This window comes from Triticum aestivum, chromosome 2B (assembly GCF_018294505.1).
Source record: "Triticum aestivum cultivar Chinese Spring chromosome 2B, IWGSC CS RefSeq v2.1, whole genome shotgun sequence".
NCBI lineage: Eukaryota > Viridiplantae > Streptophyta > Magnoliopsida > Poales > Poaceae > Triticum > Triticum aestivum.
Window position 1 is genome coordinate 268,015,646 of NC_057798.1, and position 72,089 is coordinate 268,087,734.

Genomic DNA, 72,089 nt, shown 5'->3' on the forward strand with positions numbered 1-72,089 from the left:
CCTTCGGCAACAAGTTACCAAAAAGTTCATAGAAAATGCATAGTGCTAGATCGACTCTCAGGCTTGATCTTCTGGTGGTGGTGTAGAGATGGCTCCCTGGACGAAGGCTTCAGTTGAAGTGGATGGAGCTGGAGGAGTTGGTGCTGGAGCTGGTTGCACTGGAACTGTAGGGGCAGTGGCTGGTGCTAAAGTTGTTGCTCGAGTGTCTGTCACTGGCACTGAAACTGACCTCTAGGGTCTGGGCACTCTGGCAAACACATTGGTGGTTGTATTGCCCTTCCTCTCCTGCATGTCATCCTGCAGCTGCTCCACAACTGACTGAATCTCAGTTACTTTGACATCTAGATCATAGAATTTTTGTTCCATGATTCTTTCAAGGCTCTCCTGATTCTGAGTGAGGGTGGCCAATCCTTCTCAATCCTCAGAGTTGATGCTATCAAGTAACCAAGCTGCTCCTGTTTGGTTTTCAAGAAATATTCAGATGCCTCCTCTTGAGTTGGCATCTTGGCAGCCTTCTATTTCTTAGCCTTCTCCTTCTTCTCCTGAGCTTGAACTGATTGTGGATCATCTTCATTCATGACAACCTCATTGTCCTCAAAGTCTGAATAAAGTGGAAAATGTTCCTTATCCAACTGATATTTTCCTGTGCCCATCTTTGAGTTGATCAATTCCTAAATCTGAGGTGCATATCCACAGCTCCTCTTCTGATCTGCTGCAGTCCTCTTGATTATTTCAATGATTAGGTTCATAACTTTGAACTTCTGAGGTACATCAAACACATGCAGCATGTTGATGGCATGCCCTCTGATCATGTTATGGTCACCAGACTTGGGCAACAAAGTGTGCCTCAGAATCCAATTGATGGTTGGCAACCCTGACAGCAGAAAGTGAACTGATCCAAACTTGTGAGTCTCTACTGCCTTGTTTGGGATCTCCTTGTACATGTGAGCCATTGAATTGTGACCCAACTTCTTCTTTGCATAAATGTCCAGGTCATCCTCATTTTCCTTGGGGGCATTTATCAGACTTGCCCATTCTTCAACAGTGGACTGGTACCTTGTACCTTCAGACATCCAAACAATTCTACCATCTGGGTAAAAATGTGTTGTGGAGTAGAACTGCATGATAAGCTCATCATTCCAGTTGGTGAACTTCTGTCCAACAAAATCAGCAACTCCACAAGCAACAAAGCTGTCTTGCACTCCAGGGTAGTGCTCTTCATTGTCCTTGATGTAGGTCCAGTTGACCCACCTCATGTCACAGACTATAGGCTTTTTATCCAACAGAATTGTTTCATAAAAGTCCTGTTGTTCCTTTGTATGGAACATGTAGTCAACAGCAGTTCTTCTTCTTGAAGCATATGGATCTTCCATCCTCCACAGTCTCAGCCATGAATCCTTCCTGATTCTCATGTCCTCAGCCACAGGATGGGCATCATTGTGGTCTGGTATCTTGGGCTTGGGCTTTCTTAAGACCTGTCCTTCTTCATCCTCATCTTCAGCAACATTGGGCACTGGGGCCTTGTTCTTCTCAGCAGCTGGAATACTCCTAGTATTCCTCTTTGGAACTTGCTTGGCCTTGGAGACAGCTTTGGGTGCTTCCTTGGGCTTGGATGTAGCAGCCCCTGATCTGATTGCATCACCCATAAGCTTAGGTGCCTTAGGTACTGGTGCAGCATCCTCTTCCTCTTCATCAGAATCCCTTCTCATTGAGGGCTTTCCAAGGACCTTGGCAGTTGTGGTTCTTGCTCTCTTCTTTTTCTTGTCCTGATCACCATCATCCTCTGATTCAATTGTGAACTTCATAGTTGCACCAGTGGGGACTTTCTGAGGTTTGGATGATGTATCTTTCCCTGCAGGTGCCTCTTTGGGTTGAGCCTGAGCTGGCACTTGAGTGGACTTTCTGGCCTTTGGCATTGGTGTCCTCTTGGCAGGAACTTTCCTTTTCAGACCTGGTTTTGTGCTCTGTGCAGAGCCATATTCTTTCTTGAGCACCACTTTCTTGGAAGTGGCCTCATCTTCCTCAGCTTTGTAATCTTCATCCTCAGAATCTGAATTTCTTTTCCTCCTTTGCCTAGTTGCAGCCTTAGGCAAATTGCTAGGAGTACTTTTGCTCCCTTCATCTGTAGTTGAGGGACTAGTGCCCTCACTCAAGTTCATCTGCTCTTCTGACCTGTTCTGGCTGTCACTCTGATCTGACATACTGCAAAAGCTGACTGCTGACCCTGTGAAGAGTTATAGATGAGATGGAAAAGATGAGCATCACAAAATGCAGAGATTTTTCCAAAAGAATGATTCAAAAGTTCAGTTTTAGTTTTCCACAGAAAGCATTTTGGATCAACCAATTTTCAAACTCGGTGATACCGAAGCAGTTTTGGAACCTAAACTGATGATCTCGGTTGGACCGAGTCACAGTTCGATGGCACCGAGACTGCTAGGGTTTCACAGAATCTTCAAATCGGTTGCACCGATTAGTAATTCTCGGTCAGACCGAGAGTCACTAGTGCAATGGCATAAGCCAAATCGGTGAGACCGAGTTTTTCAACTCGGTGGGTCCGAGATGGTTTCGGCGGAAACCTAACCCTAAAAATTTGAATCTCATCTAATCTATGGACTACTTTGGCTGGATAGAAGAGTTTCAATCGTGGCAAGAATCAATATGAATACAATGTGCTAGGAATCAGACGTGGATAGCACAAAGATCAAGTCCATACCCTAACTTGGCGGTGGACTTGCTACGGCGGCAACGGCGGGGACAAAATCCGTTGACAGCGGCGGAGACCAGCGACAGGAGGCTGCTGGCGACGAGGAGACGATCCGGAGACCACGATGGCAGAGCGAGCTGTTGCCAGGGCGAAGGGTTTCGGAGAAATTTCCAAAATTTTGCCCGTGGCTATATATAGCCCGACCATGTCGGTGTGACCGAGTGGAACAACTCGGTGGCACCGAGATGCATAACTGTGTTCAGTTACAGCAAATCGGTGAGACCGAAAAGTTCAAATCGGTTGCACCGAGATTGAAAACTCAGATCAACTTGATGATCTCGGTAGGACCGAAATGGAGGAATCGGTCAGACCGAGAATCACAAAGAGGTTTTGGAAGTTTAAGTCTATGACGAATCGGGGACTCCGAGTGCTCCTCACACAGAGTGGTTCGAATCTGACTTGATCAAATTTTGTGATGTAGCATGAATAGAGTTTGAGATGAGAAAAGCATAGATAGCTAAAGAAGGTTCTTAGGCATTCTTGTCCATCCACTTGGCAAAAAGAAAAGAACCAAACAATCAAAACAACAAGTGGATGTCCTTGAATGAGTAAAATATGCACCAACATGCTCACACAATAAGATGGCAAATGAAATATGTGGCAAAGCATGCACAACCAATTCTAGCATCTATCAAACAATTGGCGATGACTAGGTCATCTATATATGAGTATATTGACTTAGGAGTCAAATGAGAACATTTGATCATAGGTCATACTCATCGTTTAAGCTCAAGTGGGGTTACCACTTTTACATAATGCATTGATGTGTTCACACCATTAGAGTTGCTTTGACTCAATTCTTAGAGTTAAGCTCCCCCTAGATGTGAGATCCCCCCTTAGAGGGATGAACTAACCTTGGGTTTTGTCGATGATGACTTCATGTAGGTGTTGAAGATGTAGATGCTCAATGTTGATGTAGATCATTTGGAGCAATCCTTTGGAGTGAGTTGCACTTTCAACTTACCTACATGGGTTAGTCCCACAAGGAACAAACAAGAATATCCATAGACATAGAGTGATGCACACACAAGATGATGTCCATGAAATCATTAGGTTACCTTGTCCCTTGCCTTACCAACATGAGGGTTTGTGACTCCTTGAACTAGTGCAAGATGTGGAAGTTGATTGCACTTGTTCTTGCCAAAATGATATGAGTGAAGAATGTTGGCGGAGTCACCCTCAAGAACTCTCTAGTTCTTCTTCTTCGGGATCCACATCATCTTGATGGGAATCCTTGGAGTTGTAGTTGTACTTGATGAAGTAGAACTTGACGTAGTCTTGGGGACCCACTTGAACGAGGCTTTAGGTGCTTCTTCAAATGCATCAATCTCTTCTTGAAGCTTGTCCTTGCCTTTGTTCTTGTGGTCTTGTGGTGGAAGATCATCTTGAGCTTGTGTTCCCTTGAAGGAAGTAGGATCATACTTCTCTTGTTGAGGAACAAACTTCGTCTTGGGGTATTGATCTTCTTCCCACTCAACTCCATTGGCATTGAACTTTCGTTCAAAACCAACACCTTGATTCTTCCGGTGCCTTCCTTGCTTGCGTACAATTTCCTCGAATTGCTTACTCCCGGCAAGGCTCTTGTAAACACCTTTCTCTATAATTCCCTTCAATAAGCTATTTTCTTGCTCAAGTGTAACTTGGCTAAGAGAATCATTAGTGGAATCAAGAGAACTACTAGAAGCAACAATATTGGATTTGACATTATTATTGTTACTACTAGAGGAAGTATCTTTCTTGTACTTGTTACTAGACTTGACTTGAGGCATGTAAGTAGATAAGAGTAAACGCTTGGCAATGTAAGAAGAACTTTTCTTGCGAAGATCATCATTGATTGCTTTTAAGAACTCATGCTCTTGCTCAAGATTGAGCTTTTCAAAGCGTAACTTCTCATGAGCCCTTAAAAGTTCTCGATGATCTTCGTAGATAGTTTCATGAGCTAACTTAAGAGAGTTTAGTTCTTTAGTTAGAAGCTCAATCTTCTCCTTATCATTGTCATTCGTTTTATCTTGATTAGCATGATTAATTGACGTTTCATCATAGTATTCATCACTAGAGTTGTCAACAAGTAAATCATCATCCACAAGCAAGTCATCTTCATCACTATTGAAATCAACATACTCAGGATGTGTTACCTTTGGACCTTTGGCCATGAAGCATCTTCCAACACCTTCATTTGGTGAGTCAAATATGTCGTAGGAGTTGGTTGACACAAGTGCTAGACCGGCAACACCTTCATCTTGAGTATATTCGGAGTCGGAGTGATAGCTTCTCTCGGAGTGATTGTCGGAGTCGGAGCCGGATACCCATTCACCAACATGAGCTTGATGTCTTCGTTTTGTGTAGCTCCTTGATGACTTGTCCTTCCTTTCCGAATCCTTGCTTCTCCGTGAGGGTCTTCGTTCATAACGATCATCTCTACTCCTCCTCTCTCTTGGTGGTGATTCTTCTCTTTTGCTCCTTCTTCTTGGAGAATCTTCTCTTCTTTTGTAGGGTGCCGTACACTCATTGGAGTAGTGTCCGGGTCTCCCACAATTGTAGCAATTGCGCTCTCGACTAGAAGATCTTTTGTCATTGTAAGACCTTGACTTGGAGCTTCTTTCTTTGCTTCTACTCTTGTAGAATTTGTTGAAGTTCTTCACCATTAAGCTCAATTCTTCATTGAAGGTTGGTTTCTCACTTGATGATGTGGGGGCTTCACTTGAGGCTTTGTAAGCACCACTTGACTTGTTGTGAAGTTCCTCCTTATCCTTGAGTGACATCTCATGAGCAACAATTCTTCCAATGACTTCCGTTGGCTTGAGATCTTTGTAGTTTGGCATCATTTGAATCAATGTGCACACGGTATCATACTTTCCATCCAATGCTCTTAGGATTTCTTGATGATGAATTTGTCGGTCATCTCTTCACTCCCTAAGCCGGCAATCTCATTTGTGATAAGAGCAAGCCTAGAGTACATTTCAGCGACACCTTCACCATCCTTCATTTTGAACTTGTCAAGCTGACTTTGGAGCACATCCAACTTGGATTCCTTGACGGACTCGGTACCTTCATGCATATCAATCAAAGTATCCCAAATTTCCTTTGCATTCTCAAGACGGCTGATTTTGTTGAATTCTTCGGGGCACAATCCGTTGAAGATGATATCACAAGCTTGAGCGTTGTATTGCAGCATCTTCAATTCTTCCGCATTAGCTTCACGGTTCGGTTCTCTCCCATCGAAAAATTCACCTTGCAAGCCAATACAAATAATTGCCCAAACGGCGGGGTTATGTCCAAGAATATGCATTTTCATCTTATGCTTCCAACTAGCAAAATTAGTACCATCAAAGTAAGGACCTCTACGGTGATAATTTCCCTCGCTAGACGCCATACTCTCCTAGGTTGTGAAACCAAGGCTATGACCACCAAAAGCTATGGAAATCAAAGCAAATGGAGACCAAAGCTCTGATACCACTTGTAGGACCTTGAAGTATGTCTAGAGGGGGGTGATTAGACTACTTGACCAATAAAAACTTAACCTTTTCCCAATTTTAGAGTTTGGCAGATTTTAGCTACTTTAGGACAAGTCAAGCAATCATCACACAATTCAAGCAAGCATGCAAAGAGTATATAGGCAGCGGAAATTAAAGCATGCAACTTGCAAGAAAGTAAAGGGAAGGGTTTGGAGGATTCAAACGCAATTGGAGACACGGATGTTTTTGGCGTGGTTCCGATAGGTGGTGCTATCGTACATCCACGTTGATGGAGACTTCAACCCACGAAGGGTAACGGCTGCGCGAGTCCACGGAGGGCTCCACCCACGAAGGGTCCACGAAGAAGCAACCTTGTCTATCCCACCATGGCCGTCGCCCACGAAGGACTTGCCTCACTAGCGGTAGATCTTCACGAAGTAGGCGATCTCCTTGCCCTTACAAACTCCTTGGTTCAACTCCACAATCTTGTCGGAGGCTCCCAAGTGACACCTAGCCAATCTAGGAGACACCACTCTCCAAGAAGTAACAAATGGTGCGTTGATGATGAACTCCTTGCTCTTGTGCTTCAAATGATAGTCTCCCCAACACTCAACTCTCTCTCATAGGTTTTGGATCTGGTGGAAAGAAGATTTGAGTGGAAAGCAACTTGGGGAAGGCTAGAGATCAAGATTCATATGGTAGGAATGGAATATCTTGGCCTCAACACATGAGTAGGTGGTTCTCTCTCAGAAATGGTAAGTTGGAAGTGTAGGTTCGTTCTGATGGCTCTCTCCACGAATGAAGAGGAGGTGGAGGGGTATATATAGCCTCCACACAAAATCTAACCGTTACACACAATTTACCAAACTCGGTGGGACCGAATCGTTAAACTCGGTCGGACCGATTTAGTAAACCTAGTGACCGTTAGTGATTTTCGGTGGGACTGACATGCATCTCGGTGAGACCGATTCGGTTAGGGTTAGGGCATAACGTAATCTCGGTAAGACCGATTACACAAACTCGGTGAGACCGATTTGGTAATAAGCTTTCCAGAGAGTTGGTCAGGTAAACTCGGTGGGACCGATTTGCTCTTTTCGGTGAGACCGAAATGTTACAAAAAGGAAACAGAGAGTTTACATTGCAATCTCGGTGGGACCGATCGCTCACTTCGGTTAGACCGAAACGTTACGAAGGGAAACAGAGAGATTGCAACCCCATCTCGGTTTGACCGAGATCCCTATCGGTAAGACTGATTTGCTTAGGGTTTGTGGCAGTGGCTATGACTTTTGGAATCGGTGGCGCCGGATAGGAAGAATCGGTGTGACCGATTTTGGCTTTGGGTTTAGGTCATTTGTGGATGTGGGAAAGTAGTTGAGGGTTTTGGAGCATATCACTAAGCGCATGAAGCAAGAGGCTCATTAAGCAACACCTCATCCCTCCTTGATAGTATTGGCTTTTCCTATAGACTCAATATGATCTTGGATCACTAAAATATAAAATGAAGAGTCTTGAGCTTTTGAGCTTGAGTCAATCCTTTGTCCTTAGTATTTTGAGGGATCCACTTCCATCATCCATGCCATGCCATTCATTGAGCTTTCCTGAAATAATAGTCTTGGAATAGCATTAGCTCAATGAGCTATATGTTGTTATGAATTACCAAAACCACCTAGGGATAGTTGCACTTTCAAATATATTTGCTGCAATTAATGTTTGTCCCAAGCTTGGGGATGCTATGTTTAATGAAGATGATATTTTTAGCCTCCCAAGTTTTGATGAGCAAATTTATTATGATGATAGCATGCCTCCTATTTATGATGATTATTGTGATGACACTTATGCTATCAAAAGTAGTGATGATTATATTTATAAAAATTGTCATGATTATGATTATCCTTTTTCTGAACATTACTCTTTTAATGTGGAAATAATTTATAGTATTCGAGTCTCTTATGATACTCCCACTATTCCGAATGAGAAGAATTTTGCTTATGTGGAGAGTAATAAAAATTCTATGCTTGTAGATCATGAAAAGAATGCTTTATGTGATGGTTATATTGTTTAATTCATTTATGATGCTACTGAAAATTATTATGAGGGAGGAACATATGCTTGTAGGAATTGCAATAATATCAAGTTTCCTCTCTATGTGCTTAAAGTTTTGAAGTTATGCTTGTTTAGCCTTCCTATGCTAGTTGATTATTGTTCTCATAAATTGTTTGCTCACAAAATCCCTATTCATAGGAAGTGGGTTAGGCTTAAATGTGTTAGTCATATGCTTCATGATGCTCCCGTTATGTCTCAATTCTTATCTTTTATCTGAGCATCATTGTCATCATCATGCCTAGCTAGAAAGACATTAAAGAAAAGCGCTTGTTGGGAGACAAACCAATATTTACCCTTACTGTTTTTGTGTGTCCAGATTATTATGCTACTGTACTAATAATGTTTTACAGCTTTTTTTTCAATAGAGTTCCAAGTAAGACCTTTAGGATAGCTTACGGTGATAGTTGTGTTGATCCTGCTGAAAATCAGAAACTTTTGCGCCCAGTAAATTAGTTTTGATAATTCACAGAAACGTTCTTTTGATCTGATTATTTTTTCTATGGATTGGTACACAAATGTATCAGGTTTTACTAATTTGGTAGGATTGTTTGAGTTACATAAGTATTCGAGAGTTACAGATTACTACAGACTGTTCTGTTTATGACAGATTCTGTTTTCTATGTGTTGTTTGCTTATTTTGATGAATCTATGAGTAATATCGGAGGGTATGAACCATAGAGAAGTTGGAATACAGTATATATTACACCAATATGAATTTATAATGAGTTCACAACAGTACCTAAGTGATGATTTATTTTCTTATACTAACGGAGCTTATGAGTTTTCTGTTGAGTTTTGTGTTGTGAAGTTTTCAAGTTTTGGGTAAAGATTCGATGGACTATGGAATAAGGAGTGTAAAGAGCCTAAGCTTGGGGATGCCCAAGGAACACCAAGGTAATATTCAAGGACAACCAAGAGCCTAATCTTGGGGATGCCCCGGATGGCATCCCCTCTTTCGTCTTCGTTCATCGGTAACTTTACTTGGAGCTATATTTTTATTCACCACATGATATGAGGTTTGCTTGGAGCGTCATTTTCTTTTGTAAGTATTTGATTGCTTCTATTTAGAATAATGTTTTGCATCTATATTTTCAATAAAAATGTCAAGGATAGCCTTTACCATGCTTATTTTGCAAGTATACAGGTTTCTGTTTCAAAACAGAATGTTTACTGCTGTTGCAAAAATTCCCTAGAAATGTCAGAATATGATAAATTGTTGAATTTTTTGCAAAATAAGCTCTGATAAATTTTCTACAGTGTAATATTTTTCTCATAATTTTTGGAGTTAGGGAAGTATGATGAATCTTGCATTCTTTACAGACTATACTGTTTTGGCAGATTGCTGTTATGTTTGCATTGTTTGCATATGTTTGCTTGTTTTATGATTCTATTTGAGGATAGGAGTATTAAATATGCAGAGGCATTTAGTATGCAATGTTGAGTAATAATTTTAGTGATTTGTTACAGTAGAGAATGATAAGGTTATTGCGTTGATTTATAATAACTTATCTCACGAGTTCTTGTTGAGTTTGGTGTGGATGAAGCTTTCGAGATTTAGGAAACCGAGATATAAAAGGAATTAAGGAGACACAAAAGTTCAAGCTTGGGGATGCCCAAGGCACCCCAAGATAATATTTCAAGAAGTCTCAAGCATCCAAGCTTGGGGATGCCCCGGTAGGCATCCCACCTTTCTTCTTCAACAATTATCGGTTAGTATCGGTTGAACCTAAGTTTTTGCTTCTTGACATGATGTGTTCTATCCTTGAAATGTCAGTTTGTTTTGTTTTGATTGCTGTTTGAATAAAATACCAAGATCTAAAATTCTTAAATGTTAGAGAGTCTTCACATAGTTGCATGATTATTCAACTACTCATTGATCTTCACTTATATCTTTCGGAGTAGTTTCTGATTCGCTCTAGTGCATCACTTATATCTTTTAGAGCACGACAGTGGTTTTATTTTGAAGAAATAGATGAACTCTCATGCTTCACTTATATTATTTTGAGAGTCTTTAGAACAGCATGGTAATTTGCTTTGAACTTTCATACAAAGTGCATTGAATACTATGATAAATTTGATACTTGACAATTGTTTTGAGATATAAAGGTGGTAATGTTAGAGTCATGCTCGTTGGGTAATTATGAAATTGAGAAATACTTGTGTTAAAGTTGGCAAGTACCGTAGCATGCACGTATGGTAAAAGTTGTGTGACAAATTTGAAGCATGGGGTGTTCTTTGATTGCCTTCCTTATGAGTGGAGGTCGGGGGCGCGTGATGGTTAACTCCTACCAACCTCCCCCCTAGGAGCATGCATAGTAGTACTTTGCTTCGAGGGATAATAAACTTTTACAATAAGTATATGAGTTCTTTATGACTAATGTGAGTCCATGGATTACACGCACTCTCACACTTCCATCATTTCTAGCCTCTTCGGTACCGTGCATTGCCCTTTCTCACCTTGAGAGTTGGTGCAAACTTCGCCGGTGCATCCAAACCCCGTGATACGATACGCTCTATCACACATAAACCTCCTTGTATCTTCCTCAAAACAGCCACCATACCTACCTATTATGGCATTTCCATAGCCATTCCGAGATATATTGCCATGCAACTTTCCACCGTTCTGTTTTATTATGACACGCTCCATCATTGTCATATTGCTTTTGCATGATCATGTAGTTGACATCGTATTTGTGGCAAAGCCACCTTTATAATTCTTTCATACATATCGCTCTTGATTCATTGCATATCCCGGTACACCGCCGGAGGCATTCACATATAGTCATATTTTGTTCTAAGTATTGAGTTGTAATTCTTGAGTTGTAAATAAATAGAAGTGTGATGATCTTCATTATTAGAGCATTGTCCCATGTGAGAAAAGGATGATGGAGACTATGATTCCCCCACAAGTCGGGATGAGACTCCGGACTTTATGAAAAAAAAGAGGCCAAAGAAGCCAAAAATAAAAAAAAGGCCAAAGAATCCCACCAAAATAAAAAAAATAAAAAAATAAAAAAATGAGAGAAAAAGAGAGAAGGGACAATCTTACTATCCTTTTACCACACTTGTGCTTCAAAGTAGCACCATGATCTTCATGATAGAGAGTCTCCTATGTTGTCACTTTCATATACTAGTGGATATTTTTCATTATAGAACTTGGCTTGCATATTCCAATGATGGGCTTCCTCAAAGTGCCCTAGGTCTTCGTGAGATGCAAGTTGGATGCACACCCACTTAGTTTCCTTTTGAGCTTTCATACATTTATAGCTCTAGTGCATCTGTTGCATGGCAATCCCTACTCCTCGCATTGACATCAATTGATGGGCATCTCCATAGCCCGTTGATTAGCCGCGTCAATGTGAGACTTTCTCTTTTTTGTCTTCTCCACACAACCTCCATCATCATATTCTATTCCACCCATAGTGTTATATCCATGGCTTACGCTCATGTATTGCGTGACGGTTGAAAAAGCTGAAGCGCGTTAAAAAGTATGAACCAATTGCTTGGCTAAAACTGGGGTTGTGCATGATGGGAGTATTTTGTGTGAAGAAAATGAAGCATAGCCTAACTATATGATTTGTGGGGATAAGCTTTCTTTGGCTATGTTATTTTGATAAGACATGATTACTTTGTTAGTATGCTTGAAGTATTACTATTTTTATGTTAATATGAACTTTTATCTTGAATCATTTGGATCTGAACATTCATGCCACAATAAAGAAAATTACATTGAGAAATATGCTAGGTAGCATTCCACATCAAAAATTCTATTTTTATCATTTACCTACTCGAGGACAAGTAAGAATTAAGCTTGGGGGTGCTTGATACGTCTCCAGCGTATCTATAATTTTTGTTTGTTCCATGCTATTATATTATCTGTTTTGAATGTTTATGGGCTTTACTATACACTTTTATATTATTTTTGGGACTAACCTATTAACCGGAGGCCCAGCCCTAATTGTTGTTTTCTTGCCTATTTCAGTGTTTCGAAGAAAAGGAATATCAAACGGAGTCCAAATGGAATGAAATCTTCGGGAGAGTTATTTTTGGAACAAACGCAATCCAGGAGACTTGGAGTAGACGTCAGGGAAGCATCGAGGAGGCCACCAGGGTCCAGGGCGCACCCTACCCCCTTGGGCGCACCCCCCACCCTCGTGGGCCCCTCATGACTCCCCTGACCGACTTCTTTCGCCTATATATATCCATATACCCCGAAAACATCCAGGAGCACCATAGATCGGGAGTTCCGCTGCCGCAACGTCTATATCCACCAAAAACCAATCGGGACCCTGTTCTGGCACCCTGCCGGAGGGGGGGATCCCTCACCGGAGGCCATCTTCATCATCCCGGCGCTCTCCATGATGAGGAGGGAGTACTTCACCCTCGGGGCTGAGGGTATGTACCAGTAGCTGTGTGTTTGATCTCTCTCTCTCTCTCTCTCATGTTCTTGAATAGGCACGACCTTGATGTACCGCGAGCTTTGCTATTATAGTTGGATCTTATGATATCCCCCCCCCCCCTCTACTCTCTTGTAATGGATTGAGTTTTCCCTTTGAAGTTATCTTATCGGATTGAGTCTTTAAGGATTTGAGAACACTTGATGTATGTCTTGCATGTGCTTATCTGTGGTGACAATGGGATATTCACGTGATCTACTTGATGTATGTTTTGGTGATCAACTTGCGGGTTCAGTGACCTTGTGAACTTATGCATAGGGGTTGGCACACGTTTTTGTCTTGACTCTCCGGTAGAAACTTTGGGGCACTCTTTGAAGTACTTTGTGTTGGTTTGAATAGATGAATCTGAGATTGTGTGATGCATATCATATAATCATACCCACGGATACTTGAGGTGACATTGGAGTATCTAGATGACATTAGGGTTTTGATTGATTTGTGTCTTAAGGTGTTATTCTAGTACGAACTCTATGATAGATTGAATGGAAAGAATAACTTCGTGTTATTTTACTACAGACTCTTGAATAGATCGATCAGAAAGGATAACTTTGAGGTGGTTTTGTACCCTACAACAATCTCTTTGCTTGTTCTCCGCTATTAGTGACTTTGGAGTGACTCTTTGTTGCATGTTGAGGGATAGTTATATGATCCAGTTATGTTATTATTGTTGAGAGAACTTGCACTAGTGAAAGTATGAACCTTAGGCATTGTTTCCTAGCATTGCAATACCGTTTACGCTCACTTTTATCATTTGTTACTTTCCTGTTTTTATAATTTCAGATTACAAAAACCTATATCTACCATCCATATTGCACTTGTATCACCATCTCTTCGCTGAACTAGTGCACCTATACAATGTACCATTGTATTGGGTGTGTTGGGGACACAAGAGACTCTTTGTTATTTGGTTGTAGGGTTGTTTGAGAGAGACCATCTTCATGCTACGCCTCCCACGGATTGATAAACCTTAGGTCATCCACTTGAGGGAAATTTGCTACTATCCTACAAACCTCTGCACTTGGAGGCCCAACAACGTCTACAAGAAGAAGGTTGTGTAGTAGACATCAAGGAGCATAAGGAGCAAATAATAAGTAATTGTTATTACCCAGGAGCAGTTTTGAAAGCCGGCAGCTGGGACTGTGATAAGTCGCCGAAAGAGGAGCGAGAAGTCTCCTGATAATTTGAATCGGAAGAATTAAGTGGCCGGCGGATGAGACCCGCCAGAGGATAAAAAGAGTTTAAATTTGGGATGACCTCGTTTCGACGTTTCCTTGGAGTGTTCGGTAAGCCGGAAGATAATTCTTCACCTCCGCTGGTCCGAGTCTGTTGCCGGCTCTCGTGCTGCTGTTGCTTCAAAAGAAAGTGAGGATCCATATGAGCTAAGGGTGTGAAAAGCTTACTTTCCGGGTTACTCGTCGAATTTTCTGTCTTGGCAAAGGCTCGGAGTCGGAGGAAATGATAGTTACCTCTTCCTCGCCAGCTTGACTGGCCCCCGTGTCATCCTGATGATAATCAATGTTAATAAGATAGTTGAAAAAGGAGCCAAGTGAATCAAGAGCTACCTCCGACACAGAGCTGTTGTCCAGTTCAAATAGCTCAGAAGTACTAGATTTCTTATTGTTCTTCTTGGCGGTTTTCTTGGCAGCTTTCTTGGCAGCCCTGGCCTTTTTGGCAGCTTCATGGTTATATTTCTTCTTCCAAAAATCAGAGCCATCCTGTGAAAGTCATCAAAGTTGAGTTAATAGAATATTTGAATGATGAAGGTAAAAGTAAGTAATTCAAAGACTCACATTTGGTGGCGGGTTAAGTTTGCAGAAAGGGTTCAGACCCACTTTGCTGCAGTCTTCCGGATCTTCATTCAGAAGGATCTTTGTCATCTCATTGATTGCATCATCAGTTAAACGCACGGAGCTGTGGCGTAGTGGATCCTTTTTACCACCCGTGTAAGTACACATTAAGCCGGATCGGCGACTCAAGGGTATGATCCGCCAAGCAACCCAGCATCAAACCAAGTCAATGCTAGTTAAACCGTTTCCCAGCAAAGCCTTGACCTTTGCAATGGTGGGGGCGAGCTTTGCATGTTCAGCAGCGGTAAGCTTCTTAGGAAGATGATATTTTGAGTCAAGACGCTGGGCACGATAGCCTGGCAGTGGGTTCTCGTCAGCCAGAGAGGTATCTTTGCAACAAAACCATGTCTGGTTCCAATCTTTAGGGTGACTCGGCAAGCGAGCATAGGGGAAGATGGCATCTCTTCTTCGTTGAATTGAGATTCCGCCAAGTTCCAAGCTGGGTCCATTCGTAAACTCATCTTGGCGGTTCAAATAAAAATATTCCTTGAACAGTTCGACACTGGGCTCCTCTTGAAGATATACTTCATAGAAAACTTGAAAGTTGCAGATGTTTGACACGGAATTGGGTCTGATGTCTTGAGGATGAAGATGAAAGAAGTGCAGAACATCCCGGAAAAATTTAGAACCGGGCGGTGAGAAGCCCCGATTCATGTGGTCAGTAAAAATAATGAACTCATCATCCTTTGGCCGAGGTCTTTCTTCTTTTGGATTGGGGGCGCGATAATGCATGACAGTTTTTTCTGGTAAATAACCAATTTTGACAAAGTCTTTGAGTGTGTCCTCAGTGACAATGGAGGGAACCCAATTACATGAAGTGGTTGTCTTTGGCGGCATTGTGAAGGAAGCCTAAAAGAAAGAACAATTTTGCCGGTTTAAGTTGATTCATTAAGCCGGAGGAAAAACACTACAGTACATATTCAGAGTGGCGGCTTAAAAGGGGCCCAATGATATATGGCTAGCTATAATTGCTGATGTAAGCCGCCATGACAATACTGATAGTTAAGATCTATCAAGAAGGAAAATTTTGCTAAGTGATGGACAAACATATTTCATAGACTGAAGCTATAATTTTGGATCAGTGGCAGTTCAGAAAATGCAGTAAATTCTAAACCTAAAGCGGCACCAGAGGAGTTCATGTCCTCTGATAAGATCTTCTATGAAGGAAAAAGTATTTTGATATTAAAAGCAAAGGTTAAAATGCTACCACATGATTTCTATACTATATTCAGATCAGAGGCTACTAGGGTTGAAGAAGAAAGCAAAGAACAAGCGAAGAACACCGAAGAACAGAGCTAACCCTAATACAGATCTGACGCATAAGGAGATGAACACTTACAGATGCAGATGGACTACGGTGGAGCGCTGGCATTTTCTAGACCAGCCAGGTTGATGCAGCGGCCTGAGTTGGTGTAGCGGTTGGAGGACGGCGACGGCGAAGCTCGATGCGGCAGAGGAGTCGCGATAGGAAGAATAAGATGAGAAGGCAAGGGGGAAAGTGAATGGAGGGTTGTTTGACCCTATTTATAAGGAGAAGGGTAACAGGGGGGCGTGAAAAATGAGGAGGCCAAAGAATGATTATCAAGCCGTTTGGATGCCTCGGTTTTCGGAATGGTTACTAAAGATAAGGATCCATTAAGATATGTTGGATATTGTGTAAAATTAATGGCAGATGACGTCATGGCGGGTTACCACAATCGCAGGAGATGACGCCATGGCGAGTTATGAGATCTCGCACAAATGAAGAAGGAAGGATTTTTTCTAAGTGTTGAATATTGACATGAACAAGTTCAAATCAATCTGGGGCCTAATGTTGGGGATATGACTATTAGGTATGACCCGCCCAGGAGGGGCCAGGTTATACCTATGGTGGTTCGTCAATACAAAGCCCATGAGGATATTGAAGATGGCGGTTCATGAAGCAAGGGTCCATGGCCCAAGGGCGACTTAAGGCCCATAGGGTAAACCGCCATATGTGTATGACTTATATTGTAAGGCAAGTATATTTAGTCACCGAGCCGGACACATTGTCTATGAGCCGGCCGGGACTCCGTGAGCCGCTGGGTGTCAACCTGTGTATATAAAGGGATGACTCGGCGGCGGTTCAAGGCGAGAAACAAGATATCGAAAGCTAGGTCAAGCGTATTCGCTCCCTGGTAATCGAGACATAAGCAATACCACCTCAAACTGGATTAGGCCTTTACCTTCACCGCAAGGGGCTGAACCAGTATAAACTCTCTGTGTCCTTTGTCCCGTTTAACCCCTTTAAGCTAACCTAGTTGCGATGGCTACACAACTAAGTCCTCACAATAGGACATCTACCGTGACTATTCCACGACAGTAGCCACATATCGGTCAAGGCTTTATGTGAAACTAGATTCACAGAAAACTTGCAGTTCAAGGCCCAGTCCACTTTTCAAGTTGCTCACTAGTGTAGCATAGAGTTCTAGGAGGAAGTTCTGAAGGAAATATGCCCTAGAGGCAATAATAAAGTTATTATTTATTTCCTTATTTCATGATAAATGTTTATTATTCATGCTAGAATTGTATTAACCGAAAACATAATACATGTGTGAATACATAGACAAACATAGTGTCACTAGTATGCCTCTACTTGACTAGCTCCTTGATCAAAGATGGTTGAGTTTCCTAACCATAGATATGAGTTATCATTTGATCAATGGGAGCACATCATTAGAAGAATGATGTGATTGACTTGATCCATTCCGTTAGCTTAGCACTTGATCGTTTGGTATGTTGTTATTGTTTTCTTCATGACTTATACATGTTCCTATGACTATGAGATTATGCAACTACCGTTTACCAGAGGAACACTTTGTGTGCTACCAAACGTCACAACGTAACTGGGTGATTATAAAGGAGCTTTACAGGTGCATCCGAAGGTACATGTTGAGTTGGCGTATTTTGAGATTAGTTCTCGAACCCGTAGGGTCCGCACGCTTAAAGTTCGATGACGGTTATATTATGAGTTTATGTGTTTTTATGTACCGAAGGAGTTCGGAGTCCCGGATGAGATCGGGGACATGACGAGGAGTCTCAAAATGGTCGAGACATAAAGATCGATATATTGGACGACTATATTCGAACATCGGAAAGGTTCCGAGTGGTTCGGGTATTTTTCGGAGTACCGGGGAGTTACGGGAATACGAGGGAAGAAGTATATGGGCCTTTTTGGGCTTTAGGGGAGAGAGAGAGAGGCACGCCGTGCGCCCCCGCCCCCCCAATGACTACTCCGAATTGGACTAGGGGGAGGGGCGGCGCCCCCTCCTTCCTTCTCTTCCCTCTCCCCCTTCCTTGTCTCCTACTCATACTACATGGAAGGGGAGGAATCCTACTCCCGGTGGGAGTAGGACTACTCCAGGGCGCGCCATAGGGGCCAGCCCTCTCCCCCTCCTCCACTCCTTTATATACGGGGGCAGGGGGCACCTCTAGACATAACAACAATTGATCCCTTGGATCTCTTAGCCATGTGTGGAGCCCCCCTCCACCATAGTCCTCCTCGATAATATTGTAGCGGTGCTTAGGTGAAGCCCTGCGATGGTAGAACATCAAGATCGTCACCACGCTGTCGTGCTGACAAAACTCTTCCTCGACACTCGGCTGGATCGGAGTTCGAGGGACGTCATCGAGCTGAACGTGTGCTAGAACTCGGAGGTGCCGTAGTTTCGGTGCTTGATTGGTCAGGCCGTGAAGACGTACGACTACATCAACCGTGTTGTTCTAACGCTTCCACTTTCGGTCTACGAGGGTACGTGGACACACTCTCCCCTCTCGTTGCTATGCATCACCATGATCTTGCGTGTGCGTAGGAATTTTTTTGAAATTACTACATTTCCCAACAGTGGTATCAGAGCCAGGTTGCATGCCATACTTTGGTTTGGCGGTATTGTTGGATGAAGCGGCCTGGACCGACATTACGCGTACGCTTACGCGAGACTGGTTCTAGCGACGTGCTTTGCACACAGGTGGCTGGCGGGTGTCTGTTTCTCCAACTTTAGTTGAACCAAGTGTGGCTACGCACGGTCCTTGCGAAGGTTAAAACAACACTAACTTGATGAACTATCATTGTGGTTTTGATGCGTAGGTAAGAACAGTTCTTGCTCAACCCGTAGCAGCCACGTAAAATTTGCAACAACAAAGTAGAGGAAGTCTAACTTATTTTTGCAGGGCATGTTGTGATGTGATATGGTCAAGACGTGATGCTATATTTTATTGTATGAGATGATCATGTTTTTTAACCGAGTTATCGGCAACTGGCAGGAGCCATATGGTTGTCGCTTTATTGTATGAAATGCAAGCACCCTGTAATTGCTTTACTTTATCATTAAGCGGTAGCGATAGTCGTAGAAGCAATAGATGGCGTAACGGCAACGATGCTATGATGGATATCAAGGTGTCGCGGCGGTGACGACGGTGATCATGACGGTGCTTTGGAGATGGAGATCACAAGCACAAGATGATGATGGCCATATCATATCACTTATATTGATTGCATGTGATGTTTATCCTTTATGCATCTTATTTTTCTTTGATTGACGGTAGCACTATAAGATGATCTCTCACTAATTATCAAGAAGTGTTCTCCCTGAGTATGCACCGTTGTGAAAGTTCTTCGTGCTGAGACACCACGTGATGATCGGGTGTGATAGGCTCTACGTTCAAATACAACAGGTGCAAAACAGTTGCACACGCGGAATACTCAGGTTAAACTTGACGAGCCTAGCATATACAGATATGGCCTCGGAACACGGAGACCGAAAGGTCGAACGTGAATCATATAGTAGATATGATCAACATAGTAATGTTCACCATTGAAAACTACTCCATCTCACGTGATGATCGGACATGGTTTAGTTGATTTGGATCACGTGATCACTTAGATGACTAGAGAGATGTCTGTGTAAGTGGGAGTTCTTAAGTAATATGATTAATTGAACTTAAATTTATCATGAACTTAGTCCTGGTAGTATTTTGCAAATTATGTAGTAGATCAATAGCTTGCGTTGTTGCTTTCATATGTTTATTTTGATATGTTCCTAGAGAAAACTGTGTTGAAAGATGTTAGTAGCAATGATGCGGATTGAATCCGTGATCTGAGGATTGTCCTCATTACTACACAGAAGAATTATGTCCTTGATGCACCGCTAGGTGACGGACCTATTGCAGGAGCAGATGCAGACGTTATAAATGTTTGGCTAGCTCAATATGATGACTACCTGATAGTTTAGTGCACCATGCTTAACGGCTTAGAATCGGGACTTCAAAGACGTTTTGAACGTCATGGGCCATATGAGATGTTCCAGGAGTTGAAGTTAATATTTCAAGCAAATACCCAAGTTGAGAGATATGAAGTCTCCAACAAGGTCTATAGCTAAAAGATGGAGGAGAATTGCTCAACTAGTGAGCATGTGCTCAGATTGTCTGGGTACTACAATTGCTTGAATTAAGTGGGAGTTAATCTTCCAGACAAAATAGTGATTGACAGAGTTCTCTAGTCACCATCACCAAGTTAGTAGAACTTCGTGATGAACTATAGTATGCAAAGGATGACGAAAACGATTCCCGAGCTCTTCGCGATGTTGAAATCAACGAAGGTAGAAATCAAGAAAAAGCATCAAGTGTTGATGATTAACAAGACCACTAGTTTCAAGAAAAGGGCAAAGGGAAAGAAAGGGAACTTCATGTAGAATGGCAAGCAAGTTGTCACTCCCATGAAGAAGCCCAAAGCTGGACCAAAGCCTGAAACTGAGTGCTTCTACTGCAAAGGAAATGATCTCTGGAAGCAGAAATGCCCTGAATATTTGGTAGATAAGTAGGATGGCAAAGTGAACAAGGGTATATTTGATATACAGGTGATTAATGTGTACCTTACTAGTGTTTATAGTAGCCCCTGGGTATTTGATTCTTGTTCGGTTGCTAAAACTTAGTAACTCGAAACAGGAGTTACAAAATAAACAAAGACTAGTTGAGGGTGAAGTGACGATGAGTGTTGGAAGTAGTTCCAAGATTGATATGATCATCATCGCACACTCCCTATACTTTCGGGATTAGTGTTAAACCTAAATAAATGTTATTTGGCGTTTGTGTTGAGCATGAATATAATTTGATCATGTTTATTGCAATACGGTTATTCATTTAAAGTTAGAGAATAATTGTTATTCTGTTTACATGAATAAAACCTTCAATGGTCATACACCCAATGAAAATAGTTTGTTGGATCTCGATCGTAGTGATACACATATTCATAATATTGATGCCAAAAGATGCAAAGTTAATAATGATAGTGCAACTTCTTTGTGGCACTGCCATTTGGGTCATATCGGTGTAAAGCGCATGAAGAAACTTCATAAAGATGGATTTTCGGAATCACTTGGTTATGAATCATTTGATGCTTGTGAACCGTGCCTTTTGGGCAAGATGACTAAAACTCCGTTCTCCAGAACAATGGAACGAGCTACTGACTTGTTGGAAATAATACATACTGATGTATGCGGTCCAATGAGTGTTGATGCTCGTAACGAGTATCGTTATTATCTGACCTTCACAAATGATTTGAGCAGATATGAGTATATCTACTTAATGAAGCACAAGTCTGAAACATTTGAAAAGTTCGAAGAATTTCAGAAGTGAAGTGGAGAATCATCGTAACAAGAAAATAATGTTTCTACAATCTAATTGTAGAGGAGAATATTTGAGTTACGAGTTTGGCCTTCATTTAAAACAATGTGGAATAGTTTCACAGCTGATGCCACATGGAACACCACAGCGTAATGGTGTGTCCAAACATCATAACCGCACTTTATTGGATATAGTGCGATCTATGATGTATCTTACCGATTTACCACAATCATTTTGGGGTTATGCATTAGAGACAACTACATTCACTTTAAATAGGGCACCATCAAAATCCGTTGAGACGACGCCTTATTAACTATGGTTTGGCAAGAAACCAAAGTTGTTGTATCTTAAAGTTTGGGACTATGATGCTTATGTGAAAAAATTCAACCTGATAAGCTCAAACCCAAATCGGAGAAGTGTGTCTTCATAGAATACCCAAAGGAAACTATTGGGTACACCTTCTATCACAGATCCTAAGGCAAGTTATTCATTGCTAAGATGGATCCTTTCTAGAGAAGGAGTTTCTCTCGAAAGAAGTGAGTGGGAGGAAAGTAGAACTTGACAAGGTAATTGTACCTTCTCCCAAATTGGAAAGTAGTTCATCATAGAAACCAGTTCCAGTGATGCCTACACCGATTAGTGAGGAAGCTAATGATGATGATCATGAAACTTCAGATCAAATTACAATAGAACCTCGTAGGTCTTCCAGAGTATGGTCCGCACCAGAGTGGTACGGTAATCCTGTTCTGAAAGTCATGTTACTAGACCATGATAAACCTACGAACTATGAGGAAGCGATGATGAGCCCAGATTCCACGAAATGGCTGGACGCCCTGAAATCTGAGATAGGATCCATGTATGAGAACAAAGTGTGAACTTTGGTGGACTTGCCCGATGATCGTCAAGCCATAGAAAATAAATGGATCTTCAAGAGGAAGACAGACGTTGATAGTAGTGTTACTATCTACAAAGCTCGACTTGTCGCAAAACGGTTTTCGACAAGTTCAAGGTGTTGACTACAATGAGATTTTCTCAACTGTAGCGATGCTTAAGTCTGTCCGAATCATGTTAGCAATTGCCACATTTTATGAAATCTGGCAAATGGATGTCAAAACTGCATTTCTTAATGGTTTTCTTAAAGAAGAGTTGTATATGATGCAACCAGAAGGTTTTGTCAATCCTAAAGGTGCTAACAAAATGTGCAAGCTCTAGCGATCCATCTATGGACTGGTGCAAGCATCTTGGAGTTGGAATATATGCTTTGATAAGTTGATCAAAGCATATAGTTTTATACAGACTTGCAGTGAAGCCTATATTTACAATAAAGTGAGTGGGAGCATTACAGCTTTTCTGATAAGTATATGTGAGTGACATATTGTTGATCAGAAATGATGTAGAATTTTCTGGAAAGCATAAAGAAGTGTTTGAAAGGACTTCTTTAAAAAGAAAGACCTCAGTAAAGCTACTTAGATATTGGGCATCAAGATCTATAAGATAGATCAAGACGCTTGATAAGATTTTTCAATGAGTATATACCTTGGCAAGTTTTGAAATAGTTCAAATGGATTAGTCAAAGAAGGAATTCTTGTATGTATTAGAAGGCGTAAAGTTGAGTAAGACTCAAAACCTGACCATGGCAGAAAATAGAAATAGAATGAAAATTCATCCCCTATGCCTCAGTCATAGGTTCTATAAAGTATGCTATGCTGTGTACCAGACCTATTCTATACCTTGCTCTGAATTTGGCAAGGGAATACAATTCTGATCTAAGAGTAGATCACTGGACAGTGATCAAGAATATCCTTAGTAAGGACTAGGGAAATGTTTCTCGATTACGGAGGTGATAAAAGAGCTCGTCGTAAAGAGTTACATCGGTGCAAGCTTTTACACCGATCTAGATGACTCTAAGTCTCAATCTGGATACATATTGAAAGTGGGAGCAATTAGCTATAGTAGCTCCGTGCAGAGCATTGTAGACATAGAATATTTGCAAAATACATACGGCTCTGAATGTGACAGACTCGTTGACTAAACTTCTCTCACGAGCAAAACATGACCACACCTTAGTACTCTTTGGGTGTTAATCACATAGCGATGTGAACTAGATTATTGACTCTAGTAAACCCTTTGGGTGTTGGTCACATGACAATGTGGACTATGGGTGTTAATCATATACAGGTATGAATATTGGTGTTAAATCACATGGCAATGTGAACTAGATTATTGACTCTAGTGCAAGTGGGAGACTGAAGGAAATATGCCCTAGAGGCAATAATAAAGTTATTATTTATTTCCTTATTTCATGATAAATGTTTAGTATTCATGCTAGAATTGTATTAACCGGAAACATAATACATGTGTGAATACATAGACAAACATAGTGTCACTAGTATGCCTCTACTTGACTAGCCAATTGATCAAAGATGGTTGAGTTTCCTAACCATAGATATGAGTTATCATTTGATCAATGGGATCACATCATTAGAAGAATGATGTGATTGACTTGACCCATTCCGTTAGCTTAGCACTTGATCGTTTAGTATGTTGCTATTGTTTTCTTCATGACTTATACATGTTCCTATGACTATGAGATTATGCAACTCCCGTTTACCGGAGGAACACTTTGTGTGCTACCAAACGTCACAACACAACTGGGTGATTATAAAGGAGCTCTACAGGTGTCTCCGAAGGTACATGTTGAGTTGGCGTATTTCGAGATTAGGATTTGTCACTCCGATTGTTGGAGAGGTATCTCTGGGCCCTCTCGGTAATGCACATCACTATAAGCCTTGCAAGCAATGTGACTAATGAGTTAGTTGCGGAATGATGCATTACATAACGAGTAAAGAGACTTGCCGGTAACGAGATTGAACTAGGTATTGAGATACCGATGATCGAATCTCGGGCAAGTAACATACCGATGACAAAGGGAACAATGTATGTTGTTATGCGGTTTGACCGATAAAGATCTTCATAGAATATGTGGGAGCCAATATGAGCATCCAGGTTCCGCTATTGGTTATTGACCGGAGACGTGTCTCGGTCATGTCTACATAGTTCTCGAACCCGTAGGGTCCGCACGCTTAAAGTTTGATGACGGTTATATTATGAGTTTATGTGTTTTGATGTACCGAAGGAGTTCGGAGTCCTGGATGAGATCGGGGACATGACGAGGAGTCTCGAAATGGTCGAGACGTAAAGATCGATATATTGGACAACTATATTCGAACATCGGAAAGGTTCTGAGTGGTTCGGGTATTTTTCGGAGTACCGGAGAGTTACGGGAATACGGGGGAAGAAGTATATGGGCCTTATTGGGCTTTAGGGGAGAGAGAGAGGCAGGCCGCCCCCCCCCCCCCCCCCCCCAATGACTACTCCGAATTGGACTAGGGGGAGGGGCGGCGCCCCCTCCTTCCTTCTCTTCCCTCTCCCGCTTCCTTGTCTCCTACTCCTACTACATGGAAGGGGAGGAATCCTACTCCCGGTGGGAGTAGGACTCCTCCAGGGCGCGCCATAGGAGCCGACCCTCTCCCCCTCCTCCATTCCTTTATATACGGGGGCAGGGGGTACCTCTAGACATAACAACAATTGATCCCTTGGATCTCTTAGCCCTGTGCGGTGCCCCCCTCCACCATAGTCCTCCTCGATAATATTGTAGTGGTGCTTAGGCGAAGCCCTGCGACGGTAGAACATCAAGATCGTCACCACGCCGTCGTGCTGATGGAACTCTCCCTCGACACTCAGCTGGATCAGAGTTCGAGGGACGTCATCGAGCTGGACGTGTGCTAGAACTCGGAGGTGCCGTAGTTTCGGTGCTTGATCGGTCAGGCCGTGAAGACGTACGACTACATCAACTGCGTTGTTCTAACGCTTCCGCTTTTGGTTTACGAGGGTACGTGGACACACTCTCCCCTCTCATTGCTATGCATCACCATGATCTTGCGTGTGCGTAGGAAATTTTTTGAAATTACTACGTTTCCCAACAAGTTCAATTTAACAGTCTCCACTGCAGTACCGGTATATAAAACAGTGTTTTGGAACCAAAGGCAAATTTTGTGTGCCTCTGGGATCTGGTGGGGGATTGCTGGAATTTTGTCTATTTTGGGCCAAGCCTAATAACAATATCAGAAATTCCTAATAAATTCTAGAGGCCCACGCAGCCCATTCGTGCAAGGCAAGAGGTGGAACTAAAGTTTAGTCCCACATTGCTAGTTTAGAGGGAGTTGGACCTCTTTATAAGGGAGGTTCTTTCCCCACTTGTATGAGCATCAGAACAAGAGGGACATCCACGCGCACTCCTCCTCCGTCGCCCGCCTCGCCATGCCACGCCTCGCCTTGTCATGCCGCACCGCGCCGCGTCGCGCCGCGAGTTGCGAGAATGAGCCGAGCCGATGTCTAAATTTTTTGCCACGCACTACGGGTATACGAAAGGTCCCTCGGGAGCTCGAAAGTTTTTCTGTAGTGGATACTGAATACGAACGATGCACTCTTCAGTTGTTGCCTATTCGTTCGTCTCCCTCGTTCCCTCCAGCTCCCAGTGCAGCCTCTCACCTCCTTCAGTTGCACCTATAAAAGGGAGGTCGCTCCTCTCAAAGAGACGCACTAGAAGATCCGCTTCGTCTCGACACAAAGTTCCTGAGCACTACGCTGCTATTATGTTCTTCCCCATCCCAGCTTGCGGCGTGCACCGCAGGTCGGGACAGTAGGACACTGAAACTCCACCTCTTTGAGTCCTGTACGGGAGAAGGGTGATAAGATTTTTGGGGAGCGCTCAGCGCGACTACTGACTTCTTCGTCACGGACGCCCCGGACTCCGATGACTACTTCCCCGACGTCGACAAACTCGTCGACGACATGGCGGGTGAGGACACTTACCCCAAGACTGGTGCTTCTGCTCCTGTTCCTAGTGCTCCCGTTCCGTACGTTCTCATACTCTTTATGTTAGAGATTCTATCACAACTTCTTGCTCTAGTGGCTGTTCTAGATGTGTTCCGTTCTAGTTCATATATGCAGATGCTATTTACCTTCTCTCTATCTGTTTGCATGACTTAATTTATCTCTGCTATATTAGTCATGCATTATCTAGTATTTCTGTTTAATAAAATTATTTGGTAAATTGCTCATATTTCCAACAATCCAAAAACCTTATTATAGACAATTTACCCCAAGTGGTTTTGCTGCTTCCATGTGACCTCTTATGTTTGAGGGTATCCACTATAATACGTGGCGTGTGAGAGCCGTTCTATGGTTCCAAACCATGAGCTGCTATGACGCCACTCTTGGCAAACCTGAAGGAGAGTATGATGCTCAACAGGCACAAGCTTTTCAGAAAATGGATACTCTATTTAAGGCTGCTCTTTTGAGTGTTCTTGGTGAGAACATAGTTGATGCTTATGCGTCAATTGATAATGGAAAAGATATGTGGGACGAACTCGAGGCCAAGTTTGGGGTCTCGGATGCTGGCACTGAGCTGTACATCATGGAGCAATTCTATGATTACAGGATGACTGAAGAGCGCTCCGTGGTTGAGCAAGCTCATGAGATACAGTCATTTTCTAGAGAACTTGAGCACTTCAAGTGTATGCTACCGGACAAGTTTATTGCCGGAGGTATCATCTCTAAGCTTCCTCCCACGTGGTGGAACTTTGCTACCTTACTGAAGCACAAGAGGCAGGAGTTTTCTGTTCCGGATCTCATTGGTACTCTTGATGTGGAAGAAAAGGCGAGAGCAAATGACAACCGTGCTCGAGGTATTGAGGGAGGTTCTAGTGCCAATCTGGTACAGAAGAAAAACTTCCAGTCCCACAAGTTCAAGAACAAGGGCAAGTTTGATGGTAAAGCAAAGTTTGATGGGAAGAACAAGGCTATACAGCACACGAACTTCAAGAAGAAGAATGACAAGAAGAAAGGTGTTTGTCATGTGTGTGGAGATCCTGATCATTGGGCTCCTAGTTGCCCTAATCGCTATGACAAGCGTCGTCTTGGGAAAGGTGGCAAGACCGCTAATGTGGTCATTGGAGACACTGACATGAAGAATGCTGGGTATGGTATATTTCCCACTATTCTTTCAGTATGTCATTCTCCTGATTGGTTAATTGACATGGGTGCTAATGTGCATGTATGCGGTGATATTTCCATGTTTTCGTCTTATCAGACCACAGGGACTTCCACCGTGCTGATGGGCAACGGTTCAAGTGCTTATGTTTGTGGTGTTGGCACGGTCGATCTGAAGTTTACTTCAGGGAAGATCGTGCGGCTGAAGAACGTGAATTATGTCCCCTCCGTCAATAAAAATCTTGTTAGCGGATCTCTTCTGTGTAGAGATGGCTACAAGCTTGTCTTTGAGTTGAATAAATTTGTAATATCCAAGTATGGAACCTTTGTTGGTAAAGGCTATGAGTCAGGAGGCCTATTTCGTTTATCCTTATCAGACGTTTGCAATAAAGTTGTTAATCATGTTTGGAACAATAGTGAATCAAATGTGTGGCATTCATGTCTCTGTCATCTTAACTTTGGTTGCATGTCGTGACTGGTGAAGTTAAACTTAATCCCTAGTTTCACCAATGTCAAGGGATCTAAGTGTCAAGTGTGTGTGCAAGCTAAGCAACCTCGTAAGTCTCATGTGACCGCGGAAACGAGAAATTTTGCACCACTAGAGCTCATACATTTAGATCTATGTGAAATGAATGGTGTTTTAACAAAAGGTGGAAAGAAGTATTTTATGACATTAATTGATGACTCCACTAGATATTGTCATGTGTATCTTCTGAAATCTAAGGATGAGGCTTTGAACTATTTCAAGATCTATAAAGCTGAAGCGGAAAACCAACTTGATCGAAATATCAAGAGGCTTAGGTCTGATCGTGGTGGAGAGTATTTCTCAAATGAATTTGATTCCTTTTGTGCGGAACATGGTATAATCCATGAGAGGACACCTCCCTATTCACCTCAATCAAATGGGATAGCCGAAAGAAAGAACCATACTCTAACTGATTTGGTCGATGCCATGTTAGACACATCGGGTCTCTCCAAGGCATGGTGGGGGGAGGCGATATTGACGGCATGTCATGTCCTAAACCGAGTTCCCACAAAGAACAAAGAGATAACTCCATTCGAGGAATGGGAGAAGAAAATGTTAAAGCTCTCTTATCTATGAACATGGGGTTGTTTGTTGAAAGTCAATGTGCCAATTCCAAAGAAGAGTAAGCTTGGACCAAAGACTGTGGATTGTGTTTTCTTGGGATATGCTTTTCATAGCATTGGTTATAGATCTTTGGTTGTAAAATCTGAGGTACCTGACATGCATGTCGCTACGATCATGGAGTCGAATGATGCGACGTTCTTTGAAGATATCTTTCCCATGAAGGATATGGCTACCTCATCTAATCAGGAGATGCCTAGTTCATCGACTCAAGAACCAGTTACAACTACTGAACCTGCCATTTCGATGGAACACTTTGAAAATCCTGCGAAGGAGAACAATGAGGTTCCTACTAGGAGCAAGAGACAGAGGACTGCAGAGTCTTTTGGTGATGATTTTCTTGTGTATCCCATAGATGACACTCCCAGTTCTATTTCAGAGGCCTATGCATCTAAGGATGCTGACTAGTGGAAGGAAGCGGTCCGTAGTGAGATGGATTCCATATTGGCAAATGAAACTTGGGAGATAACTGATCGTCCTTATGGGTGCAAACCTATAGGATGCAAATGGGTATTCAAGAAGAAGCTTAGGCCTGATGGTACTATTGAGAAGTACAAGGCTCGGCTCGTGGCTAAGGGTTATACCCAAAAGGAAGGTGAAGACTTCTTTGATACTTACTCACGTGTGACGCGACTGACCACTATCCGAGTACTACTTTCACTAGCTGCCTCACATGGCCTTCTCGTTCATCAAATGGATGTTAAGACTGCTTTCCTAAATGGAGAGTTGGAAGAGGAAATTTATATGGACCAACCAGATGGGTTTGTAGTAGATGGTCAGGAAGGAAAAGTGTGCAACTTGTGTAAGTGCATCTAGTGCCCCTTAGTGATTTTGGTGTATTGAAGACTTATAGGTTAAGGGACTGATGCGTTTGTGAGTGTACACATGACTATAAGTCTATGAGGAGTTTGATATTTACAGAGAAAGTCGACCCCTAAAAATGAAGTTCTTCAACTAAAGACTTTGGATTTCTGAAGACTTTCTGAAGACTTTGAAAGTGAAGAAATTGGTGTGACCTTGAAGACTTGGCAATCAATTCTAGGAACATGAAGCGTGAAGACTTCTGTTTTTGTAGTTTCATTTTCTCTTTCTTGAGTCATAGGAAACACCGTACTGTTAAAGGGGGTCGAGGAAATACTAAGGAAAAATTTCCATGTGATGCTCAACTCAAAATCCCACACCTACCAATCCCTTCGAGTGAAGCCATTGGAAATCTCATACAGTTCATTCATATTCTTTAGTGACAGAGACGAAGTTCTTCTGGTCTCTGAGGAATTTGTTCTGACCGAGGAGTTAGGAATTCACCAGTGTGAATTGCCTACACAGTGAGGATCATGATAGCCCTGAGGATTTTGATAGTCAAAATTTCGACCGTTGCTGTGCTATGCGCCAGCGGTTCCAAAAATATCTACTCACCTAACGGTCATATCAGACAAGGGCATTTATGTCTTATCATGTCGGGTTGCTCCCTAGGCTATAAATAGCCGCCCCCTTCAACCACTAGCTGGTTGGCTGCTCCGAGAGAAACTGACACTTGTCAATTGAGAGCATCCCATCCTCCGAGGACTTTGAGCGAAAATCATCAAGTGAGGAAAACCCAAAACCCAACACCTACAAACCCAAAGTGATTGAGCATCACTGAAGAGATTGATCCCGCGTGGATCCGACGCTTGTTTCCTTTGAAGACTGTGCTTCTTCCAGACGGTTAGGCGTCATGGTCTAGAGCATCCAAGAGGAATTGTGGATCGCCGAGTGACCGAGTTTGTGAAGGTTCGGAAGTCACCTGAAGACTTACCTGTGAAGACTTACCACTACTGTGTGGCGAGGTCTGTGTGACCTTAGCTCAAGGAGAATACGGTGAGGACTGTGTGTCCGGGACTGGGTGTCCTCGAGTTTAAATACTCAGCCGCTCCAACTAGATGTACAACTGAGACAACAGTTGGAACTGGTCTACCAAATCATTGTCTTCACCGAGCTTACTGGTTCTATTTCCTCAACTCTTTTTCATTTCCTCATGTCTGTTGTTGTGCCTGTTCATATCTGTTTGAAGATTTTGACTGAAGACTTTCTCAGTTTCCTCAGATCAATTTCTTCAGTCTGTTCGTCTTCTTTCTTGTGCTATCTTGTGTTTATGCTTTATGTACTCTGTGCTTGTCTTCATTTCATCATGATGACTATGCTTGTGTTCTGTTATGTTTACTTATGAGTACTTATTCACCTGCTAGTAGTTCTTCATTTAGGAATTTCCTCACCAGCAAATTTCCCAGTGAAGAATTCATAAAAATCGCCTATTCACCCCCCCCCCCCCTCTAGTCGATATAACGCACTTTCAACTTGTTGAAGTCTTTGTATGGACTTAAGCAAGCACCCAAGCACTGGCATGAGAAGTTTGAAAGAACATTAATAGCCGCATGCTTTGTTGTAAACGAAGCTAATAAATGTGTGTACTATCGCCATGGTGGGGCGAGGGAGTTATCCTTTCCTTGTATGTTCACGACATACTGATTTTCGGAACAAATCTGAAGGTTCTTAAGGAGGTCAAGGATTTCCTATCTCGTTGCTTTGAGATGAAGGATTTAGGAGTGGCTGATGTCATTCTAAACATCAAGTTGTTGAGTGACGGTGATGGTGGGATTACATTGCTTCAATCTCACTATGTGGAAAAGATCTTGAGTCGTTTTGGCTACAGTGACTACAAGCCCTCTCCAACACCATAAGGTGCTAGTGTGTTGCTTCGAAAGAATCGAAGAATTGCTAAAGACCAATTGAAATATTCTCAGATTATTGGCTCGCTTATGTATTTAACCAGTGCTACAAGACCTGACATCTCTTTTGATGTTAGCAAACTGAGTCGGTTTGTCTCAAAACCAGAAGATGTGCATTGGAAAGCTCTAGAGAGAGTTTTGCGTTACTTGAAAGGCACTGTGAATTATGGAATTCACTACACTGGGCACCCAAAGGTGCTCGAAGGGTATAGTGACTCAAACTGGATCTCTGATGCTGATGAGATAAAGGCCACGAGCGGATATGTATTCACTCATGGAGGTGGCGCTGTTTCTTGGAAGTCTTGCAAGCAGACCATCTTAACGAGGTCAACAATGGAAGCAGAACTCACATCACTAGATACAGCTACGGCTGAAGCAGATTGGCTTCGCCGGCTCTTGAATGACTTGCCAGTTGTTGAGAAACCTGTACCAGGTATCCTTATGAACTGCGATAATCAAACTGTGATCACGAAAGTGAGTAGCTCAAAGGATAACATGAAGTCATCAAGACACGTTCAGAGAAGGTTAAAAAATGAGAAACTCTAGAGTTATTGCACTGGATTATATCCAAACGTCTAAAAATCTGGCAGATCTTTTTACTAAGGGTCTATCACGTAATGTGATAGATAATGCATCGAGGGAGATGGGTATGAGACCCACAATATGAGTTGTTCAAGTGGTAACCTATTCTTTGTGATCAGAGATCCCGTGAATTAGATGTGGAAGACAAGTTGTTGGTCAACTGAGAGGAGAGTATCCTTACTGTTAACAATACCACTCCATGAAGATGCAATACTCTCCTAATCTGCATGACAGGTTGATGTCTATCTTAATGTGTTCTAGGTGGCTCTTTTAAGCAGAGATGTTGTCCTGCAGAACATCTTTTGAAGAACACACCTATATGAGTCTGATTGTTAAATGTCGCAATCTATGAGAGTAGGGTTCTCTCTAGTAAACTCATGAAAGGTCTCGGAGTATGACGCATAAGCTCCACCCACGGGGAAGACCCACGGTAGCCACGTATCGATCAAGGCTTTATGCGAAACTAGATTCGCAGAAAACTTGCAGTTCAAGGCCCGGTCCACTGTTCAAGTTGCTTACTAGTGTAGCATAGAGTTCTAGGTGGAAGTTCAACTTAACAGTCTCCACTGCAGTATCGGTATATAAAACAATGTTTTGGAACCAAAGGCAAATTTTGTGTGCCTCTGGGATCTGGTAGGGGATTGTTAGAATTTTGTCTATTTTGGGCCAAGCCCAATAGCAATTTCAGAAATTCCTAATAAATCCTAGAGGCCCACGCAGCCCATTCGTGCAAGGCAAGAGTGGAACTAAAGTTTAGTCTCACATTGCTAGTTTAGAGGGAGTTGGACCTCTTTATAAGGGAGGTTCTTTCCCCACTTGTATGAGCATGAGAACAAGAGGGACATCCACGCGCGCTCCTCCTCCGCCACCCGCCTCGCCACGCCACGCCTCGTCACGATGCGGCACGGGTTGCGGGAAAGAGCCGAGCCGATGTCTAAATTTTTTCTTGCCTCCTTCAGTTGCGCCTATAAAAGGGAGGTCACTCCTCTCAGAGAGACGCACCAGAAGATCCTCTTCCTCTCGCCACAAAGTTCCTGAGCACTGCGCTGCTGCTACGATCTTCCCCATCCCGGCTTGTGGCGTGCACCGCAGGTCAAGACAGTAGGCCTCCGAAACTCCACCTCTTTGAGTCATGTACGGGAGAAGGGTGATAAGGTTTTTGGGGAGCGCTCAGCGCGACTACTGACTTCTTCGTCACGGACGCCCCGGACTCCGACGACTACTTCTCCGACGTCGACAAACTCGTCGATGACATGGCGGGTGAGGACACCGACCCCAAGACTGGTGCTTCTGCTCCCGTTCCGTACGTTCTCATACTCTTTATGTTAGAGATTCTATCACAACTTCTTACTCTAGTGGTTGTTCAAGATGTGTTCCGTTCTAGTTCATATACGCAGATGCTATTTACCTTCTCTCTATCGGTTTGCATGACTTACTTTATCTCTGCTATATTAGTCATCCATTATCTAGTATTTCTGTTAATAAAATTATTTGGTAAATTGCTCATATTTCCAACAGTTTGTTGCTTTAGATTACTAGTAAAACTTTTAGTTTTTGGACCCGCTGGACGTGCTTTTGAATTTTGTAATCTCTGGCTTCATTCAAGTAATGGAACCGGCGGGTCTTTGGCCCTCCTGATAGTCTAGAAAGTTATCTCATGTAAATTTCTCAAGAGATTCTACAGATTTGTACATGTCTCAGACACAGGATGCAATCCAAACATAGCACTCTATCATGACAAGACAAGATATATCGCTCTAACATTTATCCACTTTGGCAGTTGCATATGCACTGCAGCAACCAGCAGAGATCCTCTTAATAGACCAGACAATGTGAATGCTACAACCAGTGAACTGCAGTCTGCAGGTGCCAGCCTAATCACAAGTGTTAAAGTATTCTTTTGGTATAGATTACCTTGTATAGGCATACGATCACCTGCCGATATGTGTTGATTCGGTTAGGGATTCACTTGATCTCGATGGTCAAGACATGTAATATATAAATGTGATATGAAACCACCCCATGAGAGGCGTGCAATAGACAGAAACATATCTGTTTTCATGTAGTGCTCCTACTGGTAGCATGACGAAATGAATCCGTAGAAGATATCGAGTGCGTAATTCCGAGGGTCCCATGGAAACTCTGACGCCATAAGTTGTGTCAAACTCCAATGCGATGCCTCCGTCAACAATAAATAACAAAGTTTTCATCCAAGAAATTCACACTAGCCTGCAAGCTTTGAAATTCTTGCCATCACTCATCAACAACAAAAAAAAACTTGCTGCCATCACTGCTGATGTAGTTATAAACTTACTGCTGTGAGATATCTGGTGGCCAGTGTTTAGCTTAAGACCATTTGGGGTCACAAAAAAAAACTACAAATGGTTCTTTTGGTTAAACCGGGGACAAACATTGGCAGGCAACTTGAAGAAATTTTCCATGTAGTTTCTAAATCCATGTCGCATCTACTACTTCCAACAAACCAAACTACCACATATACACATCTGGGGATTCTTCTAGAAACTACATCCATGGTAAATTGTCGAGCCACGACCTCTCCCCACAACGGGATCACAAGCAATGCAAATTTGCAATGCAATAGCATGTCCCCACATTTATCCCCTGGCCGGTTGCTACATAAAGGGGAGGCTTCCCACATGTGGATCTGCATTTGATCTCAAAGTTAGGAAATGGATACTGTATTCATGGGTAGCAATAGATTTTGCCGTAACTAGCTTTAGACATCGTGGCTGAGAATGGCAGTAAGAAAGAAGAAAAACATACACAAGTTGTTGTCGTGGAGATTAGGGTGCTTGCCTGGCTGCTGGGGCTGCTTTATGAACCACCTCGTTCTGAAAGTAGATGGCTCAACAACTTCTTACTACAATAGCAAGGGATGTACTCAAAGTTTTGTCAATATCTCTACGCCCGTCCTAGTGACCAATACAGTGTGCTCAAACTGTGCTGCCCAGCTGCCATCGGCTGTGACAGTAGTCCATCCATTTTCCCATGTAACACACTCTGCTTTGTCCATTGTAAGTATAGGTTCTGCAAACATTTCATCAAGGTTGTCAACTTGGTCTGAAATTCCAAGAGCCATTCCTTCCCAATTAGTTACAAATAAATACCAAGAGCTTCTAGGATTAGACCTATAAATAAACATAATGTTTATTGAAGACTATTCACATTTCCTTTCTTTATAGCAATGTTTAATCTTCTGAAAAACATTTTCAATCATAATCAAATCACTGAAAATTCCAGTACACCATGTTTTAAATGAAAATTACAAACTGTTTGGAAGTAAAACTCGAAACATAAAAGGAGAGGCCCGAGTAGGTACCAATTGTGAATGTTTGACCTTCAACCATTCGACCAGAGTTTTCATTTGCTACAAAAAAGGGTTTCATTAGTCCACTGTGTGCTTCAAACGTCAACTTATTAGTCCAACACAATTCAGGTATACTATTAAAAGTTTAAAACAGTTCGTCCAAGAAAGAATGGGAGATAGTAAACCCATAGCTCTGTATAAATCCTTGGCAACAACTACATGAGACGACATTACCCCTGTCCTTTGAAACTCAGCAACCTGTTCCTATATTCCCGGCAATAATTTGTTATGACAACCAATGCAAATTGGCATACTGAACACGTAACTGTGTTGCTTCATATCAGCCTAAGTATTCTCTGTTAGGAATAGCAACTTATCATTATCAGGAGGCAAAACGCCATCATATATACATGTACAGGGGAGGCCAAAGGCCAGAATGCAAAAGGCCAAAAGCCAACATAAATATAACTCTAACACCCCCCCCCCCCCCCCCCCCCCCCCCCCGCAAACTCATGGTGGATCCACAGCACTGAGTTTGGAGAGATAAAATCCATGTTGCGCTCTAGTCTGGGCCTTCGTGAAGAAGTCCGCCAGCTGTAACTTGGAAGGCACATACTGAAGAGCGATAACATGGTCCTGCACACCAGCGCGCACAAAGAAAGCATCAACACCAATATGCTTGGTAAGCTCATGCTTCACTGGGTCCCGCGCAATACTGATAGCACCTGTACTGTCTGACAAGAGTGTAGTAGGTGCAGTAACAGTAACACCAAAATCCTCGAGTAACCAGCGTAACCAAGTCACCTCTGCTGTGAGAAGAGCCATAGCTCGCAACTCAGCCTCTGCACTCGAACGGGAAACTGCAGTCTGTTTCTTCGTCTTCCAGGCAATGAGAGAACCACCAAGAAAGACACAGTAAGCAGAAAGTGAACGGCGATCCGAAGGATCACTAGCCCAGGTAGCATCTGAATAGGCCTGGAGCTGTAACGAGCTGGAACGAGGAAAGAAGAGACGGTGAGAGATCGTGCCACGAAGATATCGTAGAACACGAAGAAGGTGACTATAGTGAACCGAAGTGGGAGAAGAAACAAACTGACTCAGGATATGGACAGGATAGGAGATATCCGGACGAGTGACAGCGAGATAGACAAGACTCCCAACAAGATGACGATAACGAGTCGGATCGGACAAGGGCTCACCATCAGTAGCACGAAGGTGAACATTAAGCTCCATAGGAGTCTCAACAGTGCGCTCATCACTAAGAGCCGCACGAGCAAGAAGATCCTGGATATACTTTTCTTGGGAAATAAAAAAGCCATCAGAGGTGGAGGAAATCTCAATCCCAAGAAAGTAACGAAGTGGACCAAGATCAGACATAGAAAACTGCTCACTGAGACGGGCCTTGACAAAGGCAATGTACTCAAGATCATCGCCGGTGATGATCATGTCATCAACATATAGAAGAAGAAGAGTGCGACCACGAGCAGAAAGGTGAACAAACAGTGTTGGATCATGGACACTGGGTGAAAAACCAGCTGCAGTGACAACCGAGGCAAAACGCTCAAACCAGGCACGCGGGCTTGCTTAAGGCCATAGAGAGAGCGACGAAGACGACAGACCATGCCATCAGGAACTGAATACCCAGGTGGTGGCTGCATATAAACTTCCTCACGCAACTCACCATTAAGAAAAGCATTCTTAACGTCAAGCTGAGACACGGACCAGTGGCGAACAGAGGCCACGGCGAGAAGTGTGCGAACAGTGGTCATATGGGCCACAGGAGCAAAGGTCTCATCGTAATCACGACCATGCTCCTGCTGAAAGCCACGAGCCACAAGACGAGCTTTATAACGCTCAAGAGAACCATCAGAGCGAGTCTTAATCTTATAGACCCACTTACAAGTGATGGGGCAAACACAAGGAGGAAGAGAAACTAGATCCCATGTGCCGGTGCGTTCAAGAGCAGCAATCTCCTCTGCCATGGCAAACTGCCATTCAGGATGAACAATAGCATCTCGATAAGAAGCCGGCTCTACAACGGTCGAAAGACCATAGCGAGAAGGAGAATATCGATCAGGAGGTGGACAAGGCCGAGAACGAAGACCATAAGTCGGCTGAGAGGAGGAAGACGACACATCAGAAGTAGAGGGCACATCAGTAGACTCATCCATAACACGTTGACGACGAGTATAATGGAAAGGAAAGGATGGGAGAGGTGGAATCACTGGAGGTGGAGACAGGCAATGTATTGGTGATGAAGGTGGAGAAGAGGAAGGTATCGGTGATGAAGGTGGTGATTCATGCGATGAGGGAGGAAAAGAAACCATAGGAGAGGACGGTGTCGAATCTGCAATAGTGGGATGAGGAGTAGGAATACTGGAAACAAAGGGAGGTGTATCTGGAAAGGTAAGAAAAGAGATGTCCTCCATGGAAAAGGCCGAGGAGGATGGCCGAGGGTAGTAGGGACGAGACTCATCGAAGGTGACATCCCGGGAAATACGCATCCGGCGACTGGCAGGATCCCAACACCGATAGCCCTTATGCTCATCACTGTATCCGAGAAAGACACACTCAACAGACTGAGCGGTCAGTTTGGTGCGTTCACGAGGGGCAAGCAAAACATAGCAAACACAACCAAACAAGCGAAGCACCGAATAATCAGGAGAACGACCAGAAAGATGCTCAAGAGGAATACCACCCTGTAGAGCAGCAGATGGCTGAATGTTGATGAGATAGGTGGAAGTGGTAACAGCCTCAGCCCAGAAGTGAGGCGGAAGAGAGGCAGCGATCATCATCGCACGTGCCGTCTCAAGAAGGTGACGATGCTTGCGCTCAGCCACACCATTCTGAGCATGAGCACCAGGACAAGAGAACTGAGCAAGAGTACCCTGCTCAGCAAGGAATCCTCGCAGAGCATGGGAGATATACTCACCAGCTGAATCTGCACGGAAAACGCGAATAGGAGTAGAAAACTGGGTATGAACCATGGCAACAAATTTTTTGTATATAGATAAGACCTCACTACGGGAAGACATGAAATAGATCCATGTGTACCGAGAAAAATCATCTACAAAGATAATATAGTAACGATGACCCCTTTAGAAGTGAAGGGAGCCGGACCCCAAACATCAGAGTGAACAAGATCAAAAGGGCGCTCGGACACTGACTCACTATGAGGATAAGGTAGCTGAATCTGCTTGCCAAGCCTACAACCTAGACAATCCAACGAAGCATTACCGGAGACAGACCCCAGAACACCGCGATGAACCAAAGAGGAGAGACGAGAACCACATAAATGGCCAAGACGATGATGCCACTGTTGAAAAGAGCTGGTAGATGCAGTAACAGGGGCTGTGAGACTGGCAGCGGTGGCAGCGGAGGGAAGACGAAGCCAGTCAAGCTCCCAGAGACCATCAGAGCGTCGAGGGCCAGCACCAAGCAGAGCGCCCGTGTGACGATCCTGAACAGAACACGAATCAAAGTCGAGAATGACCCTACAACTAGAATCTACAATCTGACCACCAGATATGAGCTGCATGGTAAGTCGAGGAACATGAGCTACAGAGGGAACATGAAATGAAGAAGTGCTAAGAGTGCCTCGACTTGCTACAGGGAGGGGAGTGCCATCAGCCGTAAGAACGCGAACAGGAGACTCGACAGGTCGAACAGAGGTCAAAGTGGAAGAATCATACGTCATATGAAAAGACGCTCCAGTATCAAGAATCCATGGGGATGTACCTGAATGGGTAGAAGGTGGTTTCTCATTGCCAGAAGAGTCAGTCACAGAATCTGCAGAAACTGTTGGTGAAGAATCCCAAGCATCAAGCAGGCAACGTAGTTGTGCAATCTCACGTGCAGACAGCGACAGGGCAGAGGTTGAGGTAGAAACACTTGTCGACGATGAGCAGTCACCACCCCCCATGAAAGCCGCATGTAAAGTCGACCGAGAGTAGCGAGTCGACCCAGAGCCGCATGTGGAAACCACTGGGGAAGTCGACACAGAGCGATCACCGCCGCGCACGAAAGCCGCGGGAGGAGTCGACGTGGGGCGACAATCACCAGGTGCGGAAGTCATGGAAAGAGTCGATGAAGAGCGACCATCACCATGCAGAGAAGCGGCCAGAGGAGGCGGTGCAGCTGCCGAAGGAGCTGATGTAGAGCGGCCAGCAGCACAAGTGGATGTCGCAAAAGGTGCCGATGTAGAGCGACAAACACCACCTCCAAGCGGGCGAGCACCAAGCACCGAGGAAAAGCGCATGTGCGAGATGGGATCAATATAAGGAACACCGTCAATAAACACCGGGCAGCGAGGGGGAGGCGTACCCGACGAAAGCATTGTGCCTCTCTTTTTTTTTTCTTTTTTTTTTACTTTTTTTTTTCACAACGACAGAACTTCAGGGCGTCAAGCCAGGGAGCCGAACGAAGCCCACCAGCAGCCCAAAGCAGAACGGAAGCAGGGAGCACACACACAGGCAGGTGGATCGATTCACGACCCTGCAGTCAACGCACACGAGTGTGAGATGGGTAACCGGCTCGGGAGAGCAGCAGGCGGCAATGGCGGCTGGCGCTCGACCAGATCGCGCGCGGGGCAAGAAGAAGGATGGACGGCGTCGGCCAGGCCGGGCGGGCGGCGGCGACGGCGCACCAGACGGGCGGGCCGCGGTGGCAGCACACCAAACGAAAGAGCGGGCGGCGAGATCAGAGACGAAGTGGAGCAAGCCGGCTGCTGGAGCAGTTGTTTCGATCCAGATCAGCCAGAGCGGCCCGATCGTGAGGAGCCTAGTCCTTTGGATATGCAATAGTTGGAGACGGAGTGGATCAAGCCTTGCAGATCGAGCGCCAGCCAAGTCCCGATCGGCAGCGGACTAAAAGCAGCCTGAACAACGGGGAGAAGGCAGCAGCGCTGGCCGGAAAAACAGCGGCGCGGCGTGGGATTAGATGGTAGCACGAGTTGCGCGTGCGAGAAAAAAGAACCTAAGCTCTGATACCATGTTAGGAATAGCAACTTATCATTATCAGGAGGCAAAACGCCATCATATATACATGTACAGGGGAGGCCAAAGGCCAGAATGCAAAAGGCCAAAAGCCAACATAAATATAACTCTAACAACAAGCGACTGGACTTGGCATACTGAACATGAAATCGAGTAATGTTATATGCTAAGGTGCTGAACTACAGAAAGATGTTCCCAGTCGGATGAATATCAATGGTAAGGTAGGTCAAAAAGAGCAGGAAAATATCAAATAAGTGCTCACCATGATGGAGGATAAGTGGCTCAGAATGCAACATAGTTCCAATTCCATGTCCAACAAAACGCTCCACCACATGATAGCCATAGAAATAAGCAAGCTTACTGAAATAATTTGAAGAAAATTTAAAGATACGCGGCATCACAAATGTTCTTCAGAAAATCTCAGTACAAAGGTGCAGCAATGAAAAACTCGGCGATTTTTGCTTTTAAGAGTATCAGTGTTAGTCTAGTTTAGATTTAGTGCCATACTGGTTTTTATAAATTTAACACTTAGCTTACAATAGCAATAAAAGTGTTGTTGGTATTTAGGATTCACGGGTTCTGCACGAGTTTCACATGGAAATAGTTCAAACCTCACAGGAATCTAGGAAAATTCCCATCCTCCAAACGATATCTAGGATCTGGATGCCAAACAAGCACAACCCACCGACCAACGCATTTATACAGTAGATCTACATGTTTGGTGGAACTGCAGCGGTGAACAGTTTGCTCTATGCAACTTAAGGGCCTGTCTGGAACCAGGGATAGTTTGTTGTATGGTAAACCTAGGAAAATTTCCACATTCCAAGCATGTCTTTCACTGTTTCATATATTCTCTCAAATCAGCAAACATTTGCAAACCATCTTGTTTGAAAATTACCTAAGGTACCCAATACATAAGAGGCTGGTTGTACCTAAAATGGAAAGCAGATAATGAATGGTTGGGATTGAGCGGTGACGCCCACCCGCAATAATATGATGAAACAAGAAACCTGAAGTCATTTAGTCATAAGCAGTTTTACTAACGTTGCAAAAAAAAGCAGTTTTACTAACAGTTTATGCTGCCTCTTTGGTGGGATTTTTCCATGGGTAAAATTACTCAGTTGAGTATTTTATTTTTAAAAATTGCAGTGCAAAGGGTTTTTTGTTAATAGAGTGCACGCCTAAACTCAGATCTACTGAAATGTAACCAACTCCTGAGGCAACATTTCAGGTCGAGTTTGGAAATGGAAAATTTGTAAGAACAGAAAACTGATTTTGCTCTGAAAGTTAGCTTCACAGGTTTTTCGAAGATAGTATGAAAACAAATTAGAGAGCTGAAAAATATCCTATATTAAGGGTTCATTCAGGTTGCAGGATTTCTAAATCAAAGGAATAGGAAAAGTAAAGGATTGGGATGCTCTCTCCACTTTAATCCTTACGAATTTTCCATGAGGTCTCACCTAATGCTAAGAATCGTTAGGAATTAAGCCAATATGGACACGATCCTAAGGAATCTAGTACCTTCATTCTTGTGAAACGAATGCCATACATAGGAAAAAAATCCTATGGGAATCCTCCAAAAATCCTGCAAACCTAATGAGCCCTAAGATTCAAGAACAAGGTCTTGTTTATCCATGATATTCTCTTCGGCGAATATTGACCAGTAAAATATGTATAAACAGATGCTTTTGTTGTCTAAGTTTTCAGAAAGAATCAACTAACAGGTAACGAACATAGTGTCATGTAGAAAAACTACCTTATCTTCTTGCCAATTTTTCTGTAGTTTACACCGTCCCTGCAGACAGAAATACCCTTCTCCAAGCATTCTTCAGCTGCCTGAACCCAATAAAGATCATTTGGTTTCATGTTTTCATGGACGAAAGAACTTTTTTTTCGATAAAAGAGAAGATAGTGTATCGCCCAACTGTAAAAAAGTCCTTTCAGAACATTAAGCCTCAAAATTAGATCTATAAAGTAGAACAAATACTACAGGGATTTGTTAAAATCCAACATGTCTTCGGATAAAAACACCGTAAAATTCACATTAGTGCAAACTGCTACTGAATGGCTATGTCCGTGGATGAAATACCTCACAAATCAATAATAGCTTACCTTTAGGAAATGCTTGATAGATTCGTCCGCTTCTCCGCATACAAATGTTCTGGAAGTTCCGCCATGGTACCCCTGAAAAGAATGGTACGAATCGCGTTAAAACTAGGGAATGTGTCAGTAAAATCCGACTCTATGCCAAACATACCAACGAAGTATATGCACAATCTTAGGAGAGAGAACTTACATTTAGGAACACATTTACATCAATATTTATGATGTCTCCATTCTGCAGTAGAAACAACATTTTTCATCCCAGAGTACATAGGCTTGACAGAAAAATAAAGAAAGAGAGATGCAAATTTCATCCTACAGAACCTGCAGCTGTGTTGAATCAGGTAGTCCATGGCAGACACACTCATTTACTGATGTGCAGATACTTTTAGGAAATCCACCATAGCCAAGTGGAGAAGGATAAGCACCCGCCTCAACTATCATATGATGCACCGCCCTGTCGATTTCATTTGTAGTAACTGATGGCTGAAATGACGATGAAATAATGACTGTTATGAAGTGTACACTGCAGAGTCTTCAGATGATTTAGATATAAAAGGATTCTAGCTATCTATGGAAAAAATAATATACCTTAACCAATGTTCCCGCGAAGTCCAGTACACGGGCAGCAAGTTTGCAAGCAGCTCTCATCCCAGCGATACCTTCGGCGTTGTGTATTTGGCGAACTGCGGGTAGTTCTTGTGGTATGTTTGCACCCACATAAGAAGGTCTTGGAATGTGTTCTGGTACAGGAAGTTGGGGATAGACCTTTCCACGCCTCAAAGGCGGCCTCTTCTTCAACTTCCCTGAACTTTGCTCTTGTGTCCTTCAAATGTGTAAGGGTGTTTACAGAGTCATCAAATAAGAAACAGACTGGCTGACTTTAGAGCTACAGAGCAACTTACTCTAGATGTCACACCAAGATGAGTACCATCAAGTGCGAAATCTAAGGTCAGAGGAAATTCAGAACCTAGCTCCAAACCAATGGCTACGGCAATTGGTAAACCCTGACGACATGATAAAGAAGCGACAACAGAAGCTTAAGCACAGCGTAATAGTGACGAGAATCGTACTTTTGTAGCTCCATGAGCTCTTCTTCAACCCCATCCACCCAAGTAAGTCCGCCGGCCACGACAAAGCAGCGCTTTGGCGTTATTGCTTTACCTACAGCAGGACAGCAAAGAAGAATCAGCTACGAACCCTGCTGTAGTTTCAGCTCTGTTAATCCCATAACGTTTTTTTGGAGCAATAAACGGCTGTTGGTAGTAGAACGACCCACCCAAGCAATTAAGCTGAGCAGGCTCCTTACCAAAACAAGAAGAGGCCGTCCGAGGATCTCTTCGATTGATGGTGCACTTTGAGACGAACGGGGGAGCCGCCGGCAGGAGGAATGTGTGGGTTCCGGCCGGGCGGAGTGGTACTGGAACGCCGGAACATGACGCTCCAGGTGACATGGCGATGGGGATTCGCACGGCGTCGGTGGAGGCGTCGTGGTCGAGGAAACGGGGCCGGCGGCCGTGTTCGAGGAAGAGGAGACCGGCGGGTACAAGGGAGGAGGAAGAGTGCAGCGGAGACCGGAGAGAGGGGATGTGCGTTGAGGATGAGACGCCGCCGGGACCGGGAGGTTTCGGCTATGCGTGTTACATGACTGACGTCAGATTTTTGGCTTTCCGAGAGAACATCTTGATGGCCGTCGGATTGATGCACGAATCTTGAAGCAGTGGAGCGTTCCACATCATCCACAGCCACCTGTTCGTTTGAGCGCCCCCTCAGCTAAAAAAAAATGAAAGAATGGGTTATCCTCTTGTAAGTAGGACAAACAAAGAGCGTCACCAAGGACGTGCAAAAACAAAGAACAATGATCTATTAGTGGTGCAACATAAATCTAGGAGCGGAAGTCCCCTAGGCTCTCAACCTAGGGTTACACAGTCCTCCTGCGCCGCCGCCGTGAGAATCACAGTTGCCGTTTCCTCTCCTCGCGATCGGGCCCTATTGCTGCCTGCCGATCGGTCTCTTCGATCTTGGTTGCCGGGGGAGTCAGGGCATGTGAGAGGCGATCGGGAAGGATCACATAGGATGTCTTTGCTAGCGGACCCCAGTGGTTCGTCAGGGAAGAAACTAGAAGATCCCAGCGTTCTTCTGGAGAGGTTACACTTGGAAGAAGATGAACTTGATGATCTGATCTGGGAAGAGGAGGCAGATGGTCCAGAGGAAAAACCTAAGTGGCTCGCGCTTGCTAGGGTTCTGACAGAAAAGACCTTTGGACAGGGTGCTCTAATTGCCGACATGAGGGCGGCCTGGAATCCAGCAAAGGATGTGATATGGCGTCGAATTAATCCAAACTTGTTCTCTGTCTAGTTTAATTGTTTGGAAGATTGGAACAAAGCAATTCACCAGGGACCATGGGACTTCAAAGGCATGTCATTGATAATGGCGGAATATGACGGCTTCACGAAGCCTGAGAACGTCAAGCTGGACAAGATTGAAACATGGTGTCAGATCCATAGACTCCCAGATATGGTTCTGAAAAGGGAGAAAATCATGGAAAATATGGCTAAACGTATAGGGGAAGTCCAGGAGCTTCAGATAGTTTTACCAAGTGGTTTTGTTGGAGAATTCATACGGGTCAGAGTTAAGCTCGATGTAAATAAAAAACTAACCAGATTTGTTAGCTTCACGAAGGCCGGTGAGACGGAGTTCTATCAAGTGAAGTTTGAAAAGCTCCCAACCTTCTGCTTCATGTGTGGGATGCTCGGGCATTGGCACGAAGAGTGTGGTACGGGAGAGCATGCTGAGAAGGATATGGAATGGGGGACATTCATACTTGCAACTCAAAGAGGTCGGGGTGGACAAGGGCGAGGATCAGGCCATGGAACTGGCCGTGCGCCGGCAAAGGATGGAAGACCCGGGACGGTTTTGATGACCCATTTGACCCATCCGGTAGAGGAGGTGGCTTTGCAGGTCGAGGTCGTGGCCAGCATAGGGGCGGTCATGTCCAGCGAGATAAATAGGAGGGTGTTGGCAACAAACTAGCAAGGCTGGATCCAACTGTGAGTTGGAGTTTGAATGCGCGCAACAATGTTGTTGAACACACAACATCCACCACAATCCCAGACAATGTGAGCTTGGATGCGACTGTTGGTTCTCAGGATTTTCACATGGGAGATTTAAACATTCTAGGCAAGTGTTCTGCGGATGATACTGTACAAGTTGCAGCTGCTTCTGTGGAGACTGAATTAAAGGTGACTGAACAATCTGGAGCTGTTGTCCCATTCGGTAACACAACAAATATCGTGGAAAAGTTTGATGGAGATGATCCACCAGCAAGCTCTACATCTAGCTCACCACAGAAGAATGTGAACAAAAAGAAGTTTAAAGGTGATGATGGAGTGGCGATTGCAAAAACACCCATTGAGAGATCGGTGGCCTCCGCGGCGGAGGACCGCCGGGAGCAATGAAACTCCTAGCATGGAACTGTCATGGAATGCTTTCGCCCACGGCAGCTCAAGAGCTCCTGGACCTCCAAGGGCGTGTGAAAGCAGATGTGGTTTTCTTGACTGAATCACATTTGAATAAATCTAAGGCAATTGAGCTAAGAATAAAGTTAGGTTTTGATCTTTTTCATATAGTTGAGAGTGACGACCGCTCGGGTGGTCTTGTTCTTCTTTACAACCTTGCTAATGAAGTGGTTTTAAATTATTCGTCTCCAAACTTTATTGATGGACTAATAATGGATGGAAATGATGTTGCCTGGCGATTGACAGGGTTCTATGGAGAACCAAACTGGGACATGAAGCACCGGTCCTGGACGGCCTTGAGAGACCTGAACAACAAGGCTAATGGTCCTTGGATGATAATTGGGGATTTTAACGAAATTCTTTTATCTAGTGAGAAGGAAGGTGGGAATGTGAGACCAGAACAGTACCTGAAAAATTTCAGAGAGTGTGTTGAGGACTGTCAACTTCAAGAAACTATGTACATTGGAAACCCCTTCACTTGGAGCCGTGGAATTATTCAGGAGAGATTGGATCGTGGGCTATGTAATGATACATGGGCCACCAAGTTTCCCTATGCGGCAGTGGTTCATGAGCACCATGTGCACTCGGATCACAGGCTGCTTGTGCTTGATACAAACTATTTTGAGAAAGCCATGACACAGCAGCCTAGAGGAGAATGCAGATTTGAGGCGTACTGGCTACAGGAGGAAACAGTCGAGGAAGTGGTAAAACAGCATGGTTACATGTGCAGAATACTGGCGTTGGGCCAATTTTGGCGGATCGTACGAAAGTGGTGAAAAACAATCTGGTCCAGTGGGATACTGAGGTTCTCAAAAGCCCAAAAAAGAGAGTAAACAAACTTAAGAAAAAATGGGAAGGTTGAGGCGTGGAAAGCTAAACACTGAAACTAGACGTGAGATGAAAGAGCTTCAGATTCTTATCGAAAACATCCTGGATCAGGAGGAATTATACTGGCTGCAGCGAGGAAGAGCCAACTGGCTACTCCATGGTGACAGAAACACTTCTTTTTTCCACAAAGCAGCCTCGGCACGAAAGAAAAGAAAGTGTATCAAGAGATTGTTAGATGGTACGGGTGTGTGGAATTAAGATACAAAAGACCTTGCTGCAATTATAACTGGGTATTTTTCAGACCTATTTACTTCACAAGTTCAGGTGCCTAATTTGAATGTTCTGGATCGAGTACAGAGTAGGGTTACACCTGAGATGAATGCAACCTTGATGAGCCCATATATAGCAGATGAGGTGAGGAAGGTCCTATTTTCAATTGGTGATCTAAAGGCCCTGGGTCCAGATGGTTTACATGCTATTTTTTATAAGAGGTTCTGGCCCATGTTAGGGGATGACTTGATCATGGAACTATTACAGGCAGTTAATTCTCGAGTCATACCACAAGCATGGAACAATACAACCATTGTCATGATCCCAAAGGTTCAAACTCCGGAAAGAGTCACACAATTTAGACCTATCAGCTTGTGTAATGTAGTTTATAAGGTTATATCAAAAATGATTCCTGCCAGATTGAAACTGCTCCTAGAGATCATTAGTCTCACACAGAGCGCGTTTGTACCGGGGAGACTGATCACAGACAATGTCCTAATTGCATATGAAAGTTTGCACGCAATTAAGCAGAAGAAGGTTGGGATAGATGGTTCGTGTGCGGTGAAACTGTTGGGGAACGTAGCAGAAATTCAAAATTTTCCTACGCGTCACCAAGATCTATCTATGGAGAGACCAGCTACGAGTAGAAGGAGAGTGCATCTACATACCCTTGTAGATCGCTAAGCGGAAGCGTTCAAGTGAACGGGGTTGATGGAGTCGTACTCGTCGTGATTCAGATCACCGATGATCCTAGTGCCGAACGGACGGCACCTCCGCGTTCAACACACGTACAGCTCGACGATGTCTCCCACGCCTTGATCCAGCAAGGAGAGAGGGAGAGGTTGAGGAAGACTCCATCCAGCAGCAGCACAACGGCATGGTGGTGATGGAGGAGCGTGGCAATCCTGCAGGGCTTCGCCAAGCACCTACGGGAGAGGAGGAGGTGTCACGGGAGGGAGGGAGGCGCCAAGGGCTCAGGTATGGATGCCCTCCCTCCCCTCCACTATATATAGGGGCAAGGGAGAGGGGGGAGGCGCAGCCTTGCCCCTTACTCCAAGAAAGGGGTGCGGCCAAGAGGGGGGGAGGAGTCCATCCTCCCCAAGGCACCTCGGAGGTGCCTTCCCCCTTGAGGACTCTTCCCTCTAGGGTTCCCTAGGCGCATGGGCCTCTTGGGGCTGGTGCCCTTGGCCCATGTAGGCCAAGGCGCACCCCCTACAGCCCATGTGGCCCCCCGGGGCAGGTGGCCCCACCCGGTGGGCCCCCGGGACCCTTCCGGTGGTCCCGGTACAATACCGATGACCCCGAAACTTGTCCCGATGGCCGAAACAGGACTTCCTATATATAAATCTTTACCTCCGGACCATTCCGGAACTCCTCGTGACGTCCGGGATCTCATCCGGGACTCCGAACAAAATTCGGTAACCACATACAAGCTTCCTTTATAACCCTAGCGTCATCGAACCTTAAGTGTGTAGACCCTACGGGTTCGGGAGACATGCAGACATGACCGAGACGTTCTCCGGTCAATAACCAACAGCGGGATCTGGATACCCATGTTGGCTCCCACATGTTCCATGATGATCTCATCGGATGAACCACGATCTCAAGGACTTAATCAATCCCGTATTCAATTCCCTTTGTCTATTGGTATTTTACTTGCCCGAGACTCGATCGTCGGTATCCAATACCTTGTTCAATCTCGTTACCGGCAAGTCACTTTACTCGTTCCGTAACACATCATCCCGTGACCAACTCCTTGGTCACATTGCGCATATGATGATGTCCTACCGAGTGGGCCCAGAGATACCTCTCCGTTTACACGGAGTGACAAATCCCAGTCTCGATCCGCATAAAACAATAGATACTTTCGGAGATACCTGTAGTGCACCTTTATAGTCACCCAGTTACGTTGTGACGTTTGATACACCCAAAGCACTCCTACGGTATCCAGGAGTTACACGATCTCATGGTCAAAGGAAGAGATACTTGACATTGGCAAAGCTCTAGCAAACGAACTACACGATCTTTGTGCTATGCTTAGGATTGGGTCTTGTCCATCACATCATTCTCCTAATGATGTGATCCCATTATCAACGACATCCAATGTCCATAGCCAGGAAACCATGACTATCTGTTGATCACAACGAGCTAGTCAACTAGAGGCTCACTAGGGACATATTGTGGTCTATGTATTCACACGTGTATTACGATTTCCAGATAATACAGTTATAGCATGAATAAAAGACAATTATCATGAACAAGGAAATATAATAATAATACTTTTATTATTGCCTCTAGGGCATATTTCCAACAGTCTCCCACTTGCACTAGAGTCAATAATCTAGTTCACATCGCCATGTGATTAACACTCACAGGTCACATCGCCATGTGACTAATACCCAAGAGTTTACTAGAGTCAGTAGTCTAGTTCACATCACTATGTGATTAACACTCAATGAGTTTTATGTTTTATCATGTTGCTTGTGAGAGAGGTTTTAGTCAACGGGTCTGAACCTTTCAGATCCGTGTGTGCTTTACAAATCTCTATGTCATCTCCTAGATGCAGCTACCACGCTCTATTTGGAGCTATTCCAAACAACTGTTCTACTTGGAGCTATTCTAAATTATTGCTCCATTATATGTATCCGGTCTCTCTACTCAGAGCTATCCGGATAGGTGTCAAGCTTGCATCATCGTAACCTTTACGACGAACTCTTTTACCACCTCCATAATCGAGAAAATTCCTTAGTCCACTAGTTACTAAGGATAACTTTGACCGCTGTCCTGTGAGCCATTCTTGGATCACTCTTGTACCCCTTGACTGACTCATGGCAAGGCACACTTTCGGTGCGGTACACAGCATAGCATACTGTAGAGCCTACGTCTAAAGCATAGGGGACGACCTTCGTCCTTTCTCTCTATTCTGCCGTGGTCGAGCTTTAAGTCTTAACTTCGTACCTTACAACTCAGGCAAGAACTCCTTCTTTGACTGGTCCATCTTGAACACCTTCAAGATCATGTCAAGGTATGTGCTCATTTGAAAGTACCATTAAGCGTTTTGATCTATCCTTATAGATCTTGATGCTTAATGCTCAAGTAGCTTAATCCAGGTTTTCTATTGAAAAACACCTTTCAAATAACCCTATATGCTTTCTAGAAATTCTACATCATTTCTGATCAACAATATGTCAACAACATATACTCATCAGAAATTCTATAGTGCTCCCACTCACTTCTTTGGAAATACAAGTTTCTCATAAACTTTGTACAAACCCAAAATCTTTGATCATCATCAAAGCATACATTCCAACTCCGAGATGCTCACTCCAGTCCTTAGAAGGATTGCTGGAGCTAGCATACCTTTTAGCATCCTTAGGATCGACAAAACCTTTCTGATTGTATCACATACAACCTTTCCTTACGAAAGTTGGTAAGGAAACTCGTTTTGACATCCATCTGCCAGATTTCATAAATGCAGCTTATGCTAACATGATTCCGACGGACTTTAAGCATCGCTACGGATGAGAAAATATCATCGTAGTCAACTCCTTGAACTTGTGGAAAAACTCTTCGCCACAAGTCGAGCTTCATAGACGGTGACATTACCATCCACGTCCGTCTTCTTCTTAAAGATCCATTTATCTTAATGGCTTGCCGATCATCGGGCAAGTTCATCAAAGTCCATGCTTTGTTCTGATATATGGATACTATCTCGGATTTCATGGCTTCTAACCATTTGTCGGAATTCGGGCCCACCATCGCTTCTCCATAGCTCGTAGGTTCATTGTTGTCTAGCAACATGACCTTCAAGACAGGATCACCTTACCACTCCGAAGTAGTACGTGTCCTTGTCGTCCTACGAGGTTTGGGAGTGACTTGATCCGAAGTTTCATGATCAATATCATAAGCTTCCACTTCAATTGGTGTAGGTGCCACAGGAACAACTCCCTGTGCCCTGTCACACACTAGTTGAAGAGACGGTTCAATAACCTCATCAAGTCTCCACCATCCTCCCACTCAACTCTTTCGAGAGAAACCTTTCCTCGAGAAAGAACCTGATTCAAGAAACAATCCATATTGCTTTCGGATCTGAATTAGGAGGTATACCCAACTATTTTGGGTTTCCTATGAAGATGCATTTTATCCGCTTTGGGTTCGAGCTTATCAACCTGAAACCTTTTCATATAAGCGTTGCAGCCCCAAACTTTTAAGAAACGACAACTTAGGTTTCTCTAAACCATAATTCATACGGTGTCATCTCAACGGAATTACGTGGTGCCCTATTTAAAGTGAATGTGGTTGTCTCTAATGCCTAACCCATGAATGATAGTGGTAATTCGATAAGAGACATCATGGTACGCACCATATCCAATAGGGTGCAACTATGATGTTCGGACACACCATCACACTATGGTGTTCCAGGCGGTATTAATTGCGAAACAATTTCCACAATGTCTTAATTGTGTGCCAAAACTCGTAACTCAGATATTCATCTCTATGATCATATCATAGACATTTTATCCTCTTGTCACAATGATCTTCTACTTCACTCTGAAATTACTTGAACCATTCAATAATTCAGACTTGTGTTTCATCAAGTAAATATTCTCAACATCTACTCGAATCATCTGTGAAGTAAGATCATAATGATATTCACTGCATGCCTCAGCACTCATTGGACTACACACATCAAAATGTGTTACTTCCAACAAGTTGTTATCTTGTTCCATCTTACTGAAACCGAGGCTTTTCAGTCATCTTGCCCATGTGGTATGATTTGCATATCTCAAGTGATTCAAAATCAAGTGAGTTCAAACGGTCCATTTGCATGGAGTTTCTTCATGCATATATACCAATAGACATGGTTCACATGTCTCAAACTTTTCAAAAAATGAGTGAGTCCAAAGATCCATCAACATGGAGCTTCTTCATGCGTTTTGTACCATTATGACTTACATGGCAGTGCCACACGTAAGTGGTACTATCATTACTATCTTTTGGCATGAAAATGTGTATCACTACGATCGAGATTCAATAAACCATTCAGGTTTAATACTAATCTTGATGGTAGAGGGAGCGTGCGATGTTTGATCACATCAAACTTGGAAACACTTCCAACATATAGCGTCAGCTCACCTTTAGCTAGTCTTCGTTTATTCCGTAGCTTTTATTTCGAGTTACTAACACTTAGCAACCGAACCGGTATCTAATACCCTGGTGCTACTAGGAGTACTAGTAAAATACATATTAACACAATGTATATCCAATATACTTCTATCGACCTTGCCAGCCTTCTCATCTACCAAGTATCTAGGGTAATTCTGCTCCAGTGGCTGTTCCCCTTATTACAGAAGCACTTAGTCTCGGGTTTGGGTTCAACCTCGGGTTTCTTCATTGGTGCAGCAGCTGATTTGCCGTTTCATGAAGTATCCCTTCTTTCCCTTGCCCTTCTTGAAACTAGTGGTTTCATCAACCATCAACAATTGATGCTCCTTCTTGATTTCTACTTTCGCGATGTCAAACAACGCGAATACCTCAAGGATCATCATCTCTATCCTTGATATGTTATAGTTCATCATGAAGCTCTAGCAGCTTGGTGGCAATGACTTTGGGGAAAACATCACTATCTCATCTGGAAGATCAACTCCCACTCGATTCAAGTGATTGTTGCACTCAGACAATCTGAGCACAAGCTCAACGATTGAGCTTTTCTCCCTTAGTTTGTAGGCTAAGAAAATTGTCGGAGGTCTCATACCTCTTGACGTGGGCACGAGCCTGAAATCCCAATTTCAGCCCTCGAAACATCTCATATGTTCCGCGACGTTTCGAAAATGTCTTTGGTGCCTCTACTTAAACCATTTAACTGAACTATCACGTAGTTATCAAAACGTGTATGTTCGATGTTCGAAACATCCACAAACGACGTTTGGGGTTCAGCACACTAAGCAGTGCATTAAGGACATAAGCGTTCTAGTGTCCACATAATCGCTACTATCAACTTTCAACTATATTTTCTCTAGGAACATAACTAAAACAGTAGAACTATAGCGTGAACTACGACATAATTTGCAAAAGGTCTTTTGACTATGTTCAGGATAATTAAGTTCATCTTATGAACTCCCACTTAGATAGACATCCCTCTGGTCATCTAAGTGATCACATGATCCGAGTCAACTAGGCCGTGTCCGATCATCACGTGAGACGGACTAGTCATCATCGGTGAACATCTTCATGTTGATCGTATCTGCTATACGACTCATGCTCGACCTTTCGGTCTCCGTGTTCCGAGGCCATGTCTGTACATGCTAGGCTCGTCAAGTTAACCCTAAGTGTTTTCGCTGTGTAAAACTGTCTTACACCCGTTGTATGTGAACGTAAGAATCCATCACACCCGATCATCACGTGGTGCTTAGAAGCGACGAACTGTAGCAACGGTGCACAGTTAGGGGAGAACACTTCTTGAAATTTTGTAAGGGATCATCTTATTTACTACCGTCGTCCTAAGTAAACAAGATGCATAAACATGATAAACATCACATGCAATCAAATAGTGACATGATATGGCCAATATCATTTTGCTCCTTTTGATCTTCATCTTCGGGGCTCCATGATCATCATCGTCACCGACACGACACCATGATCTCCATCATCATGATCTCCATCATCGTGTCTTCATGAAGTTGTCACGCCAACGACTACTTCTACTTCTATGGCTAACGCGTTTAGCAATAAAGTAAAGTAATTTACATGGCGTTCTTCAATGACACGCAGGTCATACAATAAATAAAGACAACTCCTATGGCTCCTGCCGGTTGTCATACTCATCGACATGCAAGTCGTGAATCCTATTACAAGAACATGATCAATCTCATACATCACATATATCATTCATCACATCCTTTTGGCCATATCACATCACATAGCATACCCTGCAAAAACAAGTTAGACGTCCTCTAATTGTTGTTGCATGTTTTACGTGGCTGCTATGGGTTTCTAGCAAGAACGTTTCTTACCTACGCAAGACCACAACGTGATATGCCAATTGCTATTTACCCTTCATAAGGACCCTTTTCATCGAATCCGTTCCAACTAAAGTGGGAGAGACTGGCACCCGCTAGCCACCTTATGCACCAAGTGCATGTCAATCGGTGGAACCTGTCTCACGTAAGAGTACGTGTAAGGTCGGTCCGGGCCGCTTCATCCCACAATACCGTCGAAACAAGATTGGACTAGTAACGGTAAGCATATTGAACAACATCAACGCCCACAACTACTTTGTGTTCTACTCATGCAAAGAATCTACGCAATAGACCTAGCTCTGATGCCACTGTTGGGGAACGTAGCAGAAATTCAAAATTTTCCTACGCGTCACCAAGATCTATCTATGGAGAGACCAGCTACGAGTAGAAGGAGAGTGCATCTACATACCCTTGTAGATCGCTAAGCGGAAGCGTTCAAGTGAACGGGGTTGATGGAGTCGTACTCGTCGTGATTCAGATCACCGATGATCCTAGTGCCGAACGGACGACACCTCCGCGTTCAACACACGTACAGCTCGACGATGTCTCCCACGCCTTGATCCAGCAAGGAGAGAGGGAGAGGTTGAGGAAGACTCCATCCAGCAGTAGCACAACGACATGGTGGTGATGGAGGAGCGTGGCAATCCTGCAGGGCTTCGCCAAGCACCTACGGGAGAGGAGGAGGTGTCATGGGAGGGAGGGAGGCGCCAAGGGCTCAGGTATGGATGCCCTCCCTCCCCTCCACTATATATAGGGGCAAGGGAGAGGGGGGAGGCGCAGCCTTGCCCCTTACTCCAAGAAAGGGGTGCGGCCAAGAGGGGGGGGGAGGAGTCCATCCTCCCCAAGGCACCTCGGAGGTGCCTTCCCCCTTGAGGACTCTTCCCTCTAGGGTTCCCTAGGCGCATGGGCCTCTTGGGGCTGGTGCCCTTGGCCCATGTAGGCCAAGGAGCACCCCCTACAGCCCATGTGGCCCCCGGGGCAGGTGGCCCCACCCGGTGGGCCCCCGGGACCCTTCCGGTGGTCCCGGTACAATACCGATGACCCCGAAACTTGTCCCGATGGCCGAAACAGGACTTCCTATATATAAATCTTTACCTCCGGACCATTCCGGAACTCCTCGTGACGTCCGGGATCTCATCCGGGACTCCGAACAACATTCGGTAACCACATACAAGCTTCCTTTATAACCCTAGCGTCATCGAACCTTAAGTGTGTAGACCCTACGGGTTCGGGAGACATGTAGACATGACCGAGACGTTCTCCGGTCAATAACCAACAGCGGGATCTGGATACCCATGTTGGCTCCCACATGTTCCACGATGATCTCATCGGATGAACCACGATGTCAAGGACTTAATCAATCCCGTATTCAATTCCCTTTGTCTATCAGTATTTTACTTGCCCGAGACTCGATCGTCGGTATCCAATACCTTGTTCAATCTCGTTACCGGCAAGTCACTTTACTCGTTCCGTAACACATCATCCCGTGATCAACTCCTTGGTCACATTGCGCATATGATGATGTCCTACCGAGTGGGCCCAGAGATACCTCTCCGTTTACACGGAGTGACAAATCCCAGTCTCGATCCGCATAAAACAATAGATACTTTCGGAGATACCTGTAGTGCACCTTTATAGTCACCCAGTTACGTTCTGACGTTTGATACACCCAAAGCACTCCTACGGTATCCAGGAGTTACACGATCTCATGGTCAAAGGAAGAGATACTTGACATTGGCAAAGCTCTAGCAAACGAACTACACGATCTTTGTGCTATGCTTAGGATTGGGTCTTGTCCATCACATCATTCTCCTAATGATGTGATCCCGTTATCAACGACATCCAATGTCCATAGCCAAGAAACCATGACTATCTGTTGATCACAACGAGCTAGTCAACTAGAGGCTCACTAGGGACATATTGTGGTCTATGTATTCACACGTGTATTACGATTTCCAGATAATACAGTTATAGCATGAATAAAAGACAATTATCATGAACAAGGAAATATAATAATAATACTTTTATTATTGCCTCTAGGGCATATTTCCAACAGAAACTTGATATGCATAAAGTGTACGACAGAGTAGAATGGGTTTTTCTGGAAGCAATATTACTGAAGTTGGGGTTCGACGCTCAGTGGGGGCTTGCATCAAGGTGATCCCTTATCACCATATCTATTTCTCCTGTGCACTAAAGGGCTCACGACTCTATTATCGAATGCAGAAGCTAGTCGCGAGCTAATAGGAGTAAAGGTTTGTCGTGATGCATCTAGTGTTACAAATCTATTATTTGCTGATGATTCATTAATTTTAATGAAGGTCAATGTAACTAATGTTGTCTGCTTAAAGTCTATCCTGGATTTGTATTATGAAGCATCTGGCCAGCAAGTTAGTGTTGAGAAATCGAGCATATTCTTTAGCCCAAGCACAGAAGTGAACATGAAGGCTGAAGTTTGTTCCTCTCTAAATATAATGACATAAGCGTTAGATGATAAGTACGTGGGACTTCCTGCTACGCTCGGTTAGACAAGTCTGATAGTTTCCAGTACTTGATGGATTGCCTGATTCAGAGGCTAATGGGGTGGAAAGAAAAATGTCTATCGTCAGGTGGTAAAGAAGTGCTACTAAAGTCTGTTGCACAAGCCATACCAACTTATGCGATGTCGATCTTTAAAATTCCTAAAAAAGTTTGCAAAGGAATCACTGATGCGATGTCAAGTTTTTGGTGGGGTGATGATGCTTCACATAAAAAGATGCACGGGTTCGCATGGTGGAAAATGTGCATAGCTAAGAATAGAGGGGGCATGGGATTTAGAGATATCCATTGCTTTAATCTAGCATTGCTGGCTAAGCAAGCATGGCACTGATTGATGATCCTAAGTCGCTATGCGCTATTATCCTTCGAGCAAAGTACTTCCCTCATGGAGATTTGTTCAAGGCTACTTTGAAGAAAAAAGCTTCGTACACCTGGCAAAGTATAATGGCAGGAGTGGAAACCTTGAAGAGAGGTTACATATGGATAATAGGTGATGGATCCAAAGTGAATATTTGGGATGATCCGTGGATACCCCAATCACCGTCTAGAAATTTTTTGACAATTCATGGAAGTAATATCATCTCGAGAGTGAGTGATCTTATTGATCCTTCCATGGGGGATTGGGATGAGCAGCTAGTACAACAGACCTTCTGGCCTCTAGATGCCCGTAGGATCTTGTCTATCCCACTCCCGCTACACGAGATGGAAGACTTTGTGGCATGGAATCCGTCAAGAAACGGAATTTTTTCAGTAAGGTCGGGCTATTGTGCTGAGTGGGAATTCCAGTATGGGCAGAAAATCCAGCCAAGTAGCACGTCATCTACCCCTAAAAATAACTGGGAATAGCTATGGAATCTACAATGCCCAGCAAAAATCAAAATCTTTATTTGGAGAGCATTGCAAAGCGTAATCCCATGTCGCGCCATACTCGCAGCAAAACATATGAAGGTTAAAACAAGTTGCCCAGCTTGCAACAGAGGACCTGAGAGTATTATGCATCTACTCTTCCAATGCAAGAAAGCTGTCGAAGTTTGGCAATTGTTGGGATTACATGACATTACCAAAAAAGCTTGTCGTGTGAGTAGGTTTGGTGAACTAGTGCTTGAGCATCTTTTGTGTTTTCAGGACTCGGACATCCATGTACTTGGGTTGCCTAATCTGAGGGAGACAATAGCAACTACTGCCTGGTATTTGTTGTTCGAGCAAAGGAAACTAACACATGGTGAGAAAACACAAACTGGAGCCCGAATTCAATTGGCAGTAAGGGGACTAGCAGCGAACTTTGTTATAGCATGTAAGCCCAAAGCGAAGATGAGAGTGATGGATTGGTCTAAGCCCTGGTCGGGATATATGAAACTTAATGTAGATGCTGGGTTTGATCATGACAATCTGAAGGGTACGGTAAATGCAATTCTCCAAGATGATAATGGCAAATTTATAGCTGCAGCAAACGAAAGACTGAATTTTTGCTATGACTCGTTTTATGCTAAAGCAACAGCTGTGAGATTTGGGTTAAACTTAGCACAGACAGTGGGATGTAGCAAGACTGAGGTTGTCTCCGACAATGAAGAAGTTGTTATTGCTTTGAAGGAAGGCTTCTCCAGCTCAGTGGCAAGTGCTATATTTGATGACTATTATTACATGTCGCTAGACTTTAATCACATTTTGTTTGATTCATGTATTAGAGATAATAATCAGGTAGCCCATGAATTGGCCAAGTTGGCCAAGTTCTCTCCTCCTAGTGTCTGTATGGATTCACCTCCGGATGAGATTATACCTTTTCTTGTAAATGATACAATTGTGATTGAATAAAGGAGGAGATGATTTGTCAAAAAAAAGGACAAACATAGAACAAAAAAAATCGATCACTTGATGCTGGCTCAGATGCTACTGGTACATTGCTAAGAGACTATTCAAGGGCTTTTATTACTGCTTTTTGCACGTATAAGCAACACGCCATGGACGTCACTACAATGGAAGCACAAGCATTATTGGAAGGATTGCGTTTAGCTGATGATATAGGGATTTCCTCCATTACCATCGAATGTGATTCTTTGGAAATTGTTCAAGCCATACTGGACCCGTGAGAGTACCATGCTTCCGCAGCGGTGGTTACTGATGACTGTCGAAAGTTGATGAGTTCTTTTCGCAGGGCGAAGATAGTTCACTGTGCTCGGGAATGCAATGTTGCTGCGCGTTGTCTTGCTCGAGTGAGTTATAGAGGTAAACGTACTGGGGAGTGGCGGGAGCACCCCCTGGTTTTTTAATCTCCTCTCTTGTAACAGACATGGTTATTGTTTAATAAAGGTCGCCAAAGTTCAAGAAAAAAAATTCAATCACTTACTTCGCTCGTCCTATTTTGATTGTTTTTTAATGCAAATAGATTCAATCTAGTATTTTCTTTTAGGTTAAGTCTTATTAGGTCTTGTGTGACCGGTGAAAGATGAATGACTTTATCCTTTTTTGTTTGTCGCCCTCCATTCTCCTCCCATTCCTCTCACCCCCCTCCTTCTCCCTCTCTCTCAACAATACATATCGCAGATGGACCGATCGCCTTCAGTGACGAGGCCAGGAGGCCGCCGGATTCGGGACTAGGGTGACGCACCCTGCAGTCACCGGTCATGGGCAAGCATGGCAACTCGAGCGACTAATGCTAATGGTACTTTGCTTCGATTTGTTGCCACATCGGTGGATGAGGGCGTTAAAGAGCCACCACGGGAGGCGGAGGTCATCGAGGAGCTGTCGCGCACTTCACCCATTTGTTTGGTCGCCGGGAGACTAAGGGCGTTGAGGAGCATGTCGAGAAGAGCAGCCTCATCGTGGTAGTGTTGTGGTTCTTGGTGAGCAGCGAGGCGCTAGAGCTGAGGCACGGGGTGTGGCCAAGGCTCGCATGTAGATCCCGATATCTTGACCCATATCGGCGACCGCGGTGGCGTGGGATCAAATAGGAGAGTAGGGCTTTGTGTTGTCGGCAAGATGATGACGGGGGGGTGTCACAGAGCGGTCGACCACCAGCGGCACCATCAATGGGGCACGTGGAGGAGCACTGCCTGCGTCGGGTGGTGCTCTTCGCTAGCATCTGCGACGCCTACTACTCCTGCTAACCCGCCACCATTTTCATGTGCTTGTCAGTAAATCTCTAGAACAACATAGGACGTGTTTTGGTAGCCTACATTAGGCCCGGTCAGGCCCGTGCGGGGTGTATTTGGCATGTTTGGTTACTCAGGTCGAATCAAAAAATTTGCCCGCACGAAACTTAAAGCACCTTTGGGTCTGCATGCAGAGGAAAAACCCAATCGGCTATTTCTAGCGAGCCAGGCTGAGTGGAGACATATCAAAGGCACATGGGTGGGGCCGATTGGTTTCTTCTCTACCTTCAGTAAACTCTTTCTCTAACCTCCTTTCTTTCACCCTTCTATCTACACAATGATACTTCAATTCGAGATAAGCTCCACATTAAAAAGATGCATCTCACATCGAGGTTATAGTTCAATTTAGGCAATCGGTTCGTAGTTTCATTGACTATAAATGTTTAATTTTGTGTTCATGTTCAGAGATATTTTGGATGAACTTTGTCAAATTCCTAGCGCACGATCGACGGTTTGAAATTTACTTTGCCCAGTAGCTTCATCCCGTAGTTTCACATGAGTTTCACATTGCATATTTTTCATTTCAACGATCGTAGATGAGTAGATCTACCTCTTCCTCATGGAGTGTACATATACATATGTGTGATATATTTTAATGACACTCTTTAATCTCCTCCACCAAGTTGTTCCTCTCGGCCTCATCTCCCATGTCCTGCTACACCAGCGTCACCGCGGGCATGGTCCTATTAGCCTCCTCTCCCGCATGTTGTTGCACTGGCGCCACTGTTGGAGCCATTCCTCTCAACCTTCTCTTCTGCGTCTTACTACACTCGCGCAATCGTCGCTCCTTTCTGCATTCTCTCCCATGTGCTGCTACACTGAAACCATCGCTGGCGTCGTCCCTATCGACCTCCTTGCTCGCGTCCTTCTAACCTGGCGCCCTCGCCATTGTCATTCTTTTCGGCCTCCTCCTTTGCTTCCTACTACACAGACGCTGCCATGGCGCATGCACTGCATTTTTTCCATCATCCTTTGCGAAAGCGCCCTCCTATTTGTTACTCCACACAGACTTTCTCTCCGGCAATGACGCTAGCAGCTAGTTTGGGGCGCCACCAATGGGATTGCTCACTCGTGACTTCGTGCTTGTCATGTTGGACGCGACATCGCGACCACCATCCACCGTAGTCGCCGAGGCACTCTAGTGTAACTCTATGTGTTATGTGTTGCTGTTAGCTCTTGTCCAGTGTATAAAACCAAACAATGTGTAGTTGCATGAGCCCAGTCAATGTGATTAACCAAACACATTGCATAGAGTCGTTGCTACGATGCAGGGAGAGGGGATGTAGGAAATCAATCGACATACATATGTTGGTTTTTTGCCTGTATTAGCTCAACGAGGCACACCTGGGACAAATATGCAAAGTGACAAAAACAATGCTAGTAACCAAACGCGTCTATAATGATGCACATAAGTGAAAGTGCGTTACGTCGACTAGAGGGGGGGGGTGAATAGGCGATTTTTATGAATTCTTCATTGAGGAATTTCAGGGTGAGGAAATTCCTAAGCGAAGAACTACTTGTAGCGGAATAAGTACTCAGGTAGAAGCAAAATAGATTAACAACATAGTCATCATGATGAAATGAAAGACAAACACAAAGTACAGAAAGCGTAAACACAAGATAAGCAGGATGAAGACAAACAGACTGAAGAAATAGGATTGAGGAAATAGAGAAAGTCTTCAGTCAATGTCTTCAAGCAGTAATGATCAGGTACGTCAACACATAATGAGGAAATGAAAGGGTTGAGGAAATAGAACCAGTTGGCTTGGTGAAGACAATGATTTGGTAGACCAGTTCCAACTGTTGTGACAGTTGTACGTCTGGTTGGAGCGGCTGAGTATTTAAACTCGAGGACACACAGTCCCAGACACACAGTCCTCACCGTATTCTCCTTGAGCTAAGCTCACACAGACCTCGCCACACAGTAGTGGTAAGTCTTCACAGGTGACTTCCAAACCTTCACAGACTTGGTCACCCGGCAATCCACAATTCCTCTTGGATGCTCAGACCATGACGCCTAACCGTCTAGAGGATACACAGTCCTCAAAGGTAACAAGCGTCGGTTCCACACAGAAACAATCTCTTCAGTGATGCTCAATCACTTTGGGGTTTGTAGGTTTGGGTTTGGGATTTGGGTTTTCCTCACTTGATGATTTTTGCTCAAAGTCCTCGGAGGATGGGATGCTCTCAAATGACAAGTGTCAGTTTCTCTCGGAGCAGCCAACTAGCTAGTGGTTGTAGGGGGCGGCTATTTATAGCCTAGGGAGCAGCCCGACATGATAAGACATAAATGCCCTTGGCAGATATGACCGTTAGGTGGTAGGATATTTTGGAACAGCTGGCGCACAGCTCAGCAACGGTCGGATGTTTTTAGGTTTGAATTCCTCAGGGATATCATGTTCCTCACTGTGTAGGCAATCTGCACTGGCGAGTTCCTAACTCCTCAGTCAGAACAAATTCCTCAGAGACCAGAAGATCTTCATCTCTGTCACTGAAGAAATTGACTGAACTGATATGAGATTTCCAATGGCTTCACTCGAAGGATTGGGTAGTTGTAGGATTTTGAGATGAGCATCACTTGGAAATCTGTTTCCTTAGTATTACCTCGACCCCCTTTAACAGTACGGTGTTTCCTATGACTCAAGAAAGATAAAATGAAACTACGAAAACAAAAGTCTTCACGCTTCAGATTCCTCGCATGAATATCGAGTCTTCATGGTCACACCAATTTCTTCACTTTCAAAGTCTTCAGGAGAACCAAAGTCTTCAGCCGAAGACATTCATTTTTAGGGGTCGACATTCACTGTAAATATCAAACTCCTCATTGACTTATAGAGCATGTGTACACTCACAAACATATTAGTCCCTTAACCTATAAGTCTTCAATACACCAAAATCACTAACGGGCACTAGATGCACTTACAATAAGGTCACGCAAAACTGCTCCATTTCATTCCACGACAAAATTACAAGGAACATGGGGACACCCACAATGATCAATTCATCATAAGAGTCTTGGAGAATGGATTCTTCGGTTGTGGCTGAGGAGTGTCAGTGATCTGAAGAATAACTTTTGGAATGTCATTTTCAGGAGCCACAGGCTGAGGAATTTCTGCTTCTGCTTCAATAGCAGCCTGGGCCTCCATTTCTTCAGCAGCTTGAGCATCAGCACTAGTGGCTGGATCTCTTTAGGAATGGAAGGGGTGGCATGAATTTCATCGGAACCCATTTGAACTTCAGCTGGAGCTGGGGACTAAGGAATTTTCTGGAGGGGTGTGAACAGAGGTGAGTTGGGGTGCTGACTCTCCCAAAAATCATCATTCATCATGGGAGTGGTGCAGCCAATGTCCACATCCTCATCCACTTCCATTTCTTCAACGCCGGCCTCTTCAGCAGTAAACTAAGGCGTTGGCGATGATACCTGAGGGGTTGAAGTGAAAGCCTCAACTTCAATTTCTTCATCCATCTGCTCTGTGGAAGCAATAGAGGGATCTTCATATGTAGATTCTTCAGGAATCTGATATTCTTCGCCATAAGGAACAAGTTCCCTAGATGGCATGCTTGCAAGAGGAACAACATCAATGGGATTCTCTAGTGAACTTGTCAAAATCTTCGCCTTCTTGGGGCCGAAGATTCTGAGGCAACTGATGCCTTCCTCTTCTTCAAAGCAGCACGCTCCGCAGTCACTTCCAGAGCAGAAGGAAGAACTGGACTTGGTGTTGGTGCGGGTGGAGCAGTGGCAGTGGGATCAATTTCTTCAGACACAACTGATGCAATTGGCCTGTCTTGAGCAGTTTCTTCAGGCGCAACGACAGAGTCTTCAGCTGGCCTGGCAATTTCTTCAGGCGCAACACTAGTGGTTGCCCTGGCAGTTTCTTCAGAGGCTGGAATTTCTTCAGCAGCCCTGGTGCTTGCAGTTTCATCAGTAGCCTGATGTTCATTAGCGGTGCTAGCAATTCCTTCAGTGGCTTGAGCAGATGCTTCAGCCGGAGTGACTTCAATGCGCACAGGAGCAGCAACACTTGAAGTGAATTTCTTTGTCAACTTGACGAATCTGACCTTGGCGCCCTTCCAATCAGCATTGTAGGCTTCAAATTCTTCGCTGAGCCTTTTGATTTCAGCTTGCAGTGTAAGGAGCTGCTCAAGCGAAAGACTGAGGACATTGTCCTTTAGGTAGCGCTGCTTCTTGTATTGCGCTTTCTTCACTGATCGGGCTTGGTCATACTTCCATTTTTCTTTAGCGATGAACGCTGTCACAACGTGACATTGTCCAGGAGTGAGGCCCAAATCTGGCATTAGGGCATTGGGATCCTTGTGCCAGAGATCGATGAAATCAAGGATCTTCTTTAGATCCAAAAGTAGGGGCACAACACTTCCTTTGGCTCTAGTGGCCCACTGCTGTCTGTCCTTGATGATATAGGCAAGTTCATCATCATCAGCCTCATCATCAGATGGAATTTGAAAGACCACTTGCTTCTTGTGAGGACTTGGTCTAGTGCCTCGTCCAGCAGTGGCCTTGGTCTTCAGCAGAGTGGGACCGGTAGTTGAAGGGTGAGCTGGAGAACTCGTAGAAGCTCCTGAGGCAATAGATATGCCAGTGGTCCTTTGGCACATGGAGAGATGCACATGTGCTAAGGACTTTGCCGGAGGAGCTAAGGGTTTTGAAGCCCGAGGAATTGGTGCAGCTGGAGGAACTGGGGCAGCTTGAGGAATTTGCCTCAGTGGCACTGAGGAAATTAGCCGTGAGGGCATTGAAGAAGAACTTGGCCATGAGGGCATTAAAGAAGAACTTGGCCATGAGGGAATTGAAGAAGAACTTGGCCATGAGGGCATTGCTGAGGTAGGTGGTTTCTTGGCTAGATTGTTTGGCATAGCCCTCTTGCTTGAAGAAGCCTCAGTAGCGGCCGCGGCAGTAGCAGAATCCTCATTGAATTTCTTCACTGCTTCTTTGGCCTACTTGGCCAATTTTGCTTGCCGCCTGGCCCATTCATCAGCATAATCCTCACCACGTTTAAGGCTTGTTGGATCAGCTAGCTGGCTAGGTGCCAGAGGAGGTCTTGAGCACGGAGGGTTAAGAGCAAATTTCTTCATGTGTTTGGGAGTAACATATCTGTACTCCCTCCACTCTCTTGCCCATCTCCTTTCTATCCTCTGAATGCACACTTTGCGCTCATTCTTCGCCTCCTTGCCATGTTTTGCCTCATCAGGCGTGCAGTACCCTGCATAGATATCCGCAAGGATCTCAAAGGCGGTGTTTACTTCAAGCTTCTTTCCTCCTTTCTGAGGACGTTTACCATCAGCCATTTTCTTCAGTTAAGGAATTTGCACAATTGAGTTCTCTGAATAAGTATGCAACTTTTCTTCGAGGAACGCTACAAATGAGTTAAGTTGATGAGAACCTAGTGATTCAGCAGTTGACATGTGTACCTATAAACAAAGTATAGGTGCGAAGAATTTGGAGAGGTCATATGCGTTCTCAGAAGGTTTTGTAAAATTGATGAAGTTTGAGGAAATTGACCCGATGTGTCTTGAAAAATTTCACTAAGTGTTCTTTGTCTTAGGTTCCAAAGTTGTGCGGATCGTGAGATCCACACAATTGAGGAATCATGAAGAAAGACTTCACTTAGAGAAACAGATCAAGAACTGAAGATTTGTGCTAGGTGTTTAGAGTGTGGAGGTTGAAGAATAAACACCTTTTGAAGATTTGATGAAAATCATCAGTAGAATAAATGCGGTAAAAGTAACTTTTAATTACCCTTGATGAAGAACACGACGAACTAGAAGTGTAGATTTGGAAGTTCGTCGGCTTGGATCTTCCACGCCCTAACTTGGCGGAGGAAGACGTCTACGGCGGCGACGGGGGGAAGATTTCCACGGCCGGCGCGAGTACGATGACGACGAGGTCGAGGCAGTGAAGCTCTTCCTCACTGGCGACAATGGAGGTAGCGGCAGTGCTAGGGCTTGAGAAGCTCGAGCGAGGGAGTGAGTTCGAGCGAAGTAAAAGTGAAATGAGGAAGGGAAGGGGGTATTTATAGTGGAGATGAATAACTGTTCGCCCAAAGAATTTGGACGAACGTGCCCCTGACCCTTCTCATTCGCGCGACATGTGTCACCCACGTACTGAGAAGTGGAGATCATGTGAGATCGTGGGTGAATAGATAAGTATACCATGGAATGCGTAACGGTTTGAGCGGCAAAAGTCGAAAATTTAGATAAGAATATTTTAAAGTGTCGTTCACAATTTCTTTAGCTGACAAGGACACAATGAATAAATTGAACGAGGTTCAAATAGAACGCACATGAAGAATTTGTGAACAGTCTGGATTGAGTTTAGCATAGAGGGGGAAGGGTCCGATCACATTCACTTAGCAGAAAAATTCAACTTGAAGAATTGGCAATAAGTGAATGCTGTAGAGGGCATAAACTCATATATATATATATATATATATATATATATATATAGTCAAATGAAGAACAACGATGGAAAGAGTGAAGACAATGCAAAGTTGAAGAATTTGAAAGACTGAGGAATTTCAAAAATGAAGAAAAACTCAAATTGAAGATTTTCAACTTTGGTTGGTGGCGTAACCCACCGTATAGGAAAGTTGATTTCAGACACCGCGTACAATTCTCGTAGGGTTCTAAGAATCAATTTATTCATTAATTTCTTCACACTTAGAGGGTTAGTCTTCATTGATTGAAGAAAAACGTTACTTCGTGTGTTACACATCTAAGTCATCAAATCAGCATAAGTGTTAGGATGTGTGTCCTTTTCAAAGAACATTAGAAGATTCTAGGATATTTATCTCACACCGCAACTTGCTAAATCTCTTCTCATCCAAAGGCTTAATGAAGATATCGGCCAGCTGGTCTTCAGTACTTGCATGGTCGATGGAGATGTCGCCCTTCAACACATGGTCACGAAGAAAATGATGACGAATCTGGATGTGCTTTGTCTCCGAGTGCTGAACTGGGTCGTGAACAATCTTGATAGCACTCTCATTGTCGCAGTAGAGAGGCACATTCTTCATATTGATGCCATAGTCCTTGAGTGTTTGCTTCATCCATAGTAATTGAGCACAACAAGATCCAGCAGCAATATACTCAGCTTCTGCAGTGGAGAGTGATACACAGTTCTGCTTCTTCGAGGACCAACATACCAATGATCGTCCGAGGAAATGACATGTGCCTGACATTGACTTGCAGTCCACCCGATCGCTAGCATAGTCAGAGTCTGAATATTCAATGAGATCAAAGGAAGAGCCCTTGGGATACCATAATCCAAGTGTTGGTGTGTGAGCTAGGTATCGAAGAATATGCTTCACATCCTTATGGTGTGATTCCTTCAGTGTAGCTTGAAATTGGGCACACATGCAAACACTAAGCATAATATCCGACCTAGATGCACATAGGTACAATAAATAGCCAATCATGGAGCGGTATACCTTTTGATCGAAGTCTTTACCATTTTCATCAGTGCATAGGTGGCCATTTGTGGGCACAGGAATTTTGACGCCTTTGCAATCTTGCATGCCGAATTTCCTCAACACATCCTTGAGGTATTTCTCCTGAGATATGAATATGACATTGTATTGTTGACAAATCTGAAGACCTAAGAAGAATTTCAATTCTCCCATCATAGACATTTGATATTCTTCACTCATCATATAGGCAAATTCATCACTATAACATTGGTTAGTACTGCCAAAGATAATATCATCAACATATATTTGGCACACGAATAATTCATCATCATATGATTTGGTGAAAAGAGTTGGGTTAAGTGAACCGGGTTTGAAGCCTTTCTTCATGAGGAATTCCTTCAGTGTGTCATACCACGCCCGAGGTGCTTGCTTGAGCCCATAGAGGGCCTTGTTGAGTCTGTAGACATGATCTGGAAATTTTGGATCCTCAAAACCTAGTGGTTGAGCAACATATACTTCTTCCTCAAGCTTACCATTGAGGAATGCACTTTTCACATCCATTTGTTGTAAGATGCTATTATGATGGTTAGCATAAGCAAGCAATATGCAAATAGCCTCAAGTCTAGCAACAGGTGCAAAAGTTTCATCGAAATCAATTCCTTCAACCTGTGTGTAGCCTTAAGCTACAAGACGAGCCTTATTCCTCACCACGAGGCCATTTTCATCTTGTTTGTTGCGGTAGATCCATTTGGTACCGATGATGTTGTGCTTGCGTGGGTCTGGTCGCTTGACAAGCTCCCACACATTGTTGAGCTCAAATTGATGCAATTCATCTGGCTTGAATCCACTCGGATTCCATGAATGCTTCATCTGCTTTAGTGGGCTCTGTGATAGAGACAAATGCAAAACGCCCACAAAAGTTAGATAAATGTGAAGCTTTTGAGCGCGTGAGGCGACCTGGTGCACGAATGTCATCAATGATCTTCTCGACTTGCACTTCGTTTGCATTGCGAGGATGTGCGGGTCGATGACTTTGCTTAGGCCCAGCAGTTTCTTCAGGACCAGTTTCTTTGGCAGCACCAGCATGATTTTCTTCACGATCAGGAATGACTTCTTCAGCAATTTCTTCGGTAGGGATGACATCCTCAGTAGCTTTGACTTGATGGATTCCTCAGGTGACATTTCATCTAGCACAGGAGGTAGGTGCTCACTTTGCGAGCCAATAGTTTCATCGAACCGCACATCTACAGTTTCAACAACCTTGTGATGGTTGATGTTGAAGACTCTGTAGGTGTGCGAGTCCTTTCCGTAACCAAGCATAAAACCTGTCGGCGTTCTGGGAACGGGGGTCCCCAGACTTGCCTGCCTGCGGCCTGCGGCGTGGCTCTAAGGAGGCCCAGCACAGCCCATCTTCATCAGCGCAAGCTCAAGACCCTCGCGAGGGGCCAAGCCTCACGGGGCGGACGACAAGGAGCTTCCTCAGGCACGGCCTCGTCAGGCTGGCTCATGAGGGGGCGGAGAGTTCAAGGCAGGGTACCTCGCGAGGTGCCCATGACGCAAGCCATGACGACCAAGGGCGCCAGTCGGGTGCCAGCCCGCGCAGTGTCCTCCTTTCCTCTTTGGTGCAAAGGGAGCAAGCGCAGGCGAGAGCATCAAGCAAAGGCGTCCATTTCGGTGCAACAAGACCAAGACCAGCCCAACGGCTGGAAGGAAGTCATTGTGGAGCCCAAGCCGGCGTCATCACCAGAGCCTTTGACAGGCGAGGACCAACTTTAGTCAGGATAAGTGTACCCGCTGTTCCCCTTCAAAATGGCCAATTGTTGGCGCCCTTCCCGCTCAATATTTGGGAAGAGGCCCAGGGCCTTTGCCTATAAATAGGACTAGCCACCCCCAGGGTAGAGGCAATCGGGATCCTCATCAAGAAACCAGTAGAAAGAGCGACTGAACCCCTCCTAGCAGTTCATCGCACCAGCCAAGAACAGACCCTCGCGAGGCTGTTCTGCCTTGTATTGTTCATCATCAAGCCCAAGAGGCAATCCACCACACCACACACTGGAGTAGGGTATTACACCACAATGGTGGCCTGAACCAGTATAAATCTTGTGTCTCTTGTGCTGTTTAGTTTGGTAGTTTAGGTCCTAGCGATTCGGTAAAGAGCGAGCTGGCAGAGGGCTGAATCTCCACGCGCACCCCAGAGTTCGAACCTCAAGGGTCTGCCGGAACCCAAAATCCGACATTTGGCGCGCCAGGTAGGGGTGCGCCGGAATCTGCCTTCCGTCGTCTCGTTCTTCCCCGACCACCGCAACCATGTTTGACGCTCGTCGGGCTCGCGCCGAGCGCCGAGCCGCCCTCGCCTCCCATGTCGCCCATACGGCTACCATCGGCGGGCGCCCTCGTCATTCCCCGTCACCTGCTGTCAACGCCGCCACCGGCCCGGCGGGGAACGAGCATCAAGCGTCGTCCCAGCACCCGTCCATGAGGCGGGACGGCCGCACCGCCACACCCTCGCTCACCCCTGCTGGTTGTTCGTCACGCGCGCCCCGCGCGGCCATGGAGGCCCGAGCTGCGCTCATCGCGGCGAACGAGCTCCTGCGCTACTGCCCCATCGACAACGTCTACGAAGAATGGCTCGACCGAGTCGCTGAGCTCGTCCGCGCCGCCGGAGGCGCCCCCGCACCATCCTTCTCGCTGCACCGCACCCCGCCCCGCGCGGGCGATGAAGCTCCTGGGGCGCCTCAGTTGCCTCCTCCTCAAGAAGGCGCCCTGGCCCCAAGGCGCATGGCCCTTGGGCGGAACCTGCTCCGCCAGGCGCCAGCGCGGCAAGAGCAGAGCTGCCAAGAAGTCCCTTGCCCACGAGAAGCCGCCCGAGCGCTCCCTGTTCAGCACGTCAAGACCCTGCATTGCCCCCAGCCGCGGCGCATGGGGACCCGCAGGACCAAGCTCTCCGTCGCCCAAGGCCCCCCGTGGCCACGGCGGGCTGCCGCGCCTTCACCTCCGAGCTGCGCAGCGTCGCGTGGCCCGGCAAGTTCAAGCCAGACCTGCCCCCTCGCTACGACGGCACGGCTGACCCTGCGGAGTTCCTCCAACTCTACGAGTTGGGCATCGAGGCTGCCAACGGAGACGAAAAGGTCATGGCGAACTGGTTTCCCATGGCGCTCAAGGACGGAGCCCGCACCTGGCTCCTGAATCTGGCCCCAGGCACGATCTCTTCCTGGGACGAGATGCGCACCCGCTTCATCGCCAACTTCCAGGGTACTCGCGACCGGCCACCCGCCGTGAGCGACATGCGCCGTATCAAGCAGCAGCCAGGGGAAACCCTGCAGAAGTACATCCAGCGCTTCAACAATGCTCGCCTCAAGATCCCCAGGGTAACGGAGGAGGCCATCATCTCTGCCTTCTCCGACGGTGTGCGCGACGTCAAGATGAAGGAGGAGCTGGCGATGCATGAAGACCTGTGCACCTCCTTGGAGCTGTTCAACTTGGCAACCAAGTGCGCCAGGGCTGAGGAGGGGAGCCTCTCCCTCCTCGAGCTGCCTGCCACGGACCCCGAAGAGAAGAAGCCCAAGGCCAAGGACGTGAAGCGCAAGGGGGCTGCCGTGCTCGCGGCCGAGCCAGACACCAAACGGGGCAGAGATCAGCCCGAATCCTCCAAGGGCAGTCGGTACTATGTGTACCACGACCTCCACACTCACAACACAAATGAGTGCCAAGAGCTCCGGGCCGTGCGTGAGGGAAGGGTCGGCAGACGCCTCAAGCGCAGCGACCAAGGCTACGGCCGAGGAGGAGGAAGGAATGCAGGACACTGGGAAGACCACGGCCCGCACCAAGGGTGGCGCGACCAACCTCGCGAGGACCGCTGGCAGGACCCGCCTCGCGAGGGAGGCTGGAGGGATCAGCCTCGCGAGGATTGCCCGCAAGGGAACGCAGGCCTCCCTCCGCTGCCACCGCAGCCAAGAAGGAATGAAGACCGTCATCAGGACGAGGGGGCTGGGGGCTTCCAGGAACCGCGTGCGATCACCTGCATCCTGGGCGGAGCTCAAGCCCCAGCCTCTCAGCGCATCTTCAAGCAGTTCGCACGCGAAGTGAATGCAGTCCTTCCCAAGCTCGAGGCCACGCGCCCTCTCAGGTGGTCGGCATGCGCCATCACGTTCAACTCAGCGGATCAGCTCAAATGCGTGGCCACAGCAGGAGTCCTACCGATGCTTTGTTCCCCCATCATCAGCAACGTGCCAGTCACCAGGACCCTCATCGACGGCGGGGCAGGGCTCAACGTCCTGTCCGTGGAAACATTCAACAATCTTCAAGTGCCTTACAGGCAGCTTCAGCCAACCAAGCCTTTCTCCGGAGTCACCGACGGCTCCACGGCCCCGATAGGGCAGGTCCGCCTTCCTGTCACCTTCGGGGCTCGCGACAACTACCACACCGAGCTCATCGACTTTGACGTCGCCCACATTCGCATGCCGTACAACGCCATCCTCGGGTACCCGGCGCTGGCCAAGTTCATGGCCGTAACCCACCACGGCTATAACGTCCTCAAGATGCTAGGAAGCGGCGGGGTCATCACGGTGCCCTGCGAAGAGAGAGACGCAGTGTGCTCCCTGGAGCGAGCCTTTCAGGCCGCATCACTGGAAGACCCAGACCGCGGCAGCAGGAGGCCTTCCGAGGCCGCACCCAAGAAGAAGAAGACATCGACCGGCCCGGCCCCTCAGGGCCCGCGCCTGGCCAGGAGGAGCCTCCTTCCATCGTATAGGGAAGCGCGCCCGGCGCCCTCCTCAGGCAGGGCTCGGGGGCTCTCCCCTGGAGGGCCGCCGACCTCGCCAAGGTCACGAGGGAGGCGCTTGGGCACCACATGGAGGCGTGCTTCGAAGCCCGTTTCCCTCAAGAAGGAGCAAGGCAAGGAGGGCCAAACCCTCAGGAGTTCGTCAGCAAGGCCATTCAGGAGTTACAGGAGTCAAGGGTCATGAGAGGCAGCCGCCGCCTTCCCGCTATGGCCCCCCATCCAGGCGAGGATAGTGGGCTGCGCGTCTGCATCAACATACCAGGGCTCAACCAAGCCGCGTCTCAATAGCGCCTCTGGCCCTCGAGAGTGGGACGTTGCGAGGGTC

General features: G+C 45.0%; 1 protein-coding gene across 2 annotated transcripts; it reads right to left on the reverse strand.

The window, feature by feature from the left end:
* Positions 1–34,073: 34,073 nt before the first annotated feature.
* On the reverse strand, positions 34,074–43,871 carry LOC123044706 (methionine aminopeptidase 1B, chloroplastic). Of its 2 annotated transcripts, none has more exons than XM_044467538.1 (11): positions 43,548–43,871; positions 43,312–43,402; positions 42,830–43,064; positions 42,563–42,724; positions 42,432–42,473; positions 42,248–42,319; positions 41,892–41,971; positions 40,398–40,495; positions 35,154–35,201; positions 34,631–34,861; positions 34,074–34,478 (listed from the first exon to the last, which is right to left on the reverse strand). In XM_044467538.1, exons 1-10 carry the CDS (start codon positions 43,690–43,692, stop codon positions 34,716–34,718), a joined length of 1,119 nt encoding a protein of 372 aa, XP_044323473.1. In that variant the 5' UTR covers positions 43,693–43,871; the 3' UTR covers positions 34,074–34,478; positions 34,631–34,715. The 2 variants fall into 2 exon arrangements, with proteins under 2 accessions (XP_044323473.1, XP_044323472.1); XM_044467537.1 differs by having other exon boundaries at positions 34,598–34,861.
* Between the last annotated feature and the right edge of the window lie 28,218 nt (positions 43,872–72,089).

Excerpts from the sequence above, each read along its gene's own strand:
- LOC123044706 (XM_044467538.1), bottom strand. The coding sequence starts at position 43,692 with ATGTCACCTGGAGCGTCATGTTCCGGCGTTCCAGTACCACTCCGCCCG. Across the intron at positions 40,496-41,891 it reads AAAATTGGCAAGAAGATAAG|TAAGCTTGCTTATTTCTATG; the intron begins GTAGTTTTTCTA and ends AAATTATTTCAG. Across the intron at positions 34,862-35,153 it reads AGGTCAAACATTCACAATTG|AACCTATACTTACAATGGAC; the intron begins GTACCTACTCGG and ends AAATGTTTGCAG.